At 26.9% G+C, this 61,774-nt stretch overlaps 1 protein-coding gene and 1 non-coding gene across 2 annotated transcripts; both read right to left on the bottom strand.

The window, feature by feature from the left end:
- Positions 1–17,717: 17,717 nt before the first annotated feature.
- On the bottom strand, positions 17,718–38,305 carry LOC113558035. The gene is made up of 5 exons (XM_026963562.2): positions 38,224–38,305; positions 37,519–37,713; positions 36,742–37,023; positions 18,659–18,853; positions 17,718–18,007 (listed from the first exon to the last, which is right to left on the bottom strand). The coding sequence occupies exons 1-5, from the start codon at positions 38,303–38,305 to the stop codon at positions 17,718–17,720; spliced, it is 1,044 nt and encodes a 347-aa protein (XP_026819363.2).
- Positions 25,058–25,129, bottom strand: Trnag-ucc. The gene has a single exon. It is a non-coding gene; the product is annotated as a tRNA-Gly (tRNA).
- Positions 38,306–61,774: the final 23,469 nt, after the last annotated feature.

Genomic DNA, 61,774 nt, shown 5'->3' with positions numbered 1-61,774 from the left:
AAAAACCCAATAATAACGGATTGGAAAACAAAATAATTCTTTAAATTCTTTAAAAATCCATAAATTTCACCTTTAACTATTAATAACTCATTAGAAATCCCAATTTATTATAGGATAAACCTAATGTTAACTGATTGGAATCCAAAAAATATCTTAAAATTCCTAAAAAAAACCATAAATTTCCCTTTTAACATTTAGAAATTCATTAAAAATTCCAATTATTCAAAGGAAAACCCATTAATAACTGATTGTAATAAAAACAATTTCTTAAAATTCCTAAAAAATCCATAAATTTCCGTTCTAATATTTAGAATATCATTAAAATTCCAAATATACCCAGGGAAAACCCAATAATAACGGATTGGAAAACAAAATAATTCTTTAAATTCTTTAAAAATCCATAAATTTCACCTTTAACTATTAATAACTCATTAGAAATCCCAATTTATTATAGGATAAACCTAATGTTAACTGATTGGAATCCAAAAAATATCTTAAAATTCCTAAAAAAAAACCATAAATTTCCCTTTTAACATTTGGGAAATAATTAAAAATTCCAATTATTCCTAGGAATACCCAATAAAAACTAATTAAAATCCATAAAATTTCTTAAAATTCCTATAAAATCCATAAATTTCCCTTTTAACCTTTAGATAATCATTAAAAATTCCAATTATTCCTAGGAAAAGCCCAATAATAGCTGATTGGAATCCAAATGATTTCTTAAAATTCCTAAAAAATCCATAAATTTTACTTTTAACATTTGGGAAATCATTAAAAATCCAAATTATTCCTGGGACATTTCCAATAATAACTGATTGTAATACAAACAATTTCTTAAAATTCCTAAAAAATCCATAAATTTCCGTTTTAATATTTAGAAAATCATTAAAATTCCAAATATACCCAAGAAAAACCCAATGATAACTGATTGTAATACAAAAAATTTCTTAGAATTCCTAAAAAAAACCATAAATTTCCCTTTTAACATTTAGAAATTCATTAAAAATTCCAATTATTCAAAGGAAAACCCATTAATAACTGATTGTAATAAAAACAATTTCTTAAAATTCCTAAAAAATCCATAAATTTCCGTTCTAATATTTAGAATATCATTAAAATTCCAAATATACCCAGGAAAAACCCAATAATAACGGATTGGAAAACAAAATAATTCTTTAAATTCTTTAAAAATCCATAAATTTCACCTTTAACTATTAATAACTCATTAGAAATCCCAATTTATTATAGGATAAACCTAATGTTAACTGATTGGAATCCAAAAAATATCTTAAAATTCCTAAAAAAAAACCATAAATTTCCCTTTTAACATTTGGGAAATAATTAAAAATCCCAATTATTCCTAGGAATAACCCAATAATAACTAATTAATATCCATAAAATTTCTTAAAATTCCTAAAAAATCCAAAAATTTCCGTTTTAATATTTAGAATATCATTAAAATTCCAAATATACCCAGGAAAAACCCAATAATAGCTGATTGGAATACCAAATAATTCTTTAAATTCTTAAAAATCCATAAATTTCACCTTTAACTATTAAGAAATCTTTAGTAATCCCAATTTATTATAGGAAAAACCCAATGATAACAGATTGGAATACAAAATAATTCTTTAAATTCTTTAAAAATCCATAAATTTCCATCTTAACATATGGAAAATCATTAAAAATTCCAATTATTCCTAGGAAAAACCCAATAATAACTGATTGTAATAAAAACAATTTCTTAAAATTCCTAAAAAATCCATAAATTTCCGGTTTAATATTTAGAAAATCATTAAAATTCCAAATGTACCCAGGAAAAACCCAATGATAACTGATTGGAATACAAAAAATTTCTTAGAATTCCTAAAAAAAACCATAAATTTCCATTTTAACATTTAGAAATTCATTAAAAATTCCAATTATTCAAAGGAAAACCCAATAATAACTGATTGTAATCCAAACAATTTCTTAAAATTCCTGAAAAATCCATAAATTTCCTATTTAACATTTAGAAAATCATTGAAAATTCCAAATATACCCAGGAAAAACCCAATAATAACTGATTGTAATACAAACAATTTCTTAAAATTCCTAAAAAATCCATAAATTTCCGTTTTAATATTTAGAATATCATTAAAATTCCAAATATACCCAGGAAAAACCCAATAATAACGGATTGGAAAACAAAATAATTCTTTAAATTCTTTAAAAATCCATAAATTTCACCTTTAACTATTAATAACTCATTAGAAATCCCAATTTATTATAGGATAAACCTAATGTTAACTGATTGGAATCCAAAAAATATCTTAAAATTCCTAAAAAAAAACCATAAATTTCCCTTTTAACATTTGGGAAATAATTAAAAATCCCAATTATTCCTAGGAAAAACCCAATAATAACTGATTGTAATACAAACAATTTCTTAAAATTCCTAAAAAATCCATAAATTTTCCTTTTAACATTTGGGAAGTCATTAAAAATCCCAATTATTCCTAGGAAAAACCCAATAATAACTAATTAAAATCCATAAAATTTCTTAAAATTCCTAAAATATCCATAAATTTCCCTTTTAATATTTAGAAAATCATTAAAAATCCCAATTATTCCTAGGAAAAACCCAATAATAACTGATTGTAATACAAACAATTTCTTAAAATTACTAAAAAATCCATAAATTTTCCTTTTAACATTTGGGAAATAATTAAAAATTCCAATTATTCCTAGGAATACCCAATAAAAACTAATTAAAATCCATAAAATTTCTTAAAATTCCTATAAAATCCATAAATTTCCCTTTTAACCTTTAGATAATCATTAAAAATTCCAATTATTCCTAGGAAAAACCCAATAATAGCTGATTGGAATCCAAATAATTTCTTAAAATTCCTAAAAAATCCATAAATTTTCCTTTTAACATTTGGGAAATCATTAAAAATCCCAATTATTCCTAGGAAAAATCCAATAATAACTAATTGTAATACAAACAATTTCTTAAAATTCCTGAAAAATCCATAAATTTCCCTTTTAACATTTAGGAAATAATTAAAAATCCCAATTATTCCTAGGAATAACCCAATAATAACTAATTAAAATCCATAAAATTTCTTAAAATTCCTAAAATATCCATAAATTTCCGTTTTAATATTTAGAAAATCATTAAAATTCCAAATATACCCAGGAAAAACCCAATGATAACTGATTGGAATCCAAAAAATATCTTAAAATTCCTAAAAAAACCATAAATTTCCCTTTTAACATTTGGGAAATCATTAAAAATACCAATTATTCCTAGGAAAAATCCAATAATAACTAATTGTAATACAAACAATTTCTTAAAATTCCTAAAAAAACCATAAATTTCATTTTTAACATTTGGGAAATCATTAAAAATACAAATTATTCCTGTGACATTTCCAATAATATGTGATTATAATCCATAAAATTTCTTAAAATTCCTAAAAAATCCATAAATTTCCCTTTTAACATTTAGGAAATCATTACAAATCCCAATTATTGCTGTGACATTTCCAATAATATGTGATTAAAATCCATATCATTTCTTAAAATTCCTAAAATATCCATAAATTTCCGTTTTAATATTTAGAAAATCATTAAAATTCCAAATATACCCAGGGAAAACCCAATAATAACGGATTGGAAAACAAAATAATTCTTTAAATTCTTTAAAAATCCATAAATTTCACCTTTAACTATTAATAACTCATTAGAAATCCCAATTTGTTATAGGATAAACCTAATGTTAACTGATTGGAATCCAAAAAATATCTTAAAATTCCTAAAAAAAAACCATAAATTTCCCTTTTAACATTTGGGAAATAATTAAAAATCCCAATTATTCCTAGGAAAAACCCAATAATAACTGATTGTAATACAAACAATTTCTTAAAATTCCTAAAAAATCCATAAATTTTCCTTTTAACATTTGGGAAGTCATTAAAAATCCCAATTATTCCTAGGAAAAACCCAATAATAACTAATTAAAATCCATAAAATTTCTTAAAATTCCTAAAAAATCCATAAATTTCCGTTTTAATATTTAGAAAATCATTAAAAATTCCAATTATTCCTAGGAAAAACCCAATAATAACTGATTGGAATACAAAATAATTCTTTAAATTCTTTAAAAATCCAGAAATTTCACCTTTAACTATTAATAAATCATTAGAAATCCCAATTTATTATAAAAAAAACCCTATAATTACTGATTGGAATCCAAAAAATATCATAAAATTCCTAAAAAAACCATAAATTTCCATCTTAACATATGGAAAATCATTAAATATTCCAATTGTTCCTAGGAAAAACCCAATAATAACTGATTGTAATAAAAACAATTTCTTAAAATTCCTAAAAAATCCATAAATTTCCCTTTAAACATTTAGAAAATCATTAAAAATTCCAATTTTTCCTAGGAATACCCAATAAAAACTAATTAAAATCCATAAAATTTCTTAAAATTCCTTTAAAATCCATAAATTTCCCTTTTAACATTTAGATAATCATTAAAATCCCAATTATTCCTAGGAAAAATCCAATAATAACTAATTGTAATACAAACAATTTCTTAAAATTCCTAAAAAAACCATAAATTTCCCTTTTAACATTTAGGAAATCATTAAAAATCCCAATTATTGCTGTGACATTTCCAATAATATGTGATTAAAATCCATATAATTTCTTAAAATTCCTAAAATATCCATAAATTTCCGTTTTAATATTTAGAAAATCATTAAAAATTCCAATTATTCATAGGAAAACCCATTTATAACTAATTGTAATACAAACAATTTCTTAAAATTCCTAAAAAATCCATAAATTTTCCTTTTAACATTTGGGAAATAATTAAAAATTCCAATTATTCCTAGGAATACCCAATAAAAACTAATTAAAATCCATAAAATTTCTTAAAATTCCTATAAAATCCATAAATTTCCCTTTTAACCTTTAGATAATCATTAAAAATTCCAATTATTCCTAGGAAAAACCCAATAATAGCTGATTGGAATCCAAATAATTTCTTAAAATTCCTAAAAAATCCATAAATTTTCCTTTTAACATTTGGGAAATCATTAAAAATCCCAATTATTCCTAGGAAAAACCCAATAATAACTGATTGTAATACAAACAATTTCTTAAAATTCCTAAAAAATCCATAAATTTTCCTTTTAACATTTGGGAAATCATTAAAAATACCAATTATTCCTGTGACATTTCCAATAATATGTGATTATAATCCAAACAATTTCTTAAAATTCCTGAAAAATCCATAAATTTCCTATTTAACATTTAGAAAATCATTGAAAATTCCAATTATTCTTAGGAAAAACCCAATAATAACTAATTAAAATCCATAAAATTTCTTAAAATTCCTAAAAAATCCATAAATTTCCGTTTTAACATTTGGGAAATCATTAAAATTCCAAATATACCCAGGAAAAACCCAATGATAACTGATTGGAATCCAAAAAATATCTTAAAATTCCTAAAAAAAACCATAAATTTCCCTTTTAACATTTGGGAAATCATTAAAAATACCAATTATTCCTAGGAAAAATCCAATAATAACTAATTGTAATACAAACAATTTCTTAAAATTCCTAAAAAGTCCATAAATTTCCCTTTTAACATTTAGGAAATCATTAAAAATCCAAATTATTCCTGGGACATTTCCAATAATAAGTGATTGTAATCCAAACAATTTCTTAAAATTCCTAAAAAATCCATAATCCATAATCCAAATATAAACATATTTATTGAGTACGATATTTTAGTCTACCCTTATTTATGTATTTACTGTTTGACAAATAAGTTGATGTAAATATACTATAATTCTGTAAATATACAAACTATTAAGCTTAGTCTGTAATTATGCATACTATACATTTAACTGGCTAAAATTCACCAGTTAGTGACTGATGAATTAAGTCTCAGAATTCTGCACAGATTCAAATTAAAATTTTAATTATTGATGTTTGATTGATAAAATGTAGAGCAGTCTTTTCCAAGCACTTAATACATTTTTAATATGTTGTAGATTTAAATAAAAAATAGTTTGCTTAAAAATAAGAATATATTATTCTCAATTTTTGAGTAAAAAAACAAAAGAAGAAAATAAAAAAACTAAAACTTCACATACCTACTGTATTATATTATTAGTATTTCAGATATTTAAAGGATGTCAGCTTACTATTTGCCCATGTGTAGAGTAAAATTATCCATCATAAAAACGATAGGGAATAAAAATTTTGCGAGTATTTGTTTAACTTAGACACCTAGTCTCAGAGCAATTTTATTTTTTTATAATTTATTTTGAAAGTCAAATACGAAATAAAAAACAATGAAATATAAAATCATAAACTGATATGTCATTCCCTAGAAAATATTATCTACTATAAGTTTTTAATAGGTGATTTTATTCTAAGATTACTCAATAGACATAAAGAAACAGTTTTTAGATGAAAGCGTTTTATCCATGTTGCATGTAGGCTTAAGAGAGAAAACAAATATTATGCTGACATTTTCTTAATAAATCGTTGTATATGATGTTGCTCATAGTAGGTAGTTAGGTTTTGATTACGCAGATGCTAGAATACCAAATATGACTTGGAAGTTGGAAAACTTTATTTATTGCCAACCAACTACCTTTTAACTGAATATATTAAAGTACAGATATTTATCCTCTAGGTATTCAAACACTTATAACGCTATATTCGGTACCAGGACCACATGCATAAGATATGTAATACTTAATAAAGCAGGACGATCATTCCGGTCTACATAATAAAAATCAGTAGATCGGCCGTAGGTATGTGTACATTATTATTTTACACTTGTATAATTATAAATAATATACGGAGACAGCAAAATCTAGCACCGTCTATTTCTTTTTGGAAGTCATTAGAATACGTGTTCTTTTAATTTATAGACGGTAAAAAAGATTAGCATTATAACAGGAACATATAGTGACCCGTTTTATAATACCCATTCTCTTGTAATATACTGTAGTTGTACAGTGTACACGAAAAATGTGTATGTACAATAATTCTATTATATTAATTGAACTGCAAAACCATTTATCATGACTGGCCATGGGTTGGTCGTTGGCGCCGTAGGTATCAGATGGCGTCCCGCGGAAATAATGCAAAGCTGTTCCCGCGTCGTCGTCGGTTATAAACTGAAAAAAAAAAGGTATCGGATGGTATATATTACACTAAGACCACATCCATAATATATGGCGTAATACTTAATAGCAGAACGATCATCCCGGCGTTGGCTGTATAGTGCAATGTCCAACACTTCTACAATATTATTATCATAATATCAGTGTGATTAACTGAATTAAATAAACATTTTATTATTAAAATAAAATATTATCATAATTGAATAACAAATATATATAGAAGACTCACATGTGTTGCAGTCTCCGTCTTACATACGTACGACATAGACAAAATGCGTTTACTCAGTTTGAGTAGAATTCGCTTGATTTTTGTTCTAGAGTAAATATACCTAATATAAAATTTAAATATGATAATATTTTGTAGGGCTAGACGCTCTGAGTTTTTTCCATTATACCAAAATAACAATCATTATAACCGTTTAGAATTAGCAAAATCTTAACATTTTTAAATAACCTTTTTTTTCAAACTTTTTTTTAAAAAACTCATCGTCACTAAGAAATCCTTTATAAGTACATAAATATTAAAAACTTCTTATTCTTGTATGTCACTGCGTCATTGAGAACTACAGACGGTACTGGAATGAAAGGCCTGTTAGCATGGTACACCTTACGAATGTGATCCTGGTACTAAATATTGCGATTTAAGTTATCTTCTCAAGTAAGAACACTTAAATAGGTATATCTGTAATCTATTCTGACAGGCTGATCACTTTTATCTGTTCTAAACCGATATGAAGGCATGTGAAAATTTAAATAACCATATAAATCATCCTATATAAATCGATAGTGCGTTAGTCATTGTGAATTACAGATGACACAGTGGTTGACGTAATAGCATATTGCATTTTATGGGTGTGATCCTGAACCAAAATTTTCGATTCAAGAGGACGCAACACACAATTACAGATAATGTTCTTACCATCAAGTTTCATAATATATTAACTAAATGAGCTAAATGTTAAATGTGATCTGCTGATCGTAAATTTGGTATGTTACGTACTTGTACACATGCGGGTGTGACCAGAGATGTATTAGTAAATAATGTCTTGATGAGTATATGCTATATTTTTTAAAATGTAGGTATCTCAAAAAAAAATGTCTTACTCCGCTCGACACTTAGTCAATATTTATACAAATTTTTTTATATATTTATATAAAATGTATAACATACCTACCTACCGTTGTAAAAAATAAATATTATTATCAATAACAGCCATAAATATTATATTATACTCGATTGTATTACGGTCTTAGATTATATGACTATACCATATACGACCTGATAAGTAATATTCAACCTATATTATTTTTAATTTTATACAGTATTATTTATAAAACCAATTTTAAATTTTCAAAAACAATTAATAAAATAATATACCCATTTCCATTTGTCACCATTCACCGTATACTCAACATTTATCAACCGTAAACCTATAAAATGAATATTTTTTTTCGCGTATATGCATTTCTTTATAAATATTGTTATATGAGTATACGCCCCAATACACCCCTGAATAAGATGCCCATACATTAAGAATTGTATAAAATAAGAATCAAAAGATCGACGTAGGTAGTAGGTATGTGTAAAACGAAAATAAAAACTTAATAAAATACAATACCAATATATGGGTCAAGTAACATAACACAACCAGGATTAGCATTGTAACAGTACCATATATAGTGACTCGTTTCATAATACCCATCCTCTTGTAATATAATGTAATTGTACACAAAAAATGTGTATGTACAATTCTATTATACCAATTGAACCCCAAAACCATTAATCATGACAGGCCATAGGTTGGTTGTCGGCGCTGTAGGTATCGACTGTCGGATGGCATACATTGTACTTTAATAATGTCGATTTCTAACGATCACAACCATACAACATTTATAAATCCGTAGATTAAATTCAGTACAACCAACTTAACTAAAATTATAAAAAGAAATAAAATTATATTTACAATGCACTATGTATTTCATGCATATTTATAGTTAACATCCAAAAATGATAATAACAAAAAATATTAAACGTAAATCGATAAGTTCCCTGATTTAAATTCTTATAAAAGAGCAAATTACTTTATACTATATTATCGAAACGTATTATCTGGCCTAACAAAGAAAACGAAAAAACTTTAAATAAGTATAAAAAGATGGTGTGATAAGAATTTTAGAAATTGCATAAAACTGATGCGCAAACAAATTGTGAATATCTTTTAATTTAGTGAGATATCAAATAAATATATGATTGAATAATTTATTTATTGAAATCGGGACCATATTTTACTGCGGTATTGGTAACATTATAGCATATTCTGCAATACTGGATGCAGCAATTTACGGTAACCGAATTTTTCTTATTTTTTTCATACCTTAGCAACATATTTGTATAACTATACTTCAAAATCATTTTGTATAGTATATATAATTTTAATAAAATATATAAGTACTACAGTACTTAAAAAAAATAATTTTAAACGTTTTGCTCCTTTGCCACTTAATACTCACCTTTTTCTTATTTTTTTTCAACCTAACCATTTCAATAGCAATGGAAAATTACAATAATTCCAATAATGTGTATAATTACCAAATAATTAATTTTATTAGTTCATAAAAAAAAAATATAAGTATAAAATAAACAAACGAATATTATTATAATATTCAATGTTAGATAAGATACAAACTACCTAATTAATTTAATTAGTGTTTTTTTAGCAATAAACTATAAGTAAAATAATTAGGGGTTGTTTCCAAACATCAAATTCATATGATTAAAAATTTGCGGAAAAAGCTAGGAATGAAGTTTATGATACATCCGAATTGTATGACAAAAAATAAACATAAATTAAATGCTATCTCCTATAGGGGTTTGGCGCACAAGTGTATGTTTTACCGCGGTTACGGTGTAAGTTTTACCAACCGGACCAATACACTTGCCGCCTAAATATCGTTGTCGATCTGACTCCGCGAATGGAAGGTTTTGGAGGCTAGACAGGCCTGGAGGTAAAATTAATTGAACACGCATTTTTGTGTCGGACACGTGTGCATCGAAAGTCGTTTTGTCGTCGATGAAATGAAATCGTTACAGCAATAAAAAGTGCGTGTGACTAGGCGTACAATAATAGCATTTTCGTCGGGTGCTCGATGCTCGGACGTGCGGTGTTTGCGTGGGGGCGCACGCGAGTTCGTATTGTAATTCGTGAGCGGTTGCGCGAGGGCGTGAAAGCCGTCGAGTTCGGGTCGCCAGACCGGGAACGTCGCGAACGTGTTCTTCGACGGGACGAGAGCGTGTCGAAGCCTGGTTTGACTAAAAGTGATCGTTCGTCGCCGAATCGCGAGATGTAACGGGACCGGCAGCGCGTGCCGGACATGTCGTGTCGGGGGTCATTACATCTTGAAGTTTCGATCGTCGATGCGCGTGGTTATGGGCACTTGACCACATGTAAAATGGCGCGGAACGTCGGGGTTCAGGTCAGCGGTTAAAAGTTCGGTCGGACTGTCGCGGTTGTGGCTCGGTCGAACGCCGTGAGCAAAGAGATCGAGCTTTACGTCGCAATCGACGCCGTAAGCCTTTCGTGGGACGATTTGGCGCGTACGGCGCGGAGTAGGGGCGCGATCGCTGCGTCGCGTCGATAAAAACATAATATATAAAATTCACAATATACAGATAAAAATATAAAAACGAATATAATGTAAAATAGCTATAATTCACGTATCGAAAATGGTAATGTCGGTCGGACGGGTCGACCAGTAAAGTGGTGATGACGATCGGTGTCGCCACAGGGATTTGTTTGAATCGGATCTTGGAATAAAAATTCCCGAGAAACCCGTCCTCCATAAAAAACCTGATATCCCTGGACATGAATATTATTCACAATCACATGAAAATTATTGAATACATTTTTTTTTAAACGCTAATTTCAACATTTATTTATAATTTATAAAAAATATACAGGTCTTATATAAATATAGTATAGGCATATACAAATGTTTTGAATGATAGAAATGTAAAATTATAAAAATAATAATAATATTTACGTGTGCCCGAGAACGGACGGAACAAGCAAAGGACTACTCGGTATGCCCGAAAACGGTGTTATGTTAACGATGTTACGAACACAATATATTGGGCATTGGGGCTGTAATTAAAATTAACTTAGAACTAAGGCAGGTGACTGACGTGCTGGTGATTGTCGCAACTGGAGGACCGGCAGTGTCGTAATGGGCTCACGAACACTTAATAAATTATATAAGTCTATATAACATTATATGTACTATCTATACTCGTATTATCAACAAAGGTATACATTATCTACGCTATCATACATGGATACACGTAAAATTTGAAGTTTTTATAATATCTTATATACCAGGCAGGCCCGGATTAAGATCTACAGTGCCCATAGACTGTAAAAAATTTGGTTCCCCCAATCAAAAAAAATATTGTACACATTTCTCTACTCGATACTTGAATAAATAATAAAACATTAATTTAGGTTTATTAGCCACTTCAATATGTACATGTATGCGAAAACAAGTAAAAACATAAAATTAAAATAAAACAAAATATATTTTAGATATATATATAAATATAAAATAATCATATTATAAAAATTAACGAACCATTATTTTTTTTCTTGCTTTTTGATGAGCAAATGTGTTAATAGTATCATTAAAATCTAATTTTTCAACCAATTCTGCTTCAATGCTAAATATTGCTAATGCATTCAGCCTTTGAAGAAGGCTTCATGGTTGGCCTCAAATAGAATTTTACTCTTTTAAAGACAGAAAAAGCCCTTTCCCCTGAACAGTTTGAAACTGCTGTACTAAGATACATAAACATCATACAATATAAACAAGAAAACAAAGCACTGGTGTTGTCTGCCGCCTGCGGCTCCACACACGTTATCGGTGTGCGACCGGTTCTACGGAAAAATAACAATCTAAAAATAAAACTAGGTTTAGAAGACCGCACGACAAAACGCCTTGATTATTAATATTTCAAATTTCTGATATTTTAATAAAAATAACATCAGGATAGTATACACTATGCAGTGCCCGTGCCCCTAAATCCGTGGTTGTGTAGGCTGAAGCCTACACTGCTTACGCTTTAATCTGGGCCTGATACCAGGAGTGGCCAAAATTTTTTTGGTAACAATCTACTAAAAATATATTTCACCTTTGAGGATCGACTTCCATAGAAAATTTATATAATGTATAAAAATTATACAGACACAATATTTTGTTCACTACAACCTCGATTAATTTTTGTACGCGTGGCCATAAAAATAAATTCTAACATGATCGACATTGAAATTGTCCGTGATCGACCGTTTGGGCCCTAATATATATTATTGTCAAAATATTAGGAAACGTAATATCTTATTTCAGGGTTTTATTTTTCGAATATTTTTATTTCGATTACTGTATGAAATGTAGTATAAATAAAATAAAATGGCAATTTGTGTTCAATTAGTTGCTATAAGTTTATAATATAATATAGTTATATTATATTATCTTTAATTTTTTTTTTTTTTTTGAAAGTACACATAATATACTATAAATTAATATAAATATTTGACTATTCATAAAAATTGAGGCTGTTCACCGGCAAAATGCGGACGCTCTTGTTTGTAGATACTATCACCATTACATTTAACAATCGATAAACAAGATTATTATACAAATTATTAATATAATATTAAAAATAATAAGATTTTTCAACACATATTAGACTTATAAAGGAAGAAGGATTAAGGACTAATTTATTGCGGACTAGTGTAATAGTTATAGTGGTCTACTTAAACAGTTAAACTTATTGACGAGGACACGAGGTGTATATTAATTACATATATTCATTCAGAACAGCTGAGTGGTTTTCTAGGTACTTCACTGCGTTTTGACCTCCACCAGAATACCGGTTAGATAAAAAGGTAATGAAAAGATCTAATGTAAACTCGATCAGTTTTTTTTTCTTACCTGTAATAGATAAATGGAAATTCGGGCATGGCCCTTTTCGACCAAAAACGTACCCTTCTCTTTTCGACCAAATTTAAAAAAGACCGATTTCCTTTTCGACCAAAACAATAATTTTTATAATATATGTAAAAAAATAAAATAATATTGGTATATACATTTTTTATAAGTCGCATAAAATGTTGTAAAATAAAATATAGGAAATTTTTTTAATTTATATATTATTAACATTATTTTTATATTTTATGTTAATATGTGTAACATATGTACAATATTATATAAAAATATAATATACAAATTTTGTCAATAGTTATTATGCATAATAGTAATGTGTATAATATATAAAAAAAATAAACTAATAAAGGTATATTTTATTGCTGTAAAATAATGACCAATATTATCAATGATAGTATATACGTTTTATAGTTTATGTTATACTTACTTAACCTAACCTATGTTTATACTTGTAGAAAATTATTTAAAGTATAAGTTGCATTAAATGTCAATAATTATTTAAAATATAAGAATATCTATAAATTAACTTTATTTTTATGCTAATATGTCACAAACGACACAAACCTACTCATATGATTTAAATTGATTTTTAATACGTTATTACTAGGGCTAGGATAGTATAGGATTTTGGATTTTTTTTAGGATTTACAGGAAATAGCTTTTCAAGCACAAAATGTGATTCGATCATATACGAGTCGAAATATATAGTTTTTATTTTGCTTTTTTTGCATTTTTTTTTGTAGTTTTATGGATTTAGGGACATTTTTCAATTTTACGTGCATTTTCTATACTTTTTTGAAATCGAAGTAATATTTTAATTAATAAATATATTAATTTACGTAATTTTCAGAATAAAAAAATATATGTTTATATATTTTATTTTATAGTATTTTTGTTGTTTATTTCAGAAAATTTCAAGCTGGTCATTGCATGATAAGTCCAAACATCAAACTTTAGTATTCATATCAAGAATATACTAAATTAACATTTTTTTTTACTATTTTTCTATAATATTATAATTTAAATAATTTTGTACCGAAATATTAATTAATAAATAATAATAATTAATAATTATAATTCATTTTTACAATATTTTAAAATTATTTTTTATCTTTTGGGCATTTTTTAAGGTCATTTTTAGGTTATTTTAAAGTCATTTTTTTTAGGTTTTTTGGGTCATTAAAATCCTAGCTCTAGTTATTACAAATAATATAATACAATAATATAATAATAATACAAATAATATTTAAAATATTATTATACACTTTATATAACTAAAAAAAAATATTACGTAGGTATTTAAAAAACACTTTTAGTAAAATCCAATTTACAAAGAAGAAACATAAAAGAGATATTTCTTCAATACCTACTTAAAAATAAAATGTTGAATGAGTAGTTACTAGTTAAGTGCTTATAATTTATTATTAATACTTAAATCTAGCTACTTAATAATTATAATAAACTAAAGGATCTCGATATACTAACTTTATAGACGGAGTAAATAATTTACCAGACTTGATAAAACTTATACTGATGATGAGTTACTATTTAATAATAGTTAATTAGACTAGTGACAGGTCAATAACATATAGAATACGTTAAAATGCATGATATTTATTATTAAAAATTCTTAAAAATCATAAATATTTTAAAACAACATTACCTGCAGGCTATAGAACATTACTGAATATTATTTGGGTTTGGTTTAGGTAATATAGTTAATATTAAAAACGATGTTATATTATCTGGAATAGTAACATAAAATTATTTTTAACAATATTATCATAGGTACATTTTTATTTTATAGTAATATTTTATTGAATGATTAAAAATTCAAGTTGAACTTATACTATAATATTGATGTATCATCAATTATAATACCAAAATAACAAAAATTAAAATATATTAATTTTTTTATTATATAATTAATAATTACCTACAACGGGGTTTCCAACCAGTTTTCTAACCCGTGGTATCCGAACACGTTATTATATTTTTATTAGATATAATTTTTTTATTACTATTCGCATTCAATATTATTTAGATTTTGGAATTTTAGATAATGATGATCTCTTTAACATTATCGATAAAGTGTATTATAGTTTTAACGTTGAGTTATTTATATTTTATTTTATATAATATGGTTTTGGCCACTCAATAGGCGATAACGATTATTAGATAATATACGAACAAAATGTCAATGACTTATTTTAGTTTTAGTGTGTTGCTATACGTCCTGTATCGGCTGTGTGAAAAGATCTGCATTTTATTATTTTAAGTATAGAAGTAGGCCCGATATTCAAAGTGACTTAAAAGTGAATATAAATTACTTTAAAAAAAAGCATGATATTGATAATTTTGTACAAAATAAACAACAACTAATATCACATTAAATTTAAAAATTGTTATTTAAATATTAAGATCTAACTAGTCTAAAAACAAAGATTTTTTAGTTTCATAAATATCAAATAATAAAAAAATGTTAATAAATTAATGAATAACAAAAATATATGTTAAAAAATTTTTCTCTAAATTTGGTTTTAGAATTAAGGTGTTACGCGTATTGATAATAAAAGTGTGGTGGTACTCGATGATAAAAAAGTCGGAAACCTCTGACCCATAAAAATGGATATTTTTTATAAATAATATTTATTATATTAATAAGATGTGGAAATGTACCAGCATCTTTGCGACTCTGCAACAACATTGCATCCGTTATACCTTTTCACACACAAAAAAAAAAATGTAACACGATTGCACTCCAAGCAACTAAGGTGATTATCACTTATTTTCCTTCTTAAATTTACAGGCTTAGGACTGACAACAACAGAACATAATTGGATTTGCTGAAAATTGTTTTATATTATGACATTAGTACACATATACACACAATAAACTATTTAAAAATATTAAAATATAAAAAACAACATACACTTTATTTTATGCATATTGGGAAAATAAATATTTGGGTATAAAAAGTTATAATGTTTGAGTGTAAATTTTTTATATATAACTAAAAACTCGACAGTTACTGAATCGTTAGTAATGATGATATTTGTTTAAATAAGTACATTTTATTGTTATAATAATAAATAAAAATAGAATTGTAATAAATATTAATAATAGGAATTATTGATTCTGAAATAAAATTTGCTTTGTATATTTGTGTCTTATGTTCTAACCACTAATTGTAATGCAAAAGTGTGTGATTTAAATAAATGTTTTATTTTAATAGATAAACATTAAACCTAGTGTAATAAAATAATATTTTTATTTATTTGATTTATAAAAATAAATTCAAAGAATATGTTGAATAGCAATAATAATAGTAATTAATGGACCATAGCGTTAAAAAGTTTAATATTTTGATACTAATAAATAATAATACATAATAATAAGTTTATCATAAAAAAAAATACATACGTAATACATAAATGCTTAAGAAATTTTACAATTAAAAATAGTAGGTAATGGTATGATACATCAATAAATATAATGAGAATTAAAATTTATGTTAAAGCTATTTTATCATATATATTTAGAAATAGATATCTAAATTTATTTTTAAATTTTATATATTTTTTTAAATATTTCAAGGGAGTTTTTAATTTCAACTTTGGAAATTAAAAAATGAAAACCTATACATCTTTTGCAGATATAAAGTGAAGACATTTTTTTTATTACATTTTAGTGATCCAACTACATTAATGTATGTATAATTTTAAATTGTTCTCAAGCATAGAGTTTCACATAAATTAATGTTGTTCATCCACTAAAATGTATAAGACAATGTTTTTAAATTATGTTTGTAAAAAAGTATAAGTTTCAATTTTTAAGGTTTACCCTCAAAACCTCACTAAAATATAAAAAATATAACATTTTAAAGTCATTTAAGATACCAAGCGTAGTATTTGTTATCTCTCTCTAACCCACGCGCAACATAGCAAATTTTGCGTTCACAAAAATAAGTATTACTATATTAATTTCTTAAATTAGAGTGAAGTGACCTATTATAGAATTTAAAGTTAAGAACATTATCTAGGGCATCTTATAGGCGTTTTATTATATTTTTATTTTAAAGCGAGTTATGAGTTTTTTAAAATGTATAAAAAATTTACAATTTAAAATACTCATAACTCGCTAAATTAAAATATAATAAAACGCCTATGAGATGCCCTAGATAATGTTCTTAACTTTAAATTCTATAATAGGTCACTTCACTCTAATTTAAGAAATTAATATGGTTATAGTCATTTTTGTGAACGTAAAAATTTGAACGTAAAAGAGACAACAAATACTACGCTGGCATCCTTTTAAGATGTTATTAAGTAAAAAAAAAAACGTCCATGCTATACATTTTTATCTATTTTAAATATTAATATAATGAAATAGCTATGAAATAAATTTTAATATATTTATGTAAAATATAATAATGATATAAAATTGTATAAATAAAATATGTACTGTATTAATTTAAAAAAAAAAAACAGACGAGGGTAGGTATAATCTGGTATTATTTATATTTTCTGGGATCCGCATAAGTTATAACTGGAATATCGTAAACATAAAATACTGGTTGTTCGCGCGATGGGGACTGGGTTCTACGCCTTACTTTTAAAATGATTCCTTCTTTCGGTGGCATACTAAATTTTTCTAATCTGCTATCGGGTATCTGAGGACAGCATCTTAGACTTCTACTGCCGCAGGAATCCAAGAATATTACTCTACCGTAAAACTCGATATTACATACTGTTTTGGCCAAGCAAATACCCATCGAACCGTTGTCCATGGTACATGATTCAGCTAAAAAAAAAATATATCGCTTAAGTTATTATTGTTAATGCATACAATCTTGAAAATAATTTTAATAGATCCGCTGCCAGGAGTTGAGAATATTGACATAATACCACTGTCCATTATGGTAACGCGTATGCAATCTTCCGGATTCAAAGCCTGGAGTTATTAAACACTAAAATGTATACCTACTATATATCTGCACACAGCATATTGTGTATTTTTATAAATTTACTTTCGAACCGAATACTATGATTTGTTCTTTCTTGGGAAAAATTTAGTACAGCTGTATAAGAGTTAATTGTCAACTATTACGTATTTAAAGTTGATATTTTGAATTAAATAATGAATTTAATCGAAAACGGATTATAAGAAGAATGGCAGTTAAAATTACACATTTATTATTATTTAGGTTCATGCAATCATGCAATAGATACTAGATTATATATGTTTAGTTATTTATGTTTAGTGTTTAATGTAAACGTATTTATTTTCCCAATATTTATTATTTTGTTAAAGAGAGCTTTTATTAGTTATTTTCTTAAGAGATTTATAAAGAATAAGTTATAACTTATAAAATTGCAAAATAAAGGAGATAATTATATATAATATAAATGGCATATAATACACATACAAACACATAATAAACGCATAACTTACCACATAACCCTTCGCATATTTCTCTTGTCTGAGGTAGATCATAATTTTTGGTGCAAGTGTGCCAGCCTTCTGGAGTGTATAAAGGTAGGCACGCTCTCAAACTAGGATCGTAAAACCACCCTGTATTTTCCCAGTCTTTAATATAAGATTCGGAAGCATTACAATTTTCCGTTACCGGTCGACGACATCTGTGATCTTAAGAAAAAAGCAAAAATAAAATTGAAATTAAAAATACAGTTCTGAAATGGCTCTTAAGAGATGAGTTTAAACGATAAAAGCTTGTATACAGGATTTTACACAGTTTAAAAATGTTGAATAGAAATCCATGTACATTTAAATTATATATACCAATATTTTTATCGAATCATAAAACCATCATAGTCTGGGTTTCAAAACAGATCCGAATGCCGATAGACAATAGTCGTGTGTAAATATCGGGAAAACAAAATAATTCCATCGACGACGACTATAATAATTTCGAGAAAATATTTTTTTTTAGAATCAACATATTATTTTGCTAAATGGGTCGAAAATATAGAAAGCAACTAATATAAAGGTAGTTAAATTAATTTAATCTTTAAGTAAAATAACTCAAAATAAAATATAAATCGAGTTCAATTCGACATGTTATACGATACCTTTTCCTAGTCCGATATCGGTCTGCAATATGATGATGATCATCAGCCCTAAAATGTATGTTTGGTTGGTGAACATCATTTTATTTTTGCTGCTGTACTGTTCTAATAGCCTTTTCTGTGACGATTAGCGCGTAGATACAAGTAAACGATAAGCGAGACAAGTGCCTGGAAGATTTCACGCGACAGACTGTGACATTCGAACAGTGATCTCTCTTAGGTATAACGACCGATCGTGGGGGATGTGAGCATTTGTACGCATGCGCGTATGTGTGTGTGTGTGTGTGTGCACGCGCGTGTGTGTGTTGTGCATCGTACAAAGATCTACCAATTTTTCTATAAGCACTGCAGGTAGATTGAAGACAATCTATCGATTCAACCACCACCAACCAATTTTTACATCAGTATTATATTTTATGCATCATATGTGCGCGAATCAATAATTCTCCCTCTGAAGACGTTCCTGTAGTGTTAAACTACAGGAGCCACAGATTATACATTATTATTATTATTATTTTATACATTTTAAAATGTTAGGTTAAAAGGGCCGTAGAATTTGTATTATACATTTTTTACCTCAAAATCGTACAGGTTACTACGATTTATATTTAGTGTTTTATGTAATATTAAATTGTCAATTATATAATACCAAAGTAGTATCTATTTTTTCACAGTTTTAAGTACACACATATACATTCGTATACTAACACACATTTTTGCATACCAAACATACCTAATGTAATTCGACAAACTACAGTAATTTCCCAGCAACCTCGATATAACTGCTTATCGAATTACTACACCACTATTCCTCCAGTTATTCGTCCTTTAATTTATGCTCCCAGCCGTACAGTATACAGAGTGATTCTTTTATCATAAATCACTCATTATTTCAAAAAGTATTCATGTTTTTGAAAACATTTTTTTACATAGTTTCAAGTTGTTATAAGACAATGTTCTTATTAAAAAATTATATTTTTAAATATTTTTTTTAAGTTTTTTACTTTTTTGAATGACAACATAAAGTTTTAATTTCATATTCCAAATTAGAATAATTTCTGAGTATTTTGATACATAAAAATCGAATTTAGGGTGAGTAGTTTAGTTATACGTATTTAAAGTTTCGACAAGTGGAGTAGTGGACAAACATTTTACGGGGTAGCCCCGTACCACTCCACTTTACTCCACGAGCATCTAAACTTTAAATACGTATAACTCATAAACTATACACGCCCTAAATTCGATTTTTAAGTATCATAATACTCAGAAATTATTCTGCTTTGGAATATGAAATTAAAACTTTATGTTGCCATTCAAAAAAGTAAAAAACTTAAAAAAATATAAGGATAAAAAATATTTAAAAATATAATTTTTTAATAAGAACGTTGTCTTATAACAACTTGAAACTATGTAAAAAAATGTTTTCAAAAACGAATACTTTTTGAAATAATGAATATTTTATGATAAAACAATCACCCTGTATGTTATACTTATAACTATAACTGATATTAGTGATTACCTATAGTAACATTTTATAAATTAAAAAAGACATTTGATTTTTATTTATTTATTATTATCATTTAAAAATTATCAAAATATGATATGTACCTATTCGGGCACCGACGGTCATTCACCGTTTCATAAATCCACGACGTATATATTATACAACATACTGGATCAACGTCAGCACTGCTTATTAAAAAAAAAAAAATTATATCAATAATTAGTACAAAATTAGTATGACTTTGCCTGAGTGACACGACCAATTTCACAATTTTCACCATTAGTTTCACTTTGAATCCTGATAATTAACAGATAGTGGCGGAGAAACGATACGTTAACTCTATTGTCTCTACTCAACTTCAAAAAGTTAATTTATAATATTTTTATATCACATAACCGAAATTCGCACGATTGTTATTTCCGTGTAAATTTAATTTCCCCAAACTAAAATTAGTCTAAAATTTCTAAAAATAAATTATACGTTCATTTAGCATGCATTTACTATAAATTTGAATAAATATCGATGACACTGATATAAATTGAATCCAAATTGATTTGTTTATTCTGTGCACATAATTTAATTATTAAATTAACACGCATAACTATATTTTATCAAAATATACTATAATACCTTGATATCTTAAATTTAGTAATCCCAATATGGATATTAATGTCCACTTAACCTTACCTTGGATATCTTAATAATTTGATAAAAAAATTGTGCAAGGTAGTTTCTTTTAATATCCATTAAATTTATCGTATAATGAACTTACTGAACTTAGTCAATACTTTTAGACAAATTGGCCATATAGATTTACGCATATTATATACATTTTAGTATAATTAAGACCAGTTGTTTTTAGTTATCATAATTTTTAGCTTTTCGAACTTTTCGTGGATAATCGTATCTAAAAATCGTAGGTATTCTTTTAGGAGCTTACATTTGGCCTTTATAGCAGACCTTTAATTTAAAAAAACAATCAGGAATAACGGGTATTCTTACGCAAAACCAGTAATTGACAAAATCGATTTTCTTTTTTTTAGTAAAACTCCAAAACGAATAACATAGATACTTGACATTTTCACAAAATATTTATGTTGGCATTTCCAACATACGAGATAATTCTTTTTTTGAGCTGTTCATAGACACTTAGAATTTTTAATAATTTTTCTTTAAATGTTGATTACATTTAAAATTGAATATAAAATCACTTATAACTAGTTATAAGTAGGGCTAGAAGTTCTACGCATTTGCATGTTTTTTCTTTAAGATTAAATTGATTTTTTGTCAAATATATCCACGATTTGGCTTATTTTCAATTAAATAGTACAATTTTTTTTGCATATTTTGAACATAGTGCATATAATAAATTGTGTATACAGTGTAGGTACTCTCAACTATCCGCGTTGCGGATTATTCGCTTATCCATTGATGCCCTGCCACTCTATTCCGTGGATAATCGAGAGTACACTGTATATACATTTTTGAGAATCTTGTTAATTTTAAATAATGGTATTCATTTAATGAATGTCTATAATAAATTATTGATTTATTTGTCGAATTATTGTTACTACCTATCTAAACTAAAATGGACTTTAATACTAAAGAAAATTAAGGGATTTAAAACATTTTTAAAAATATGTAACGTTATAAACGGTAAATCGTGAATACAAAACGGAAGAAAATATGTTATTATTACTTTAAATCTGGCACAAATCACGTCATTTAAATATGCTCCAACAACATCATGTGATGTAGAAAGGAGTTTCAAACAATATAAATCTTCGATTTAATCGCCGGTCATTTTCACATTTGAAAATTTAAAAAAAAGCATAATATAATAACAGCATGTAATAAAAATAGCAATAACTAATAAGTACTAATATAAACTAATATTTAATGTAATAACTAATAATAATTAATAATTAATACCATGTGGCATGTAATAATATTAACTAATATTTAAAAAAAAATTGTTTTTGCATATTTTACAATTTTTTACTGCATAGAAATCCTAGCCCTAGTTATAAGTTTTTCATATACAATAAATGTATATAAAATGATATGACAATGAATTTTAATTGAACACATCCTTTACAATGGTTTAATTCACACGCTTTCTCATCTTTTTTATCTTTTGATTTCTTTAAAAGAAAACTGGGTGTTGTGTATTGATATTACTTTGAATAGTGTACAAAATTTCGGTGACTGTGAGTGTTCGCTATCCTGAGGTTTCGCTGTATATCGATCATTCTTATTTTTTATAATATGATGCTCTTAATATAAATACATGTTATATTTGGTGCGTCAATAAGTATAAAAATAAACACAACAACTGACAACCAGTATTAAATATTTAAGATTTTGACTGCAAAGTTATCTAGTAACCATCACATAATAAATGTACACATATATATATAACAAGTTTTAATGCAAATTCGATATTGATGTAGATTGAAAATCTTGTGTTTTTTTTTTGTTAAATACATTAATTTAATAAACAACTTAGTAATTATACAGTATCTTACATTCTTACACATTTTCGTAAAGTAATTCCGAAAATATTTTATGTTAATTTTTCAAGCTATTTGATCACTCAAAAATGTCCATCGTTAATATTAATAAAAAAAATCGAACGTTTTTCATATTAACAAATAGCTATATTTAATATTAGGATCAGAATTTTTTTTTTTTTTTGAACAACCCAAATTTAAAATTCTTTTAGTTCTGGATCTAAGCTATTTACTAACAACTATAACTAACGAGAAAAGTATTATAATACAGATTGCAATAAATATAATATTTACGCTTACTATGAAAAAATTAACTATGAATCATGATAATTAAAAAAATAATATCATTTTAAACTAGTTATTCATATTTTATTTTATGATTAGGTATTTTATCAAATTATAGTATGATGTAGATATTACCTAAATGCATGATTATTAATATATAATATATAGATAATCTAATTAAAATATGTACGTTTATAAATCGTATTATTTGTATTAATAATTTATTTTAATTATGTATTTTAATTTCTTAGATAGGTATTTATAGAATATTACATTATCAGTATAAATTAATAAAAAGCATTAAACATTAATTGATTATCCAAGATAAACACATAATTTGTCCCAAACTATGCACCATTTTATGCAATAATTAGTATGATTTTTAAAATAAAACAAGTATTCAAACAAATTCTATATTAAAAATATAGCATAATACAATATTATTGTTACACAAAATATACTAATATAAATTTGGTTAGGTTTATAGTATAGACGTATAGGTAGTATAATATAAAGTAAAGTTTTCTTTAGTTTTCCCAGAATACTTTTGGTTCCTTTGACTACCTAGTTATCGACAGTCCCGTCGAATAATTGCAATTATCGACAGTTTTTGACAAACACAGAAGTGACGATTATACAAGTATACCGATTGCATTCGCACGATATGGTAGATTAACATCATATACAAAAGTGACTAACATTTGGCAAGCACGCCTGGTGTAGGATTGGGATTTAATTATTATTATAATAATTATATACTACATTATTATAACAAAATAAGTATTTTTGATCTTGTAAAATGAAAATAAAGAATATATTTATATAGTACCTAACATTTTAATTTTTATTATTAAACATTTTAAATTTCCAATTTAAAACCCCTCTTAGAAAGTTTGAACCATTTTTTGTGATATAGGTATTACACTTTATGATTGGCGTGTGAGTCACATAGAATTTGAATTACGGAATAATTATACGGTATGTTTGTTAATTTTTTCCGGATTTATACGAGGTCCGCCCATCTCAATTCTGGAATCCTACAGTCCGCGAGATTGCTTTCCTGGATTATACAGGCGTTCAATTAATACATTAGATAAATTTGTGTACCTATTTATATTGTACTCAGATAAAATATTATACTTATTCTATCAATACACTGTAATTTTTTTATCATACTATTACTACATCAATATTAAAAAAATATATTTAGAAGGGTTTTTTTATTATTATCAATTACAAAAATATATATTTATATGTGCTCATAAATCATAGTTGTGGTTTTTAATGCCCCCGCCCTTCAAGATTAGTTTAATTAAATAAAATAAATTTAACTAAAAAAGAACCTATTAAAAATTCTTCATCACCAGTAACTCACAATTTAGAATAAGTATATAAAATAAACGCAAAAAGTTCGAATTTAAAAGGGATGGATAGATGATAAAAAAAAGTAATAAAAAATTACTGCGATGGCCGGGAATCGAACCCGGATCAACTGCTTGGAAGGCAACTATGCTGACCATTACACCACCATCGCATGTTGAAGAGAGTGTTATTTTATATAATTAGAAGTGTAAAATTTTTCTGTCTTAAACAGTATTATATTATAATAATGTTTCACAAAAACCTTAGAAGATGGACCGTAAAATCATTAAAGATATAAAAAATTCAAACATGAGTATGGAGTATCACGGGCTTTATAAAAACACCTAAAGGTACTACGACCGTGAACAAAAAAAGTTTGAAAACCACTGCTTATAATAATTTTTATACATATAGGGGAGTATAACATAATAATATATATATTTCTACATAAGTCTTAAAGAAATCTATATTTTAACAACGTAAAATTCAAATTTAACAGATATAGTGATAAATTAACCAATGTATGTATAATGTATCACTACGTAACTACAATATTTAAGCAGTAAATACTAAATAGTAATCACCCAACTGAAGTAACTACAATTTTTCAAAACTTAATAACTAGTTGTATTCTTATTATTTATATCTATCAAGTTATTTAGAAATGCTTAGAACCAAAATAACGTCAAAATAGGCAGATACTACATAATAGATAGGTAGGTATTTATTTATTTTGGTAAAAAATAACTTAAATTCAAAATATTAAATAGGTATTCAAAACGAGTAATAAGTCTAAATTAAAATTCAGTATTTCAATATAAGTAGGTTACATACAAAATAATACCTACATGCCCCCAAAAAATTGTATTAATTAGTACAAATTATGCATAGTGCCGTAGTGATATAAATAAATAATTTTTCAACAATAAAATAGGTCCAAATTATTATGAAAATAACAAATGTCTAAGTTGAATGAAGTATTAATAATATGTAATAGTTGGGTACCATTAAAGATTAAAATTATGATATATATTACAAAAACCTACATGATATATAAAATTTAAAAATGTTAATGTTATTTTATAATAATTTTAAAATGATTGTAGGTAGGTACATAAAAATACATCAGCAATTTACAGCATAAAATCTGCAGTTTTCGGATTTTGGTTTTTTTTTGCTATACTTAATTCAAAAATAAATTATTGTAAGGACTTAATATTTTTACCAATTACTAATATTAATATTAGATACTAAATATGTATTATCATAAGTACAATATTTAAGATATTTTGAATGTTTTTGTGATATTTATACATAATACGTAGGTAAGTATTTGAAATTTCCTACTAAAAAAAAATATATTCGTTTTTTATGTGAGTAAAAACCTTAGGACAAAAAATGTAACATAAGGTCCCTCAAATTTTTGTTTTACCACGAATAAAAAATAACAAAAATACGTAATCACAATTTTTTTTTTCATTCAGATAAAATTAAACATTTTTATCCGCGGATTAAGATAGATTAAATTCTTGTAAAAAGTGTATAACATTTTTCCTAAAGGCTTAACAATTTGATACAAGATTACTCAAAAGTTTATTTAATGGAAAATAAAATAGCTTAGCATAAGGTCAAAGTCATTTTTAACAAGTTAAAATTTTTAGCGAAACCAAGTACATACACAATAATATGCACATATTCAAAAATGTATTTGTGACTAGAGTTATTTACTTATATACTATGTATGTTCAATTTAACATTTAAAAGTTGTATTTATTGACATTTAAAATATTGATAGTTTTTTAAAGTTTGATAAGATAACTATAAACTGCCATAAATAATTTGGGCAAAAACTAATCAGTTGTACATATATTTCTATTATTTCATTTTATAATTTGACCGTTATTTAGAGTGCCCGTCATTTAGAGATATAATTGTATTTTTTCCATAATACTTGACGGAAAAATTACCGTTACATAGAGGTAACCGTTAACAGAAGTTATACTGTACCTACTGATGATAGCCCTAGCTAATCTTCTTGATTTAATATTATAAATAATTTCAAATAATAACAAAAAAAGAGTGGTCAAGTTGATATCACTCTGCTGTATAGTAAAGATGGAGAGTAGGTCACTACAATGGATATGTTAAATTTGAATGCAAAGTAAGGTATTGTATACGAAAAACAATTCTGAACGGAAATGATTTGTCAGTATAGGATAATTAGTAGGATATATATTATATAATTACCTGTATTTAAATTGTAATATACCGTTATTTTACGCGATTTCGTAAAAAATTCAATTTCATACGCTCATAAATATTTTTCTTTATTGACGCTAGAATTTTTTTTACAGTTATTTGAAGGAAAACTAATGTATAACCTTGTATTGGGTTTTTAACCTTAGGTATAAATCAAAAAAATTTTACAAATTTTCAACTTCAAAAATCCTTTCAAATTTTCGCGATTTTGATATATTTCGTAAACATTTAAACTTTAAATGCTTATAAACAAAAATTGTAACTAACGATTTTTGATTTTTTTTTACTACAATAAGTAAAACTCATAATAAATTTTGCATTAAATTTTAAAGATTTTTTGGATTGCTAATTTTTTTTTATAGGCATTTCAAAAAAAAAAAAACTTAGGAAAATCGAAAATTTAAATTGTATATAAACAGCTTAAAAATAGTCAAAATATTTTGAAAATGTAATCGTAAATGTATAACTTTAATATAAACATTTGGTGAAAATTTCAAGTATTTAAAATGATTCGTTTTTGAGTTACAGTAACATAAAAAAATCGTTTTTGTCGAAAAGTGGTTAACTAGATTCATTTTCCTTTTCAAAGAGGGGCAAAAGTCAAAAATCAAAGCACTATTACTACTCCAAAACGTGATAAAAGATACAAAAACAAAAAATAAAAATAATAAAAACATACATCACTGTAAAATCAATACATCACTCCGTTCAAAATCTAAAATATATAAATATTTTTGAATAATAATAATTAAATGATAATAATTTTTAATATTTCTTGATCTGTGTAGATGTGCAGTTCTTATAGCTTCTTTAACATGAAACATTTTGTAATTACACTTGATGTAAACAGATATAACTGCAGAATATAACTAGATTTTGAAATATCGTATATAATATTAGAAAAGTTAAATATTGTTATGATCGAATTGAAAACAGATTACGTAGGTAATTATTTCTTATAACAAAAAGTACTGTGCCCCATCTAAACAATTGTTGATGGTATAATGAATGATAACAGCACTTATGATATTCATTATAAGTAAAAATTAAATAATTTTTTTTTTAATTTTTAGTTGTTTTAAAACCCTAGTATTTAGAAGATACTTAATTTTAACCTAATAATACGTACGTATACTACAAGCTTAAATATGTTATTTGAAATAATAAAATATAAATAAATACATAATATATTATAATACTGACAGGTTAGGTAAATTATCTGATCTTCGCCCACGTAATAATTTAATTATTTATTTTGTTTTTTTTTCTTGAAAGAGAAATAATCACTCAAAAGTGAGTAACAATAATTTTATAAATGCATTGTATCGAAAAAAATCAAATCAACCGACCATATTACTAATTAGTAAAGTAAATTACTTTAATATCAAAAAACACATCGTAAAATATATTTAGTGAAATAGTCTGAAAAATCGACTACGCTTAGAATTATTTTTATAAGTTGAAATAAAATTATTTAAGAAATATAAAATTATAATTTGCATAGCCAAATGAAAATCAAATTTGGACGAAATTATGATCGATAATGATATAAATTATTATTTTTTTAATTTTATAACATTATTAATAGAGACTTTTACGTAGGTACATTATGAATTTTACTACGTGTATGGACCGGGAACGAACAATAATAAGCCGTGCGCCCGGTTACCAAAATACTTCGCGCTTGCTACGCACTATAGTACTATACTAACACACCGACCGACCTTTGTAAAATTGTGTAAATTGTGTATAGCTCAACTAGAATTGGTTGGGTTCGCCGCGCAAATACTAATGAGCTATGTGGTGTAGTGGTGTGTAAGTGTGTATATGTGTATATGTGTATACTTAAATCTAGGACGAATAGGTAACTCTATAATAAATAATGGTAACTCAAATGTAAATATGGTATAAAATATGATATAATAAATACATTACGGCCCTTTTTGGCCCAACAAGTAAAAAATGTGTATAATAAACCAAAGTGCCGGTTCCGCACAACCAGATATAATAAAAAGGTGTATATAGATATGAAAAAGTGCAAATATATAAAAAATCACACTAAAAGGTATAAAAAACAAACGTGATAGCTGTACGGCCCTTATGGCCGAACAAAATAAAATATAAGTATATAGGTATATAAGATATAAAATAAATAATAAAAAGTAGTTAAGGCCCTTCTGGCTCAATAACACGATTATAATTTAAAATATAAAAAAACAGCTATTAGAGCTGAAAGCTCGGATAATTAATATAAAAAAAATATATAGCCCGTTTGGCTCAACAGAATAAATGTTAACAATACCTAATAATATTATAATAATAAATAAAAAACAATAAAAAAAAAAACTCACGGCTTGTCGGTGCACTGCTGGCCAGCTGCTACCTGTGCCTATAATACACTAAATCAAATTCATACAAAATAAAACACACAATAACAAAAATATAGACGAATGATTATGACTGAGTATGATAAATGTAATATTAAAAAGATATGAGCGTGGCGATTCGTGCACACGTCGTAGGTGTATAAAATATAAACTAATATTAAAGATATGGCGATTAGCACCCGCGCAATAAAATATAAAGGGTATAAAAATATAAAAGGAAAGTTACAAATTGGCACCTTGTATACCAAAGAAATGTAATATAATATGTAGCACTTTTTTGATAAATAATGTATTGTTAACACGACGCGACGGACTATCTCACGGCGACGTACGGAGAAAGACAAAAATTACCTGATTTACATACTATTTAATTCACAAGTCACGAAATATAATTAAAACAAAAATAAATATAAAAATAACGGCTGGTGCGCGCGAGTGTTTGTGTGTGTGTGTGTGTGTGTGTGTGTGTGTGTGTGTGTGTGTGTGTGTGTGTGTGTGTGTGTGTGTGTGTGTGTGTGTTTCGATCAGCTGTTCCTCCGTAACCGATAGGTTTTTGTATTATATTATATTATGTTATACTATGCGACGGCGGCAACAATATGTAATACAATTTTAAAAATAGATAGGTACCTACTTACCTTAATTTTAAGACATTATCTACGTACTACCCTAAATCTTTTAACACTTTTTTACGGTAATGTGGTACTAACTCAAAAATTAGTAAAAATCATATATTATACATGGTATAAGTAATACGTATACACGTATTTATTAAATTTTATGAATTGTTTTATCAATATTAATTATTAAGTCACGCTGATAAATTCGTACCTATATCAGTTATTTTCATTTGTTTAATGTATATACCTAAGTAATAATCTCTTGATATGTAATAAACTATGTTACGATAAAATGTAAATAATTCTGTTGCAATAATATTTCTAATGTTTGAAGGATGAGATGAATAGATCTATAGGTTTTTTATAGAAATAATTGAGCAGATCAAAATGTTTTCTAAAATAGTGGCTGGTAGTTTTGTTTACGTCTTAAATCTCGCACAAATAACATCATAATTTATCATCATACGGTATATGGGTAAGTAACGTAGGTATATATACATTTTTCTTTTTTGTAGATCTTCGAGAATAACACAATTGACACATATTATATACGTAGTACTTAAGTACATTAATATAATATTATACACAGCGTTATCCTAAACTATTTTTTGCAAACAGAACACAAAGTACTCATCCATCCAGCATGCATCCGGATAGAATGTTATAAAATGTATGTATTTTGTGTCCCAAAACAGGCACAATTGTACAAAAAAAAAAAAAAAATCGACAGTACCTAGGTATATTGAATTTAATAAATGTACATACAATATAGGATATAGTATGTCCGTTTACAATCGTGGTGTCGTTGAAAACCCGTAGGTTTAGAAGACACAAGGTAAGAGACAGGGTAAAATTCACGGAAACATGCGTGTGGTCGTACGGGTACCTTACCGAGCGTTCATTATCCAAAGAGAAACCGTCGTCTGTCTACAACACAATTGAAACCCATTATAATGTAGTACATTATTATATTATACACCTTGGCCGAAAATATCCTTTGCAAACAGTGTATCAAGTATTTACCCACCCAGCACGTATCCAATGTTATAAAATGTATGAATTTGTGTATTTCAATGTAACCATGTGCGCAGCGGCGTGTTATAGACATTGTATATAACAGAGGTGGCCAACATGACTATGTACGCGAGCCTATATTGCATATTAATGCAATTATATCAAGAGCCAAATTATCTAATCTGTACTTTTATACCACAAAAATAATAAAGCTAACATCCGATAAACATATTAAATTATGAAATATAAAATTATAAAATAATAATAATAATAAAAACATTTTTTTTTTATAAATGTATGCAAAAAAAAATTAAAATTTTGGTTTTTGTAAATAAGACCGTGAGCCGCATACGTCGATAAAGAAAGCCGCAATTTGGCCACCCCTGGTATATAATATATTAGTGTCACGGACTAGTCCGTGATTAATATATTACCCATTACCCTAGCTGTATGGCTGTATATATATATATACAGTGGTCGCCGCTTAATGTAATCACTTTGATAAGGGAGAGAATTGATAATATAATCCGATTGATAACACTAAACGAAAGTTGAAAAAAAAAAATAAATTATGTAATGTTGTATCAAATTTAATACACACATAGTTACTGACAAAAATTATTATTTATAAATAATTATAATTTATTACTATTTAAATTTTAAAGTTTTTAGTTAAATATACAAAATATAAAATTGTTAAAAAATTTTTTTTGAAAAAAATTTATTGATGTCCATTTTTTTTTCGTATCGTTAAAAGATCATTAATAAAATATTTGTATTTATAATTTAATTCAAAATTGGACGAGTGATGTTGCATTCCTCTTCGTAATACTCATTTCAAAAGAACTTGGAGGTTTTTCATTAGGTATACGTTATTGTTGCTAGCTCAATTTCTTCAAATTTATATGTTTGTAATAAAGCATGTAAAATATCTTCTTCGGTAAAATTTGATGTGATAGGTATATTTTCATCATTTTCAACCAATTTTTAAAATCTAAGTCTATTTCTTCATATTCTTCTTCTTTCTCCTACTAGTTACTTTCTGCAACACCTCCATATTTAAAACAATTTCTCGTACATAATGTTGATTTTATGACCTCAAACATAATTTACACATGTAAGTATACATCCGGCCTGTACTTATAGTTTTAGATAATAATAAACGATTGATAACATTACCAAGGTGAATATATCATGTATTATCAGTGCAAATTCTTGCATAAAAGACGTATACTACTTGCTTTTATGTATACGTTTAAAAAAGCTGTCACTATATACCAGAATCTGTCTTGTCACCTATAATACAATAATATATAACATGAATGCATCGACCGTGTGTATATGGTCACTCTCTCAATTTGTGTCTATAGTATTTTTAACAAAATTAATTTATCGGTTTCTTTTCTAGGCAGCTGTTAGACTGTTAACACCCAACATCTAGTCACATATTATCGGATAAAAATATAATATATGACCATTCTTGGCGCATGCAGAACCTAGGGTGAATAAGAAAACGCAGAACAGATTAATACGAACAAAGTTGAAAGTAGACAAAATAAATAAAAGTAGTGCTGTTGAAGTATTAAAACTTAGGTAATTATTTGTTTAAGTGTAATTTATTACAAAATATTTCATAAAAATAGTACTTAAATAACTATTAGTTAATGATTGACCCCATTGTGCACGGAAAAAAATGTATATTAATGATAATATGATGATAGTCATAACTAAAAGTGTTGGTTGCGTCCATGAAACAATATGTTTTGTAATAGTTGTGAGTACAATACATTTTATGTAAACCAACTTAAGCGATGATAACCTAACTTTTCTATTGTAGATAGTCATTCTGTCTGATAAATTTTACCAAAAACGTAACTTTAAACAAGATTATATGTTATTTTTAGCAAGTTGTTGGGTTGCTAGATTAATTTTTTCTGTTGAAAGTCATAATTACTTTTGCACAAATAAAAATATAATTTTGTATAATTAACACATTAACGGTATCTTAATAACAGTAGCATACATTTTTATATAAATAATATATTATTGGGTTCAGTTAATTTATACCTGAATGTTACTTTTACAATTTGTTTTGCTACTGTTGCTGAATTTAATATGTATAAATTTATAATTTATATACAATTTAATAGGTACCTATATCTACTTATTGTATCATATGTGACCAGCTAATGAATGAGTTAATGTAATATTATGGTAATTTAATAATATAAATTCTTATAAATGATAAGAAATGTATAAAATGTAATATTATGTACCACTTTGTAATAAAATTTGAAATTTCTAAATTCCTTATTACTTTAATTTCTTAAACATATTTTAAGAACTAATTAATAATATATTCAAGTACGTTATACAGGAAAAAAGTACAATTTTCAGGCAGTTAAAATTTTGCCAAGGCTATTTGATAAAAAAAAATGTTTGATTTTAATAGATATTAATTTTTAATAAATAATTTGGAAAATTAATTGTTATATTTAAAATTAATGAATTTTAATCAAATACGCACTTTATTTAAACAAGCCTATCAAAATAGAACTATAAATCAAAATTTAATAGATATTATAGTTAAAAATCATAACATTTTTATCTTTTAGGTGGAATAATTTAAAATTTAACTTATTAATAAGAATTAAAATAATAAACATTCGTGTTTCGCGTTTAATATATTTTATTTTAATTAATGTCTACTTTACTTTTTTCATAATTAATAAAACACAACATAATGTTAGAATGATGTATTGAATGCTTTCAGTTTGATCTTTTTTCATCATTAGATTTTCTTTTTGAAACTGTCATAAAAATCCTATTAAACCATTCTTGTTCTTTGCTTCAGCACATAAATCTTTGATTAAAATTAGTAATTTATTATTTTTTTTTCATTATTTCATATATTCTATAAATATAGTTGCCTGTTGGTCTTGAATCTCAATTTTGAAAAGTGGGTGCCAGGCATATTAAAATGAATAAAAAAATATTCATTTTTCGTTTTTAGTGTTTCTACATTTACACTTTGACGGTTTATTGATTTATTAAAATTGCTTTTACTTATTAATTGTTCAACGTCTGTGCACTGTAACTAACATAAGCAAGTAAAAAATTGATATTTTTTTAACTCATTGGGCCCAGATAAATGTTGCACTAATTTAGGCAATGTTATTTATTGTATTTCTTCTAATCTATTATGTATTTATGTTCAATCTTTACACATATTAAATCTACTAAATTTAAATCATTACCCAAAACGACAAATGCATTTTCTAATATTAGCATTACAAATTACAATCAAGTTTAGCTACAGGTTTAATATTGTACTAACAAAATATTCATCAATAAAGGCTCTTGTCTACGATTTCTAATAATTTTTCATATTTAAAAACACATTAGTACCTATAGGAACTAATAGGATTTGCTTACATTTAAAATGTAATCATAAATTGTTTTTTTATTTTATATTTATACAGCTAGGACATAAAGATTGATTTACTTGTATACTTTTGAATTATTGCTAAGAAACCAATATAAAACTAAATTACTCTTAAACATATTAGTTGGTTTTAAAAAACAATTGAAATCCTAGTAATTGAACACTGTGTTCTAGTGTGTTTGAACACTTCAAGCTCAGTGTATGAATAGTTGACAACTAATAAGTTACAATATTAACTGTTAAGACAATTTAATACAAAAAATGAATAATAAAAATTACCTTTATTAAAAAACAAATTAAATCTTAAAAATAAATACCAAATAACAACTATAGGTCAATAAGATTAGCAATAAATTAAAATAATCAACTACGCTAAAATTTACTATCAAGTGGGCATTTTGCTTTTCTGAATACGCAAAACAAGCCCAAGTGCGCTTTAGAATAAACCCTGAATGTTTTCAGAAGAATTGTATTAGTTTTTCATTAAATTATTGTAATATTTTTTAATTTTTCAACCCAACATGTTAATATTTAAACTGTATACCTAAAATTTAACTAGGTACTAAATATAAATAAATGTGATTGGATTATAGTCATATTTTTACATTCAATGTATAAAATATATAGTTAGTGATATTTATACCAATACATTGATATACATGAATAAAACAAAACACACATAATAATTAAAATATAAAGATTTTTAATAATAACGTTGAGCTCTACCTTTTTTAACCTTGAAAATACTTATATAAATCAAATCAAAATTTGTTTGCTATTTTTATTCACATTACATACATGCACAAATTTATTTTATTTAAACCTTTATATTTTAAATCTATCGTCGCAGCCAACAATAATTCATAACTAATAATATCAAAACATACTGGTTATATTTCTAAATATAATGGTACATTTTAAAAGTTACATTACAAATTTATTTAGAACATATAAATACACATATTTTATTATTTTTGATAACATGAATTTAAATAGTTTTTAATAATTGTATAGTTTAAAACTACTATTATTTACCTGCTTGTTTTTTTAGAGTTATAACTTTTAATTAGTATACAATTTCAAGCTACATAATTATTTTATATTTAAGTAAGTAGTATAAAATAATATTTTTATAGCATAAGCAGGTTTATTCTAAACGTTGAATTTAAACACAGTACCTTAAACCTTAATGTTAATGTTTGGTCTATAATTATTTACTTTTAAAATAATTTGTAAATTTTATAAGTAGTTAATTAGAGTTCATACTCCTTTTGTCATTGGCTTATAAATTAAAAGAACAAAAAAAAAAACATAATCTAGGTAATATTTCACAAAATACTAAGATTTAAAATAAATAAAATAAGAAATTACAATTCCGAAAATAAAAATCTATAGAATTAAAACCCTAGACAGTAGATATTTACCATTAAAATTACCATTCAGAAATTAAGTATATAAATATATACAGTATACATTATGTATCTATAATTTTATAATTTTCATAAGATTATTTATCTTTGGTTCGATTACAGATTCGGCAATGTCCTCAAGTTCATAATATACTTACTGATTGTCTTGTTGATACGAAATATATTTTTAAACGAATTTATTAATGTGCGTAGAAGATAAAAAATTGATACCATAAACAAATAACTAATTTATTTTATTAATATAAATTTGTATTTGATTAATTATAATACAATAAACAATTCCATCATAAAAAGATACATCAGGGGAATAGGTTGAATTAAGTATTAATGATAAGTTGTAAAAATATATAGTACTTCGTTAAATGGATTATTGTTAGTTAAATTATTTTTTAAAAAATGCATTATATTTTAATATATATATATATAAATTGTAAAAGCCTACGTTTTGTTCATAAATTAAGTGTAATTAATGGTATTAGATTCTACATTTTTAATAATATCTAATTTAATAATACTAGTAATATTAACTAGAGAAAACAATTCAGTAACTATTTTAAACACATATTAACTGATGGAACTGATTCAATGCTATTGGTGCGGTACGATAAGAAATTATTTGTAGCGTTTACCCTCATCATTTATATGATACGGTAGAAAATAGATGTAGCTAAATGCATCACGTGGATATCCTGGATCATTGAGTTTTTTGCGGACTCCGACTTGGACGATACCGCCCATGTCATTCACAGGTCCAGTGTATGGTAACAGCTCTTTGTCGGTTACTTTGGCACAGCAATTTAAGCTGTTACTGCCGCATGGTTTGTGTGCGAGGGGCTTATGATTATACATCCTACATATTTCATTGGACATACAAATACCTGATGCACCGTTAGCCATGATGCACTGTTCAGCTGTATAAAAAAAAACAAATTCCGTACATCAATATTGTTAGTATATGAAATATGATATATAGTAAACCATTTAAATAGATCCGTGGTCTGGCGTTGAAATACCAAGACATTAAGCAATGATTTTTCGCTTTTCGGGTTTCATCTTAGAGTATTAAACCTTATATTCTAAACAGGAATGAATGTATTGATTTTGCAATGATAAGTCATTTTTTTTTTGTATTTGCTGGTAAAAAAAAAAATTATCGTAGTGTAAAAATGTTTGAAAACTTAATACAAGATGCTTCATAGGTCAATAAAAATAATATCGGATATTTATAATCACAATTTACAATTATAAGGTTTTCAATTTAGAATTTCGATAAAAATTCTTAAAATGATTCAAATAATTTATATTTTGCGCTGATAAAATCGCAGAATAAAAGAAGTAAAGAAATGGGTAAGTTATGAAAATTTGGTAACCACATCTCTCATAAACTCTAACATAGTGCAACTTACCGCATAAGTCTTCGCACATTTCTCTGGCCTCGGGTAGTTCATAGTTTTCCGGGCAAATGTGCCATCCATTCGGCGTATATAAAGGTCGGCACATTCTTAACTCCGTGTGGTAGTACCACCCGGTAAATTTCCAGCCTTCGATATATGATTCTGACGAATTACAGTTTTTAGTAACTGGTCGGCGACATCTGTCATCTTAAGAAAAAAAAAATCGAAATTAATACTTAAGTTCTGCAATGCGTCGAAGGATAGTAAAATTAAACGATAATAATATTATAAGCTTGTAAAAGAAATTTTAAATGTCGTTGTCATCAAAAATGTATTTTATGTTGAAAAATACACATTTTGGATGAAAATTAAGCGTTGTCATCATAAAATAACCAAACTGTATATTTATTAATTATTAATATTTATAATAAGTACCTACAAATAATGATCGTACAGATTATATACAAATCGTTATCTGCCCTCCACTTATGAATTTATGATACACGGATAAACCACGAAACTTAACATTATTATAAAATTGTATCCAAAATATAGAATTAATACCCATTAATCCCTCCATCGATAAAAAAAAAAAAAAGAAGAAAGAAAATTAAATTGATTTTATTGTCTAATAGTATTGTGTGTAATGCATATAGAGGTAGAATATTTATTTAATTTTAAAATAAAATATAAATCATAATAATTATAATACGATACCTTTTCCTTGACCGCCACCGATTAGCAATATGATAAATATCAACAGCCCTACGCCTAGGACGTATGGTTTGGTGGTGAACATCATTTGATCTTTGCTTTGATGCAGTATGAAATATTTGTAGTAGTGATTCAAGCAAGTAATGCGAGTGGTGTGCTAAAAGATAACACGTGACAGGCTGTTACCTTTCGAACAGCGGCCACTCTTTAACGGCCTATCGTGGAAAAGTGGGGATGCGCATGTGCGGAGTGCATGCCCTTATGCGTGCCCGTTTTATAGCGCGTGCGTGTTTGTAGTACTTACGAAGATCCGGAAGATCTAACAATTTATCGATTCCACAACCAACCGAAATATGCACTGCGTGATCTATAGTCCACAGCATCCTATATGAATTGTTTTATTAATATTATTATTGTAATGCATACCTATATTATGTGTATGCTATAATAACTGTTTTTGCAATAACACTCGCCTAAAATAGGCGCAGGTATCTTAATGTTAAATCAATGTAATGTATAATTAGTAGTACCCAAAAGCCCGTTATGGGCCAGCTCTATACCTTTTTTGCGTATAATCCTCCCTCCTATTTTGTGTAACCTCATTAATACCCCTGCTTATCGGATAGCGGACATTACAAGCGTGTTATCGCAAGGTTGTCGGATATACACAATTTCATGTATGAATAACGATTAACAAGTTACTTGTTAATTATATATTTTTGATAAGTTGTTATTATAAAAATTAGTATTTTAGTGAATAGTCGATGTAGTATAACATTACGAAATTTTTTCGTTGTTTTTGGTTCACACTATTGAAAGTTAATAAATTGTTGAATTTTGGTATAGAATGTAAAAGAAATCAAATTTGGGTCGTTCAAAAAAAAAAAAAAATTATTATTTAAAAAAAATTCTGTTGTTTAAGCAACGTTGGGCGGGACAATTTAACAACTATGTAAAGTCGTTATGTTGGAAATAAACAAAATAAGAAAACCAATAATATTTTTTATCAACACGCGTTACACTAAATTTTATTATTTCGTTTATATCGTTGGAAATTTCGCATATTATGTAAACATACGGTATAGAACAGTTGCAATCTATGGTTGAATATTATTTTATGCTAGTAATCTATTATTGCTATCCGCAAGTCTCCATAAGAATGTAAGTACGTACTTTCTCGTATCGGTTACGGACAGTTTCCACATCACAATTTTATCATAGTTGGGCACCACTCATTAACCTATAAAATATTGTTATACCTATCAATTGGATGGTTCATGCAACAACCAGAAAACTCAATTTTCATAATTTTTTTAGGAGAGAGTGAAAACTGTATTAATGAAAAAATGAATTTTTAAAGAAAAATGTTGTTTATATTATTTTTTTTATAAATTTTTTGCTACATCATATGAAAATTTCATATGATAATATAAGTTTTAATAAAAGTTTCTTTAGCCTCAATTATTATTGGAAGGTAAGGACCTCCTGGAGTTGTCTTGTTGTTGCTCATGGTTTTTGAAAGTTTATAAATTCCTAAATCAATTAAAAGTAAGAATTGAAAAAACTATGTTTATTTAGTTGGAATATCATTGTATAATATGTAAAGAATGTAGGTAATAGAATAATTAAAAATATTTAAAAATTGAATAAATTAGAACTTTTTGTCAATATTCTGAGCACGATTTACGATATATAAGTTAAACAACGGCCTATAATAAATAGTGTTTCATGATGATCGCTAAACTAACTACCCGAAACAGCTGTGTGTCTAGAATCACTAATACTCTTAGCTGTTTAAATATGACTATCTACATAATTAACAATTATAGTATCGTCAAATTCACCTCGTTTTTTTTTTTTTTTTTGGAATACTTAGACAGGTGGCAGGGCCTAATGACCGTCCCTCAACCCTTACTTTTTTACAATTGTATCCATACAACCTATTCTTAGTTCTTTATAATTATTTGTGTGTGACAACTGACAAACACAGTTATCTATACATTTTGATAATTAACGTATTAAAAATATATTTTTTCGAAATTTCACATATTTTGTAAGCATACGGTATAGAATAGTGGTAATTTCAACTCAAATATTTTTATGCTTCTATGATCCGCAAGCCTTCACTTGAACGTAAGAACCATAAATATAATATATTATGTCTATGGTAAGAACGTACATGCTCGCACCGTTTTCACACCACCACCACCTCATAATATGTAGGCAGTAGGCACCACTTATTAACCTACAAAGCATTTTTATATCAAATATTTTTCAACATAGCATTGAAGTCACAGCTACAACAAAGTGTATTACAGGTAGCGCTGTAAGACGGTTTTGTTTATTCTACCGTGGAAGTACTCACCGCTAGTCATAGGCGTACGCAGACTCTAAAAGCGGATAGTGCCCATATTTATCATCGGCCTTCTGATGTCTGATCACCGTTTTATAATCCCCTTTTCTTACATAGTTTTATATAATTTTAAATACTTTATACTAAACAGGTACTAGTAAATTAAAATAAAGTATAATTATCTAACAAATATTAATTATGAATTATATAGCTAGAAATCATAAAAATATTTTATGTATTTAGAGAGACATTCGTCTATTACCCATATTATTACTACATTTAAATCTACCTTCGATACCGTTTTTTGTTCTGTGAAATACAGTAATAATGACTTTAAACGTTCATGACCCATTGTAATGTATAATTTGTTTTTTACTGTGGTTAATTTTGAAAAAACGTGTTCACACGTAGGTACAGCTAGTTACAAACATTTTTAAAGGTATAGAAACACAAGTATATACTGTTGAATTTCCAGTTTTTTTTCAACCAATGAAAAAAACTAATAATAATGATTTTTTTTACCCATTCATAAACAGATTTACTAGTAGCACCATTTAGTTGATAATTTTTAAAAATTTCAGTTCAGTAAATAAATTTTCCTCTGAAACCTTAGAAAATGTTAACAACATTTTTGTAGTATTTTAAGTTATATTCATATTTAACATGCATGCCATAGCATCAACCAAGAAAAATTTATCCTGCTTAAATCTTAAATTAATCATAATGAATTATTCAATTTTTTTTTTAATTCGCTTTAAAAAAATTGTCTAAATTTGAATAAATTTAATTATTTAGGTAGATTAAAGTATAGGGCGCTTCGACCCATGAAAAATCACAGAGCATGCCTGGGCACGCTCGGCACGCCCTGTGCGCACGCATATGTCACTAGTATACTTACATTTTTAGTTCTTACCCACATTAAGCAAATACTAGTAAGTAATAAATATGCTATTTGCACCTCAATTTTTTTTTAAGTCGCCATAAATCACCACAAATCTAAAAAAAAATGTTTACGTACATATTAAACACTAAAAATAAATAACTTAACTCATTCAACATATTACATTATTACATACAACCTTCTTCAATCTTTATTTATACAAAAACATCAACCTTAGCTTAGGTTAGTAGCTTACGTACTAGTTGACAATTAATTCTTTTAGCATTACTGCAGTGAGTAGTGGTATTACCTCAACATTCTTATCTCTTGGCTACTGATCTATTAAATTATTTTAAAAGTTTTATACACTAACAATTTATCTTGATTATACTCTCAGCAATTTTTTTTAAATTAATGTTCTATATACCATATTTATATTATATCAATTTTATATTATTAATCATATACAAGGCAAATCAAAATTAATTTTATAGCTTTTTTGTTTTATCAATACTCAAAATAGAAAAAAATGTACGGTATGAAAGTTTTTTTTTACTTAGAAACATCTTAAATTATATGAAAATGTTGCGTTTTTTTTATAATATTTAAGAGAGGTCTTGAGGGTTAACTTTAGAAAATTGAATCGATTTTACTTAAAGATTAAATTAATTTAACTACCTTTGATTACAGATCACAAATGTCGTTGACCGGTAACAGAAAATTGTAATGCTTTCGTAACTTATATCAAATATTGGGAAAATACTGGGCGGTTTTACTACTCTAGTTTGGGAGCGTGCCTAGTCCTTTATACACTCCAGAAGGCTGGCACACTTGCACCGAAAATTATTACCTACTTCGAACAAGAGAAATATGCGAAGGGTTATGCGGTAAGTTATGCGTTTATTATGTGTTTGTGTGTGTATATTATATTCCATGTATATATATACATAATTATCTTCTTTATTTTTCAATTTTATAAGTTATAACTTATTCTTTATAAATTTCCTAGAAAAAAAAATAATAAAAGCTCATATACAGTCAACTGCATGAACCTAAATAATAATTGATTTTATTTAATTAAAAACATCAACTTTAGATACCTACGTTTTAGTTGACAATTAACTCGTATACAGCTGTACTAAATTTTTCCCAAGAATAAACAAATCATAGTATTCTGTTCGAAAGTAAATTTATAAAAATACACAATATGCTGTGTGCAGATATACAGTAGGTATACATTTTACTTATGGAACAATATGTACGAAAAAGTACTTAACTGTTTTTGAAGTTCAGGATATAAGGTTTTGATTAAAAAGAATTTATTATATTATTAATTTATATTGTATATTATATAAGTATAAAGGTATAAAGGTAAGTATAATATTTTTATACATAATATGATAGTAAGCTTAATTATTTTATTTAATTAGTAAAATATGAATAAAATTTAATTTTATATAATAAATTAATAAATTATTAAATTAATTTTTAATATATTATTATTATAATTATATAATTATCATAACAATTTATACATTTATAATACAATAAGTATATTATTATTTTATAAATTTATCATATTTAGAAGTTTATATACTTTACTTAAATTTTGGGTCAGTAGTTTATGTGTATATTTTAAATTGACAAAAACACATACAAATATTTGAACATTATAATATAATACAGAGTACTTACATAATACATTAAGATAGCATAATACTATTTATACTATATCTAGTATCAAGGCATTTATAGTAATATTAAAAACTATGATATACTATGTTTTATAATAAATAAAGAGTTTTAGTGAGTGATGTCCACAATTATTTATATTATATTGATGAAAATGATACTATTTTTATTTTGCATATTTTTGCATCGTATTTATTGTAATAGATTCTTGAGTTAATGAAAGAGTTGTGTATAAAGTTTAAAATAAAATATCCTTGGTTTTTACAAAAAAAATAAAGGATTTAAAACTATAATCAATAAATAAAATATTAAATAGTAAATCGGACGAGGACAATTTAAATTATTACTTAACACCAGGACAAATTCCTTTATTTAAAAATATGTGCCAGCTACATCATGTGACGTTGAAAGAAGCTTAATACAAATCAATACTACAATCCAATTGCCGATCATTTATATTCGAAAATTAAAAAAAAAACATGTAGTTGTAGTATGTAACACACGTATCTCCACTATTGAATATGAATTATAAATTGTATTACTAAAATAATAATTAATAAAAATGCATGCGAAAAAAAAATAATTTTGAATCTCAAATATTTACCTAATATAAAAATTAAAATGCAAAATTTTGCACATTTTGGTGAATAAAGTTAATTTTTTAAAATTTCTTTCTCTTTTCATTTTTAAGTTAATATATTTTGAAATAATGAGTGTTGTTCGATTAAAGATTTCCCTAGTGTAATATAACATTATTATCAATAATAATATGTAAAACACGTGAGTGTATATATTATATAGATGTTGAACGATAATTTATTTATAGACATTTAATATTCTAAAAATGAATATGTTTATATAATAATTTAAACTGTTATTAGTTTACACAATATTACTTATAAATTATATAATTTAAAATTACAAGTTATATCTAAGTATAAGTTATAATTTTTAAATATTTCAATATCGAGTTCAGAACCACTGTATCTGGTCTGTATGTGGGATAATAATCAATAATAATTGTAACATCGCGCGTATTGAATTCATATCCAGATAGAATCAAGGTATCATATTGAAAAACCGTAGGTACCCAAACGTTTAATCGGTCACAGTAATGTATTATTGTGAACATAAAAGACAGGGATAAATTCAACGAAACGCACGTGTGGCCGTCCGGGTAGGTATCTTGCTAAGGGCTCATTATTCTATTTAAGATCGAAAGAGAAATCGTTGTTTGGCTACAACACAATTGATATACATTAAAATATAGCACATAACATACAGACACTGTTTTGGCTGAAAATATTCTTTTCAAACAGTGTACAAACTACAAAGTACTTACTACCAGCAAGTACTTAATCACTCAGCACGATGTCCAGTTATCCGGATGGAATGTTTTCCACTTAGGATATACCGTCTTATATACTTAATATGGTTTGTTGGATGCTCTTCATTGTATTTATCGACAATGACTTACCAATGCACCCAGCACGTATCCGATGTTATAAAATGTAATATGTATACATTTGTGTATTTCGATGTATCTATACGTGCGCAGCATCGTATATAGATATTGTTCATATGGCTTATATAAATATACATATTATGTATTATCAGCACAAGTTTTTGCATGAAAAACGTATACTACGTGATTTTATTTATTTGTTTAAAAAAAATGACACTATATACCGACTCTGTCTTGTCAACTACAATACAATAATAAACAACATGCATGCATTGAGTATGTGTATGTGGTCACTCGATTGTATTTATAACAAAATTAATTTCTTGTTTTTTTTTTATACTTTTATGGGCAGCTATGAGACCATTAACACCCAGCCACTTATTTCCGGATAAAAATATAATTCAATATTCGGTTGAATAAAAGGCATTCGTGTTTATTTATTTTTCATATCATAATATTATCATATACCTTTAAAAAAAGATACTGGAAACTGACAAGTTGCTCTTGTTTATGAGTGTTGAGTATAAATAATTACATTTGGTAAGTATTAGACGGGCTCGTTTACAGAACATTTCCTTGATAAATACTTATGTAACGAATAAATTTCATTGTTATTGGCTATAGAATTATTTTCGTTTTTAATACGTGTGACGTTGATTGATCAATTATTTTATTGATTTGTATGCTGTATAAAACAATAAAATCTATTTATTTGTTATTTTCATTTTTTTGATGCGTCCTTTATTCAATATTCACTCGGACGTCCGACGCTGTATGTACCTACTGATTTATTGACACATTATATTTTTTTTTCATTCTGCGTTTAAGATCAACGATTCATTGTCAATAAAATAATATACAATCAGATAGTCAGTTCAATTTTATCTGTATCTTATTTTTATTTGTATCTATCTTAAAAATGTAGTTAAATATATGTCATCATATTGACCAAAAAATTATTGATCATATTAGAGATTTGAAGATTTTACGTATATTTTAATTAGAACTAAGAATTCTAATAATTCTATGCAGTAAAAATTGTAAAAAATGCATTTTATTTACTAAAATATGCAAAAATATATTTTTTTTTAAATTATTTAATATTATTACATTAAATATTAGTTTATATTAGTACTTATTTGTTATTATTGTTATATGCTATAGTAAATTATATTTTTTTAAATTTTCAAATGTGAAAACGACCAGCGATTAAATCGAAGATTTATATTGGCTGAGACTCCTTTCCATATCACACTATGTTGTTGGATCATATTTAAATGACGTGATTTGTCCTGGATTCAAAGTAATATTAACATATTTTTCTTCCGTGTGTTCACACGAATGTGTATCACCGTTTTTAATATTACACATTTTTAAAAATGTTTTGAATCCCTTATTCTTCTTTAGTATTAAGTCCATTTTAGTTTAGATAGGTAGTAACGATAATATAATAAATAAACCAATAACTATAAATGTTCATTAAATAAATACCATTTAAAATTAACAAGATTCTCATAAATTTAAATTCGAATTATTATTACAACAAATATTACCCATTACAAACCCACAACATATACTTATTTTTATTAATAATTCGTCAGTTAGTTTTTACGGTAAAGTTATAACTATAAAAATTAAATTACCTGGGTCATGTAGACCTTAATATAAATGGTATAAATGGTATTCATCTCTATCATAGTTTGGTGTTTCTCTTTTGATGTATGATGCCTCAATAACACCATTGCACATACGTGAATAATATATAGCAGATTTTTGCTTTCGTGACATGTATATACAACGCGTTGACTACAGAATAATCAGTCACACAAATAAAATAATCATTTAGTTAATATATTACTAGACTAAAACTTGTATAATATGATATTTAACGAGCGTTGGGCAAAACAAGTATCATGAAACATTGATATATGCAATTAGTATCTATTTAATGTAACAGAAAACAATTCATTATTATGGTCAATGATATCTTTAAATTTATGTGAGTCATTTGTTTACATTCCTAAGGGATAATAACTTCTTGGTATTTCACCTTTTCGAAAATTGGCATGATGTAATATTTTATAATTATGAAATAATCTCCTTATACTTCAAAAATAGATTCAACTAAAGCAGTAACAATATACGCTTTACTCAAAAAAAAAAAACAATTTTATATTATTGTGAAGTTTCTATACATCTCACAAAACGGATGAGATATATATTATTTATAAAAGGTTATCACTTTGCGATGTGGAGTAAAATAAATTAAAACTACAATATGCAATTATAACTTTTATTGAACAATATTCCAGAAAATTGAAAAGTAATATTTTTCAGTAAGCATTAGAAGTGTGGGATATGATTAGTAGGTATCTAGTTTAATAGTTTGAGTATTTACTATTTGTTTTATCGTAATAATATTATTAATATTAATAATTACCTACCTAATATGCGAACGATGATAACGGATCTTTAATTTACACATGTTTTCAGAAACAGTTTACCTAATGTGGATTAACCGACAATTTATTCTCGTTTATGGTTTATCTACAAACGTAATTAGTGATATTAGGGAAGATTTGTCCTATCACATGAGATATGGGTATGATAATAATATTCAATAATAAATATTACTAATATTAAAAGTAGGTGACATTTAAATTTTTGATAAATAAAAATCCAGTCAAATAAAAAATAAAAATAAAAATTGGGTCGAACCGAGCCTAATCGGCCTACTCGGTGATATACGATTACGTACGATTGTCCCTTTTAGTAGAACGATTGCGTACGTTTGTACAATTGCGTACAATTTCTTTACCTAGACCTTAAAAACATTACGACTGCGTACGAAAATGAGTGCAACGTTGCCAACATGTAGGTACTACTTAATTAATTTAATTATAAAAAAAAAAAAAAATAAAAAATGTATTTATTAATTTATATTATTTTAAATTGGTAGTATACTCTTAATTTAAATATAATAAAAGTTTTATCTACGGCTTCGTCAAAAGATTTTGGATATATAGGAAAGTTTTTCTGTCTTGCCACATACATGGCTTTTCGGACAGAAGAAATTTCCTTATGTACAATATCTGTTTCTAAATTTGTCAGTAATTCTTTTCGTATAATTTTGCTTGGACGAGTTGAAATTGAATCAGCGACTTTCCATTTGCAATTTTCTCTGAGAATTTGGCGGTCAATAGTTTGATTTGTTAATGCTTCGTGGTTGTGCTCACCGATTACAGCATTAACTTGAGTTTTATTTGTATCAGTTAAAATGCTGACATAAAAACTTTTAATGTAACATATCTACTTTAACAATTCGTCTTTTCATTTTCTTATAAAACGATATTTATGAGAAGAGACCATAGCTAACTCTTTCCCACGTTCTGATAGAATAATTTTTAAAGAATTCTTCATGATGGTTACCGCACTTTTACTCACTAACACACTAGCACTAATACTAGTGACTTATCGAATGACAAGTTGGTGGTATACTAATATAACGATGCTAAAGTGCGACACGTCAGGAAATCCGATATGATATTTGGCATAATCTCGCGCGAACAGCCAAACCGTGTGGTCATGCAATTATCGTTAATCCTCATGTTAAAAATATTCGCCTTAATTCCACCCGATTTTTTCGTGCTAACAACCACTCGTCTCAGTTTCTAATACTGTAGTAGGCCCCTGCGTCTAAGAGCGGCTACAATCCTCATATAGGGAAATAAAATAAAGACAAAATACGCCGTAAGTACATACAAATACGTTAGTGTATGATACATACTTCTCTTATCTCTTCTCCAAGGCATCGCCGGCGCGGTGACCTTTGGACCGGCGATTACTCTGATTCACCGACAATTATCGTATTTTTATAATGAACAATCAAACTGCAAGCAACACTTATCGTAACAAAAATACACTAATCAAAAACATACATAATCAAGATTTGTCTCAAGCTATTTCTAAACAAAAACAAAGAACAGGATCTACCGGCACTACAAATAGTTCACATGTAACTCGTATACAGAGTGGTTCAAATGACGTATTCAATTCTGCCGATTCAACAGACGAAAACGATGATAAATTCATAACGCAAAAAAACAAAAATACGCCGAAGCGAAACCACTCATCGACAGACACTGCCAATCCCGAACCTAAGAAAGTCAAATCATTATTTATAACGGTAAACAGATTTGCACCACTTTCAATCGATGACACCACTGCGATCGAAAACATCAAAAACAATCTCACTTCCCACGACAACTCAACCCCATCCGATGACCAAAATAATAAAAGAAAACTTCCGCCACCAATTTATGTCCGTGGTATCCTTGACTTTGTTGAAGTGCGCAATGAACTAATTAAACTAATTGGTACAGACGCATTTACTTGCAAATCATCTATAAACGATTTAAAAATCTAAACATCAGATTCTAAATATTACCGCGAAGTAATCCACTTTCTGAAAGATAGAGAAGCTCAATACCACACGTACCAACCTCAGGAGGAAAAGGCCTTCCGAGTAGTGGTTAGAAACCTTCACCCATCTACTCCAACTGTTGAAGTCGGAATAGCAATCGAAGAAATTAGATTCTCCGTCAGGCAAGTTTCCAACGTTCTACAAAAAACCACCAAAAATAAACTTCCTATGTTTTTCGTCGACCTGGAGCCAGCCGAAATAAATAAAGACATTTTTGGTGTAACGTCATTACTCCACACAAAAATAAAAATAGAGGAACCACACAAGCGTAAAGATGTCATCCAGTGTCACAATTGTCAAGAATATGGACACACAAGAAAATAATGCTCATACTTTCCCAGATGTGTCCGTTGCGGAGGCCATCATCCTTCCTCCAGTTGCAATAAATCAAACGACTCACCTGCCAAATGTGCCCTGTGTGAGGGTGACCATCTAGCGAACTATAAGGACTATAACATCTACTAGGACCTCCAACGCTTCCGGAAGCCAAATTCGAACAATCATGTCACCCAAAACAACGTCACTAAAGGTCGTAACAATATAAATATTAATAATTGTAAAGTTTCCCAGCAGCAAACACCCGACATAAACTCACCTCCTCGTACTTATACCCACGCAACATCAGGCCACATTCCCAACACAGAATCCAATGATAACTCTCTGACAAATTTTCTAAGTGAATTTAAAGCTTTAATTAACCCGCTGTTATCTCTCCTCACCACTGTCCTCGATCGTCTTCTCGCTCAAAATATTAAATAACACATTCACCTCTCAGTCCCTAGCCATCCTACTTTGGAATGCTAATGGCCTAGCCAATCACAGAAACGAATTAATTACATCATTAAACGAAAGACGAATAGACATAGCATTCATCTCAGAAACACATTTTACGTCCAACTCCAAATGTTCTTTTCCCGGGTACAACACCTTTTCCTCGTGCCATCCCGACAACACCACCCACGGTGGTGCCGCCATCATTATAAGATCATCACTCCAATTTACCGCTGCCCCCCCAGTTAATAACGACTTTCTACAAGCGGCGATAGTTAATATTAACTTAAACCACGTGCCAATAACCGTTGCAGCAGCATACTGTCCCCCAAACATAAAATCACGTCTTCACAATTTGATTCCTTTTTCAACTCTCTTGGTCGCTACTTCATTGTAGGAGGCGATCTAAACGCCAAAAACCAAACTTGGGGCTGTCACTCAACAAATCCAAAAGGACACTCTTTATTCCAATCAATTACCAGCAATCATCTCACTATCCTTAATCCCCCAAATCCGACCTATTGGCCTACTTCTACCAGAAAGCGTCCGGACATACTCGAAATTTTCGTTATAAAAATTCCAACTAATTTAAATCATAAAATAAAAAACTTATTAGACCCAAGCTCTGATCATACTCCAGTCTTTCTCTCCTTAGACGGTCATCTTTCCTCCAAGCCAAATAAAGCATGTCTTACGAACAATTCTACGAATTGGACTAAATTTCGTGAAACAATAAATTCAAAAATAAACCTCAATATTAGTTTAAAGACCCCAAACGAGGTGGAGGATGCAATTCAAAATTTCACCGAATCCATTCAATGAGCTGCTTGGAATTCTTCTACCATCCAAAATTATCATGCCAACTCCCATTCAACTCCCACCCACGTTAGAGAACTAATTACTCAAAAGCGCCGTGCTCGAGCTAGATGGCAACGTACTAGACTTCCCTCAGACAAAAATTTGCTCAATAATCTTGCCTCATCCCTAAAACGAATGTTAAGTAAAATAAGAAATGAATCTTTCAATAACTGGACCTCCTCACTTACCGCAGAAAGTGGATCACTCTGGAGGGCAACCCGCAGCTGCCTGAAGCAGAAAACCGCCCAAGCTCCACTAAAAAATAGTAACGGCAACTGGTGCAAAATAGATAAAGATCAAGCAGACGCCTTTTGTTCACACCTCTCGAAAGTTTTTCAACCTCATAATGATATTAACAACAATCTTCTAGACACAAATATTGAAAACTCCCTCTTCTCCCCACTACCTCTTTATTTTGCTCCCAAACCGTTCTCACCAAACGAGGTTCAATACTATATTAAATCTTTTTCTCTTAAAAAATCACCCGGTATAGATCTAATCACCGCAGAGGTAGCTAGACAACTCCCTAAAAAAGCAATTATTCACCTAACCCATATTCTTAATTCTATATTAAGACTATCTTACATGCCTCTCCAATGGAAGGACTCAGTAATTATTTTATTCCCGAAACTTGGCAAACCCCCTGACATTCCATCATCATATCGCCCAATAAGCCTCCTCCCTTTCTTTTCAAAACTCTGTAGAAAATTAATTATCAAATGCATATCACAGCTCGTTAACGACAAAAACATAATTCCTCATACCCAATTTGGTTTTCGTAACAAGCACTCCACCATACACCAGATTCACCGCTTAACCGACGCCATTGCTTACTCCTTTGAAAACAAACTATACTGCTCTGCAGTTCTACTCGATGTTGCTCAAGCATTCGATAAAGTCTGGCACACTGGACTTCTGTATAAACTAAAACAATTTCTCCCTCCTCCCTACTTCCTATTCTTCAAATCATATCTAGAAAATCGCCACTTTGTGACTAAAGTGGCCTCAGAATTCTCAAACCTAGCACCCATCTTAGCGGGCGTCCCCCAAGGTGCCATTTCGTCCCCAATTCTTTATAACATATACGCCGTAGACCAACCAATTTCTCCTAATACATCAGTTGCTGAATTTGCCGACGAAAAAATCATCTTAATGAGATGGAAGTATGGTTTCAAACTGGAAAATAAAAATAAACAACGAAAATTCTTCACATATAACCTTTACTCTCAGACAAGGCGTAGTCCCTTCTGTCTCTCTGGCAAACAAAATAATACCATCAGCTACCAAAGTTAAATACCTAGGCCTACTTCTCGACAAACGCTTAACTTGGGCCGAGCATATTAAACAAAAACGCCTCTTACTTAACTCCAGACGAAAAAGTCTTTACCCACTGCTAGGCAAACAATCCAAGCTAAACCTTAAGAATAAACTATTGCTTTACAAAACCCTTCTGAAACCCATTTGGGCTTATTGTATCCAATTATGGGGAACGGCAAAAAAATCGAACATATATAAAATGCAAACGTTCCAATCAATAACACTTCGTATAATCACCAACGCTCCCTTTTACGTTACCAACCATACTTTACAGTCTGATCTTGGACTACTGACTACAGCCGAAGTGGTCACATCCTCCTACAAGCGCTACCGCTCTCGCATTACAAACCATCTCAACCTACTTATTCTCGCCCTTACCTCCGCAAACATTCCAGGTAATCCTCCGAGAAGATTAAAGAGACGCTGGTGTCGCGATTTAGATACCTAAATTTGTCACTACTTTAAATTAAATAAATAAGAAAAAAAAATACTTAAGTATGTAAAATATACATAATGTAATGTAAAAATAACCTTAAATGTCATGTCGAGTGTTACCGCTGGGTTGCTACTCACGTCACGCATTCATAACAATTGTAATTTCAGCCCATATGCTTATTGTAACCATTATTACAGATTGTATATATTCAAATAAATGTTAAAAACAAAAACAGATATTTGGCATTTAATCTAATCTTATTATAATATTTATAGATAATTGAAAAGTATTGGCCTGGGAATAATAGTCACAATAACGTTTATGAAATCGTATCAATTACAAGCAATCATTTACTAAAATAAATTATACTACAAATTTTCAAAATTCTGAACAATGGCAATGTTGCACTAATTTTGAGTAGGTAGAATATACGAAATCGTAATAATGAAAAAGGTCCATACGCAATCGTAACGCACCTGGCCTACCCTGTAAACACGCCACTGGATAAGACCATATACCAAGAATCATTAACCTGCAGTGCTAAATAATGTAACCATGATGATAAATTGTAAAATGTTATTTTTATATTTTATAGCTGATACAGCTGCAAGCCCCAAGGCTTGACACTCACTACTTAGTGCATAGAATAGAGATAAGACTCGTTGTTCGGAATGGGGTAGTGATAGGATTGGATTATAGGAAGATCCGATTAGTATGACCATTATACTTATTAGTTATTATTAGTGCTAAAACTTGTATATATTTGCATATTTTTATTGGTTGGTCAAAAAATAGCTAGTTTATATCAACATTTGTTTCATAACCTAAATATGCTATACACGAAATTTTATTTTGTATATTTTTGCAGCATATTTAAGATCTTAAAAACCCGTTAAAGACTCAATTAAACTAATATAAATTGCGTGAAGTAAAATATGTGAATTTAGTGGTACAAATGGCACTAATATTAATAAGAAATATGAAGATGATTTTAAAAAAAATAACGGTTTTCATATTCTTACGAAAATTTCTAAAGTATTATTCAGTGATGTATCTACATTAGAAGGTATCCCAGAAGAAGATTTGACAAGGAACGATTTGTTGAATTATAAAAAGGCACACTATTACATCCGTTGATGTAGAACGTTCTTTTTCACGCTACAAATTTGTTAACGGGTAATCGACGCTCAATGAAGTTTGAAAACTTATCCAATAATGCAATAAGATCAAGTAAAAATAAAATGTTTATCATTTGATTAATGTTTTTATTTAACTTATTATTTATTAATTATTACTTTAATTTTAATATTTTTAATAATTTTAATACCACACATTTTTGTAAATCTTTGACAATAATTGCATTATAGTATAATACAAAAAAAAAATTAATCAAAATTAATGTTATTTTTACAATAACATTTTTTTTTTTAGTGCATATTTTGGTAATTTTTAGAGTATAACTGCATACATATTTTATAGATTTTTAGGGCATATAATTGTTGGCCTTAGTTATTATCGATTACGACTTTTTTGCCCGTTTTGAGTATTGTTAAATCGACATAATATTTTGTTTTGACTTCTGGTTTTTACTTTTTGTAGTGACTTGAACGAATATTTAAATGTTAATGTCACAAACTAATAACTCAAATTCGGTAATATAAACATAAAAATTATTTTTTTGAATTGAATTGAATTATTATGCAGTGCAGGATCTTACATGTGTAGGTATCTTTTTTTTACCGTGTAGGAATTTGAAGTGGGACTTATTTTCACGCATATGTGAAATTATTTTTTCATATTGTTCATATTGATCTAGAACTAATAATTACTTAGTAGGTATATCGTTTTTGTAGAGTATAATATTGCATATCTGCATGAACTGTTTATCTAGTTGTTAATACAAAAATACAAAAATACTGCAACGTACCTATTCAAAAAATAATCATATTATATTTTTGCAAAGCAACATTTATTCTTATTTTTTAGTTTTCTGAACAATAACGATGATTTCTTCTAAAATATTAATTAGCTTAACTGTACTATTTATAATAAGCTGTGATGGTACAAACGATAAAGGTAACAAATAATAATCATTTTGTATTTAAATTAAAATATTAAATTTATTTTAAGCGTGATATTTAAACATTAAACATAACATATATCATCGGAATTTGAAAGTGATAATTTATAACCTCTAAATTATATATTTAATTTTTCTTAATCAACTATAATTTTGGTTTGCTAAACATTTGATTAAGAACAGATAGTTAAATAAAACTATTAAATATTAATAATAATATGTCTATTTAAATTTCAATCGATATTTTGATACAATTATAAAATACAATACAAATTTGAAAAAAATTACCGTTAATCAATTTTCATTGAATATTTAATGTATTTACATGTCAAAATACTTAACCTAACTGTTCAACTTTCGTAAAATTTAAGTACTTAATGTTACAGACTACAGTGGAACTGAATTGTACCTAGTTATATTAAATTATTAGTGGGTATGATTATTTAAGTCTTGATATTTAATGTCATAAATGTATAAATTGTATATCTACTCAAAATTCAATGTCATCAAATTTAATATGATAAAATAACTCGCTTATGTGTTTCTCTTCTAAGATTTTAAGTCAATAATTTGGCCTAGCATTATATTGGTTATACAATATGTCGAAACCTGTTTGGGTCGTTTAACCCGTATAATGGTATATTACAGCTTAGAATTTAATTGTAAGTAAATGATTTTGGTTTCTATATTTGCACACCACGACTATCAACGACGATCACTAGGATTTGCCGTTGCTGTGAAACAAATATTTCCTGATAGTTATTAGAATTTGTAGTTATTGGAAGAATATTATTAGCCATAACATAATCATTGATTAATACGTTTATTTAAAAAATGTATGTTATCTCCTTAATTGTATTCATTTCTATTCAATAGAATTATATTTAATGAATTAAATATTAATTTTTTTTTAGGATATTGCAATAGTAAGAGATTTTATTTAAATAATTTATTTCTCCTCGATTTCGCTTGTTGAGATCTTCATTATCTCTCTTTAGAGTATAACCAGTCTGTACAGTCAACGTATCTAGTTCTTTTTTGTTCAACTCACTTCCTCTATTTAGCTTTACAAAAGTTAAAATGAACTTTTAGATTATACAGATTAGACTATATGTTTTATATATCATTTCTATAATTTAAATTTGTTAATATAATATTATTGATGTAATTAAATGTTAAATAGATCAATTAATGAGAGTTGGATTTACTGGTATGTAGAAGTTAATAAAAAAATTGTATATTACAATAAAAAAAATCTATATGTTACAATGTAGTCCAAAAGTTAGAAAAATCTTTTTTTATATTCTACATAGTATATATAAAATTAATCCATAATGATTATACCTAATTAACCGATAATTTTTACATATTAGAATAATCAAAATGTTACATATGGTAACAAATTAAAGTAACTAAACGTATTATTTATCATTTCTGCAGATACATTTCGTTTTCTAAACTACTTAATTTGTATGCAATTTCGTAAGTAATTTAAAGTTATAATTATTCATCAATAAAAGTTGTCATCTATTAACTTCTATTTCTTTAATAATATTACAGGTTCAGAATGTATAACGCGTAGTTCTCACAAACGAAATAACTTGTTTTTTTAACATTATTTTTAATTTTTTTATCATATACACGTCATCTAATATTACAATTTTTTTTTGTGTACTATTAATTTTATCAGAAAAAAAATCGAAAAAGATTGATTAAAACATGTTATTTCATTGGTCAGAATTTCATGATACTCTATACATTTTAATTTTTTTTTTTTTTAAATTAAAAATGTTCATAGTTGAATTGAAACATATTATTTAATAACCTTATATTATTAAACGTGTAGTAGTTGACCCGTTGTCCGCGGCGGTGCTACCCGTATCTTAAGCACATCCAATAGGAAAATTAAATTTTTTAAGCCAATCGATCGGTGTTCCGTACCGTCGTTTCGTTATCTTATCAAAACAATAACTATAATTTTTATTATTATATATATATTATTTTTTCATTAAGTATTATTATTATTATTTCCTTTTTCCTTTTTATTATTATAATATAATATTATATTATTATTACGAGTTTATGTTTAACACATTGTCCACGATCCGACAAAATGTTTAGTTACGTTTAAATCGATTTTCCCCGATAATAACTGACATCTTCATTTAAGTGTTAACACTTCATTCGACTTTAACTTTTTCTTCTACAATACAACATCGGACTTTTGACGTCAGGAGTTATGACAATCCGCAATTTTCCGATAATTTCAATTGTTTGTATTTATTTATTTTTTTACATACAAATTAGTACAAAAGCACCGGGCAAAGATACAATATGTATCCAATAGCTATCGAGGTACATCAGTTGAGGACTGATAGCTAGACAGTCAATTACCATTTCCAACTGAATTTCCCATGAAACGATTTTCACTGTACCTACCACCTCGAAGGCAGCTTCTACAACGCCCGGAATCGAGGCACACCAGCTGCTAGTTTTTAATAATTTAATATTTATTAAAATTAATTGTATGCGGTTTTAATTACTTTACAATCATTATTTGTAGTTGCATATTCCATTTTTTCTTTATATAGCAGGGCTGGCCAACATGAATAGATTCGAGGGTTATATGGATAAGTACAATGATACAAAAAACCAAAATGAAAAATGTTTATAGATACATTTTATAAAATTTGATAGTTTTTAATAAATATATACCTAAACAGTTTAAATTAATTATAATAATACAATAAGTAAATTTTAATTTTATAAATTAGATATGAGCCACATCTAACAATGATGAGAGCCACATGTTGGCCACCTCCGTTATATAGTATCCTCCTATTACCATTTATGAATAAGTCAGGGACTGGAACCGTACCGAAAAGAACCGATTTTGGAACTGGAACCCTTTGAATTTTGAGAACCGGAACCTCACCGAAATCCTAATTTAAATTAATTTAAAAACCGGAACCGTTACTTTTTTGTAAAGGTTTTTTACGATTTATTTCGATGTTTAATAGATTGAATAGTATACTGTAGATATAATATGTGGTGATAATAAATAAAAAGTTGGTGATATTTTAAAATTTGAAATACCGAATATTGATACAATAAGTAGTAATTAGTAAATTATACATAACAATTAAAGTATAAACTAGATATAAAAATTAAAAAAAAACAAAAAGAGTTATGTTTAATCTTTAATTTACTTAACATTAATAGTGTTAAGCAATTATTTTACTTATTTAGTCTTTTCTTTTGACCTAAACAACTAGGAGGATATCTGGTTGAAAATTTTTATTGACCTGTCATAATTGATGCCGATTGGCACTACTTAAATTTTTTAAAAAATCGACAAAACCAAATTTTTTTTTACAGAAGTATAAAACCAAAACAGGAAACGTATTTTTCATTTTTTAGGAACTGAAAGAAACCGAAACCCTAATTTAAAAACCGAAAAGAAACCGGAACTGAAATACTAGTTTTTTTAAAAACCGAAAAGAAACCGGAACTGAAATACTAGTTTTTTTAAAAACCGAAAAGAAACCGAAACCGTAAAAATCATTAATGTTCCAGTCCCTGGAATAAGTACTCTCTTTCAATTTAAATACTAATCTTTGTATTTACTACAATCGTGCTGCATTCTTTATTTTTATTTTTTTTATTGTGAACATTTATTGTAATTGTTCGTCAGTTATAAACTCTTTGTCAAATTCTCGCAAGTAATTTTGTAATAAATATTGATATAAACAGATAAACATGCAGATATGTACATTTAACCTGATATAGAGTTACTAAATAAACATTTATAATAAATATTTTGATATAAAACTAATTTTATTGATTTTTCGGCGATGTGTGTCAATGATTGTCATGAAAATTTCACTTTACTAGATAGTCAAGAGGTTTTTAATATTTATCTGAAAAGATATTTTTATAATCAAAAAGAATATGTTTCAAGTAAGTTTTTATACTTATGTGATATAATTTTTCTGATTTACAATATGTTAACAACAATAACAACAGAACTTTTTAGTCTATTCACAATGAATACTGACGTGATCTAATAATTGGTTGTAAATATCGTGTGCTACATAAGTGGGTATTCCTAATAGTGTACGTGTTTATGACTGAACAGTTTTTGTGTATTTAAGACATAAAAAAAAAATAGTAAATTAATAAAAATAAGTTTAAATCTGTTTAGATACTTAATATTACCATAATTAATTTATATTTAAAATTATAATATTTAAATTACATTAAATTGATTATTTTTTATCAAAACACGTAAAGCAATATAATTATCGCTGTTTAAATATTAAATAATAAGTTTAATTTATCACATGATTACTTTTTAATTTTGCACTTATAATAAAAATTATTAAACATAATATAATATGTTTCCAATGATATCATAAATGTTATTTCATTGAAATTAACAATCAAATATAATACTTTATAGAAGAATTGCTTACTGAATTTTGCAATGCTAACCGAGAATTAGAATGTCATGGTAAGTGTAAATTACAATGTAATTTGTTTTATAATAAAAAAAAGGTGAGCAAGTGGGTATCACTCTGCTGTATAGTAGAGATGGTGAGTAGGTCACTGGACGATGGATGTGTTAAATTTGAATGCAATGACAGGTATCGTTGTACACGAAAAACGATTCTGGACGGAGATGATTTATCAGTCAATAATAATTAGTAGGATATATTATATTATTACTTATATTTATATTGTAATATATCGTTATTTTACACGATTTCGTAAAAAATTAAATTTCATATGTTCGTAAAATTTTTTTTTATATTGACGCTGGAATTTTTTTTTACACTTACTTGAACGAAAACTTATTGATAACCTTGTATTGGGTTTTTTAACCTAAGTATAAATTACAAAAATTTTATGAATTTTCAACTTCTAAATTCCTTGCAAAATTTCGCGATTTTGATATATTTCGTAAACATCTGAACCTAAAATGCTTATAGACAAAAATTGTGATCAACGATTTTTGATTTTTTTTTACTACGATAAGTACAACTTATAATAAACGTTGTATTAAATTTATCGAGTTATGTTACATGTATACTGCTAAGTTTACTGAAAACCTACTGATGTAGTGTTGGTCAAACAAATAAACATTATGTAATTATTATGCAATATCAGCTGTCGGTAGGTAATGATAAGTATATTATATTTGTAAAAGTTTTAAATTTATTTTTATAATGACAAAGACTTAAATGTCATTGAAGGACATATAAAGCGTGAAAAATACAGATACGATATTATTAAATTTAATAATTGATACATGTAAAATGTAATGATATTTTATTTTTCAATTTTTATAGTTATTTTTTACTCTTATTATATATATATTTAAATAGGTACATATATTTTGAGAATAATCACTATAAGATATTATGAACTAGAGTTTTTAAAAATGTGTTAGAAAAATACGTGGTTTAATATCCTAATAAGCAAATACCCACTAAAAATTTCTCATCAATATTTACAATTAAACACATTGTCGTTGATTAAACAACACAATTAAACATTAATACGTTTAATATATAAGTATATGCTACAGTACTATACTCTTTTAAAATAAATATTAACATTTAAACACCATAATAAATTTATAATATTAAAAATAAAAGGGTGGGCAAGTGGGTATCACTCTGTTGTAGAGTAGAGATAGAGAGTAGGTCATTACAATGGATAAGTTAAATTGAAATGCAATGACAGGTATCATTGTATACGAAAAACGATTCTGATCGGAGATGATTTGTTAATCTAGGTCCTAGATATATAATAATAATACAATATAATATCCTAGATTCTAGGATATTATATTATATTATTACCTATATTTAAATTGTAATATTTATACTGTAATTTTACGTGATTTCGTAAAAAAAATTTATACGCTCGTAAAATTTTTGTTATACTGACGCCTGAGTTTTATTTTTACAGTTTTTTGAAGAAAAAAGTTATGGAGAACCTTGTGCTGAGTTTTTTAACCTTAGATATAAATTACAAAAATTTCATGAAAATTCAACTTCAAATTTCCTTGCAAATTTTCGCGATTTTGACATATTTTGTAAACAATTGAACTTTTAACTATTATAAACAAAAATTGTGACTAACAGTTTTTGATTTTTTTTTACTATAATAAAATAAACTTTTATAAACCTTGTATTAAATTTTAAAGATTTTTGGAAAGCCAAATTATATTTATTAGCATTTCAAGAAAAAACATTTAGAAAAATCAAAAATTTCAATGGTCTATAAATAATTTAAAAAAATTCTAAATATTTTGAAAATCTATCGTGAATAGATAACACTAGTATAAAAATTTGATGAAAAATTCAAGTATTTACAATGATTCGTTTTTGAGATACAGAAAAATCAAAAAAATCTATTTTGTCGAAAAGTGGTTATGCGAAAAATGTCCGTTTTTTCGTTACTTTTTCAGAGTTTTTCCTGACGCTTTTGAAAACCACTGGAAATTTTTCACTGTTGACCACCTCCCCTACCAAGTACCAACTATATTCAATTTCTTTTTCAAAGAGGGGCTAAAGTCGAAAATCAAAGCATTATTACTACTCCAAAACGTGATAACACAAAAAAAAAAACACACACATCATTGTAAAATCAATACATTCATCATTCCGTTCAGAATCTAAAAGGTTGAAAAATATTGAACCTAACAATTAATAAACTATAATACATTTTTTCAAAGGATTTTTCAACGTCCGTATAAATAGCATTGGTTTGAAAATTTTGAAAAAAAAGATCTTAAATAAGACGATTTGTTGTTGGAGATTTATTACATCTAAACCATGTTTTTACAAGATAAATAGGTACAATTTGAAAAATATGAGTTAAGAATTGATACTATAAAGATAGGACATCAATTAGAAACTGAGAAATTTATAATTGTTTTATAAATTGGATAAATAAATACAGATTTCTGGAGTGAAGAAAATTGACCCAGATTAAACGAAAAATTATAATTATAGTGATAAAAGTGAAATGTGAACAAATCTATAATAATTGAAAATATTAAACAATAAATAGTAAAAGTCTATGCTATTGCTTATAATGTAACAAGTACAAAAGACAACAAAAATGAATTACCATTGTTATTTCTTAACTTATTTATAGAAAATCTATTGAGTCCAGCAAATTTTTGTGACGAACACAGTGAGTAATA

The sequence above is a fragment of the Rhopalosiphum maidis genome, chromosome 3 (assembly GCF_003676215.2).
Source record: "Rhopalosiphum maidis isolate BTI-1 chromosome 3, ASM367621v3, whole genome shotgun sequence".
In the NCBI taxonomy this organism is placed as follows: domain Eukaryota; kingdom Metazoa; phylum Arthropoda; class Insecta; order Hemiptera; family Aphididae; genus Rhopalosiphum; species Rhopalosiphum maidis.
This window is presented reverse-complemented; position numbering and strand designations above follow the sequence as displayed.

What these genes read in the sequence shown, in the direction of transcription:
- LOC113558035 (XM_026963562.2), bottom strand. Translation starts at nt 38,305, where the DNA reads ATGTTCACCACCAAACCATACGTCCTAGGCGTAGGGCTGTTGATATTT. An exon ending in CGGTGGCGGTCAAGGAAAAG is followed by an intron (nt 37,714 to 38,223) that starts GTATCGTATTAT and finishes TTTTTTCTTAAG; the next exon opens with ATGACAGATGTCGCCGACCA. An exon ending in GTATCATATAAATGATGAGG is followed by an intron (nt 18,854 to 36,741) that starts GTAAACGCTACA and finishes TTTTTTCTTAAG; the next exon opens with ATCACAGATGTCGTCGACCG.